The sequence below is a fragment of the Culex pipiens genome, chromosome 3, assembly GCF_016801865.2.
Source record: "Culex pipiens pallens isolate TS chromosome 3, TS_CPP_V2, whole genome shotgun sequence".
Lineage (NCBI taxonomy): Eukaryota > Metazoa > Arthropoda > Insecta > Diptera > Culicidae > Culex > Culex pipiens.
In genome coordinates, this window is record NC_068939.1 from 65,343,559 (window position 1) to 65,415,647 (window position 72,089).

At 34.2% G+C, this 72,089-nt stretch overlaps 4 protein-coding genes across 4 annotated transcripts; 3 read left to right on the forward strand and 1 right to left on the reverse strand.

Moving 5' to 3' along the window:
• Positions 1–1,142: 1,142 nt before the first annotated feature.
• LOC120421627 (cuticle protein 7-like) lies at positions 1,143–31,410 on the forward strand. The gene is made up of 4 exons (XM_039584855.2): positions 1,143–1,311; positions 6,911–7,007; positions 16,614–16,844; positions 30,526–31,410. Exons 1-4 carry the CDS (start codon positions 1,213–1,215, stop codon positions 30,630–30,632), a joined length of 534 nt encoding a protein of 177 aa, XP_039440789.1. The 5' UTR covers positions 1,143–1,212; the 3' UTR covers positions 30,633–31,410.
• A 25,135-nt stretch (positions 31,411–56,545) lies between these two features.
• Positions 56,546–57,356, reverse strand: LOC120421626 (uncharacterized). Its single transcript, XM_039584854.2, has one exon. It carries the CDS (start codon positions 57,330–57,332, stop codon positions 56,649–56,651), a length of 684 nt encoding a protein of 227 aa, XP_039440788.1. The 5' UTR covers positions 57,333–57,356; the 3' UTR covers positions 56,546–56,648.
• Positions 57,357–61,916: 4,560 nt separating this feature from the next.
• On the forward strand, positions 61,917–62,360 carry LOC120421668 (cuticle protein 19.8-like). The gene has a single exon (XM_039584900.1). The coding sequence runs from the start codon at positions 61,917–61,919 to the stop codon at positions 62,358–62,360; it is 444 nt and encodes a 147-aa protein (XP_039440834.1).
• Positions 62,361–66,410: 4,050 nt separating this feature from the next.
• On the forward strand, positions 66,411–67,057 carry LOC120421667 (uncharacterized). Its single transcript, XM_039584899.1, has 2 exons — positions 66,411–66,416; positions 66,476–67,057. The coding sequence occupies exons 1-2, from the start codon at positions 66,411–66,413 to the stop codon at positions 67,055–67,057; spliced, it is 588 nt and encodes a 195-aa protein (XP_039440833.1).
• The last annotated feature ends 5,032 nt before the right edge of the window (positions 67,058–72,089 follow it).

Below are 72,089 nucleotides of genomic sequence, written 5' to 3' on the forward strand. Positions count from 1 at the left end.
GAGTACTTTACTCATGGGTTCATCTTCAAAAAAAGTTCATCTATCAAAAAAAAAAGTTCCGGTACCAAGACTCGAACCCAAGACCTTCGGCATACTGAACCGTGCTTTTGCCGTATGGGCCACCATGGTTCGGTTACTAAGTGGCGATCATTTGTCCATATAAGTCACTCAATAAGATGAACTGTTCCAATGAACGAATGAACACGCGAGAGGACTATACTCTCGCAAAATAGCACTTTCCTCACGTTTCTTTTCGTGAGGACTATCACCTCGTTCTTTAACTTTGGGTGTGGGAATCGTATCTAGATAGCACAAAGAGCAGCATGACATCGAATTGTTATGATATTGAATACATTGACTAATTTGACCAAGGAAGAAAATTAAATACACTTCACTAAAAAAACAACCGGATAGGAATAACAAACTGTTTCCAAAATTTATTGACAATCTTTCTGAAGTGACGTTGATTTTATCTCTCAGAATTGTTTGATACTTCTACCCTAATGAACAGATCAAACAGTTGACATGCTAAAATCGTGCAAGAACAATTCCATTCCCATCGCGAACCGAGCCACTCCAGATCCGCTTCGAATTCCGTGTCCTGAACCACATTTCCACAACAGTCTAACAGAAGCTCGTGCCAAACAGAACAGAAGTTCCAAGCTAACCAACCGCTTTGAAATCTCGTGAGCACGTGCGACTTCTTCGTCATCAGCTCCTACCGCTGCTGCTGCATCGGTGGAAAATCTCTCGTTGTCCAGCCAAGAGCCGTGGGACCTTAAGTGGCTAGGCTGGTACTTGGTTTTGTCTATGTTATGCTCTCTTGACACAATTTCCAAATTTATTATGAATTTAAAAACAGACTTGGCAAAAAAGTAAATTTTAGGTTTTTGCATTTAAGTGTTAAGAGTCAACACAAAAAAACATATAGAATTACAAAATCTATTCTGAATTTATTAAGATAAGATAGGCATTGCGACAATTGAACACGACAGCACCCAACGAACCACGAGTGTGTTTCACGGAGAGTCCGACGCGCGAATCTCACGCGAGAAGACCCGAGACTTGCGGGGTCCGTGGGAGATCTCCAAAGCAATATAAAACCAAATTTGCCACCCGTCAACGGTACAGTTTCGATTTGAATAAGTGCTAGCGCGGTCGTCGTCAAGTCCCTCGTGTTGTTAAGAATTACTTCAAGAAATCCAGTCCAGAATGGTGTCCCGAAGCTGTATCGCTGCGAGCCTGCTGCTGACCGTGGCCATGTTTGGGGCCGGCGCCTTCGCCCGACCCGGATATGCCGTTGATTATTATGTGAGCGAAGGACTTTTTTTTTACTGTGATTGTGATTGTGGGAAATGTTCTAAATTGTGTTGGTGAAAATGGATATGGTGAAGTTTGTTATCAGAAATGGGTTGTAGTTGTGATTTGAAGTTGGTATTAAACACTGATTAGTGCTAAAAAGTTATTTTTTCTGTTTTACGAAGATAATAAAAAAACGTGAATTTACTTATTTGAATAAAAACAAAGTGCGGATTATAAAAAGCATGTGAATTGCTGGTGAATAAGTTGAAAAAAAAACTAAAACAAATCAGAACAATTTGAGGATAATTAAAAAAATATTTTAGCATATTTAAAATCTTAAAAGTTTTGCAAACTAATGTAATAAGGCAGTTCATCAAAAGAAATGAAAAAATTGAAGAAAACAAATTCCTAACCAGCTGAAGGAAACGTCCTATTCCATAATTTCATACAAATCGTCGCTTGTAACATGTCCTATATTTTTACAGCAGACGTGTCACACGATAGCACACAAGCGACGAAATTCAATCAGTTTATTGGAAACTTTTATTGTGAATTCTGTTTAAATTAAATGCTTTTTGGTGAACCATGTTTATGAATTATTTATCAACAGATTCATCTCAAATCAGTTAAGAAAAAAATATACTTTTAAGTTTATCAAAAAATAAAAGATAAATCAAATTTTCTACAACATTTATTCAGTTTATTTGGAAAAGTAATATGACCAAACAAAAGATAAAGAAAATTTTATGAAAATTGCACCTCAATCTACATTATGGCGCTTTAGACTGAGATTTCCACAAATTGAATTTTGAGATATTCTGGATTCAACTAGTTTAAAAAATTCAGTAATAAGACAATTTTTATTTAAACCAAGTGAAATCATGAAGAACTTGTTTAATTTTTTAACTAAATCCTTATAAATAAAAATTAATTATATAAAACTTTCAAAAAGTTGCATTTGTTTGAGGGTTGTTTGAAAAAATATATTTAAAAAAATGAACATGTCTATCTGCAATTTTTGGATTTTTTAAATAAAAGTTTTAACTGTAATGTATTGAAATGTTTTATTTTGTATTTCGGGTGGCTTTGATAGACATAGCTTTCTTGTGTTAAAAGTGCTTTTTATCATACGTTAAATGTACTATTAATAAGGTACCAGCTCCAGTATTTTTGAGAATAAAATCAATTCCATTATAGGGGAAATTCTCGTATGTTTGGCAGGTTAAGCACTCGCTCCTAACTCCATCCAATTTGCTGATTTTCACTATTTAAACAACTAATTTTGCAAAACTTTTGATAGAAACTTGCATGCTCACTTCTCATTCACTCGAGTTCAGTTGAAAACGCTTTTAATTAGCTTTAATTGAATGTCAAAGTTCTGACCTGCAAAATTAGAGGCACGCTGCAATTAGATACTGTTTCCCTACTTACTAACATTATACACATTTAATATTTTACATAAGAATTGTGTTAAAATATACAAAATACACTCAATTTCAATTGAAATTAATGAAAAATTTCAACTTTGCAAAAAAACTTTAAAAATAGATTCCTTGTCGTTTTTTTCCATATTTACTTTTCAATTTAAAGGACGATTACAAAAAATTAAATTTTTGATGAAATTTGTTGAAAAATTCGCAAATGTTTTTCAAATGATTGCTGAAAAAAAATCATCATCTAGGAGTGTAAAATTTACATAAAAATACGAAAATTCATTCTGCTTTCAAATTTGAACTAATTTTCATTTAAAAAAAATTATGAATATAAATATTAATCAGCACTATCGTAATTACAGAAAAGATCTTTTTAAACCGTTCGAAATTTGTTGAAAACTTCTACTTGAGGTACTATGAACACTTCTACCACGGCCAGCATGATTACTTTCCGTTTCGTAATTATTTAATGTGTAATTTTTATTTTGGCTTACGGTACCGTAAATTTATGCAAAAAAGCAAGAATCCTGATTTTCACCTTTTTCACGAAAAAAATTAAAAACCTCAACTTTCAAACAACGAAATCTCTGATGATATCTCTGAAACTAAATATCGTGGATAGTTGATCTACTATGTAGAATCGAATGACGCTGGCCGTGGTAGAGAATTAAACACAGTACCGTAAATTGGGGTGACTTTGATAGCCCGGGGTAACTTTGATAGCCCGGGATGACTTTGATAGGGTTTTAAAATGCTCATCAAATTAATATCTAAACATTTTTGAGAATTATGAGTATGCAAGCATTAAGGGACAGCTTATTAACGAGCATATTAAGCAAAAATGTGACTGTTATATTGGATGTATCAAAATTAGTGGTCAAATCAAATTTCTATCAATGTCACCCCGGGCTATCAAAGTCACCCCAGTTTACGGTACTTCAAAAAGAAGTTTTCAACAATTTTTGAATGGTTTAAAAAGATCTTTAATTGTAATTACGATATTGCTGTTGTTCATCACGAGTTTTTTAAATTGTTTTAAATGAAAATTAGTTCGAATTTGAAAGCAGAATGAATTTTCGTATTCTGTAGTAAATTTTACACTCAAAGATGATAACATTTTTTTGAGCAATAATTTAAAAAAACATTTCAAGTTTTTGCGAATTTTTCAACAAATTTTATCAAACATTTAATTTTTTGTAATCGTCCTTTAAAATTAAATATTGAAGAAAATGACAAGAAATACATTTTTTATGTTTTTTTTGCAAAGTTGATAATTTTTATTAATTTTAAATCAATTTAAGTGTATTTAAAAAACTAACTTAATCCACCTATGTGTTTGATGCCTTCCTCACTTTTTACCAAAAATGGCTATATGAGTGGTTTCATCATTTTTTTACATCCAGAAAAAAAGAACACAATGTATAGCTTATGTGGTCATAACTCGAGACAGGGTTGCCAGATCTTCAATGTTTTGGACTCTTTGGAAAGGCCTTTCAATTTCCTAACCAACGATGGGTTGGATGATGGATCCGGACATAGTTTACATACATTTAAGTGAGATCCGGCTTCAAAAAAGTACATAAATATCACTTAAGTGGTCATAATTCGAGACAGGGTTGCCAGATCTTCAATGTTTTGAACTCTTTGGAAAGGCCTTTCAATTACCTAACCAACGATGGGTCGGATGATGAATCCAGACATAGTTTACATACATTTAAGTGAGATCCGGCTTCAAAAAAGTACATAAATATCACTTAAGTGGTCATAACTCGAGACAGGGTTGCCAGATCTTTAATGTCTTGGACTCATTGGAAAGGCCTTTCAATTACCTAACCAACAATGGGTCGGATGATGGATCCGGACATAGTTTACATACATTTAAGTGAGATCCGGCTTCAAAAAAGTACATAAATATCACTTAAGTGGTCATAACTCGAGACAGGGTTGCCAGATCTTCAATGTTTTGAACTCATTGGAAAGGCCTTTTAATTACCTTACCAATGATGGGTTGGATGATGGATCCGGACATAGTTTACATACATTTAAGTGAGATCCGGCTTCAAAAAAGTACATAAATATCACTTAAGTGGTCATAACTCGAGACAGGGTTGCCAGATCTTTAATGTCTTGGACTCATTGGAAAGGCCTTTCAATTACCTAACCAACGATGGGTTGGATGATGGATCCGGACATCGTTTACATACATTTAAGTGAGATCCGGTTTCAAAAAAGTACATAAATATCACTTAAGTGGTCATAATTCGAGACAGGGTTGCCAGATCTTCAATATTTTGAATTCTTTGGAAAGGCCTTTCAATTACCTAACCAACGATGGGTCGGATGATGAATCCAGACATAGTTTACATACATTTAAGTGAGATCCGGCTTCAAAAAAGTACATAAATATCACTTAAGTGGTCATAACTCGAGACAGGGTTGCCAGATCTTCAATGTTTTGGACTCATTGGAAAGGCCTTTCAATTACCTAACCAACGATGGGTCGGATGATGGATCCGGACATAGTTTACGTACATTTAAGTGAGATCCGGCTTCAAAAAAGTACATAAATATCACTTAAGTGGTCATAACTCGAGACAGGGTTGCCAGATCTTTAATGTCTTGGACTCATTGGAAAGGCCTTTCAATTACCTAACCAACGATGGGTTGGATGATGGATCCGGACATCGTTTACATACATTTAAGTGAGATCCGGTTTCAAAAAAGTACATAAATATCACTTAAGTGGTCATAATTCGAGACAGGGTTGCCAGATCTTCAATGTTTTGAACTCTTTGGAAAGGCCTTTCAATTACCTAACCAACGATGGGTCGGATGATGAATCCAGACATAGTTTACATACATTTAAGTGAGATCCGGCTTCAAAAAAGTACATAAATATCACTTAAGTGGTCATAACTCGAGACAGGGTTGCCAGATCTTCAATGTTTTGAACTCATTGGAAAGGCCTTTTAATTACCTTACCAATGATGGGTTGGATGATGGATCCGGACATAGTTTACATACATTTAAGTGAGATCCGGCTTCAAAAAAGTACATAAGTATCACTTAAGTGGTCATAACTCGAGACAGGGTTGCCAGATCTTTAATGTCTTGGACTCATTGGAAAGGCCTTTCAATTACCTAACCAACGATGGGTTGGATGATGGATCCGGACATCGTTTACATACATTTAAGTGAGATCCGGTTTCAAAAAAGTACATAAATATCACTTAAGTGGTCATAATTCGAGACAGGGTTGCCAGATCTTCAATGTTTTGAACTCTTTGGAAAGGCCTTTCAATTACCTAACCAACGATGGGTCGGATGATGAATCCAGACATAGTTTACATACATTTAAGTGAGATCCGGCTTCAAAAAAGTACATAAATATCACTTAAGTGGTCATAACTCGAGACAGGGTTGCCAGATCTTCAATGTTTTGGACTCATTGGAAAGGCCTTTCAATTACCTAACCAACGATGGGTCGTATGATGGATCCGGACATAGTTTACATACATTTAAGTGAGATCCGGCTTCAAAAAAGTACATAAATATCACTTAAGTGGTCATAACTCGAGACAGGGTTGCCAGATCTTCAATGTTTTGAACTCATTGGAAAGGCTTTTTAATTACCTTACCAATGATGGGTTGGATGATGGATCCGGACAGGCAAAAATAAATGAATAAATAAAAGTGCACGTAATTCTAAGGACCCCATCATTCATGCAACTACTCGAGCTGATCCTGCACAGTCATTTTTGACACATGTTGGAGGTCAATGAGATAATTCAAAGTGATGAAACGCATAAATAATTTATAATAATCACGTAACTGGTTTCCATTTGAAATATAACACAAATTCAACCACGGTTGCAATCAGCTGTTTTTGCAAAACTAACCATAGCTAATATCGATCATTTTTCAAATCTTTTGTTAGTCTCTATCACCCCGAAAAATATCTTACACAACAACTCTATTGATAGCATGTATCGATCACCTTGCGTGAGAGATGCCCCCAAAACATGACACAGCCACTTCCACACCAATCGAACCCATGATTTCGTGCCATTTCCATTTTACAACCAAATCTACAGTTTATCACTACCCAAATGGGCTTTTATTGTGTAGAGCCAGCTTATAAAGTTCGCTTTTTTTCTTCTCCCAACCTCTTTCAGGATCACCCCAAATATGCCTTCAACTACGGCGTCGCAGATCACAGCACCGGTGACGTCAAGTCCCAGCACGAAACGCGTGACGGAGATGTTGTGAAAGGTAACGGCATAGAATCAGCCAGAGATTAGGTTTCATCTGTCGTGACAACCTTCGAAATTACGCAAATTAAACATCGTTTGTTGTATTTTTTGTTCCGATGTCTTGCGCGCCGACATGTGTTTGGACAAAACGACGTACAAAACTGTTCCAGTTCCATAATTCACACGTTTAGTGCAAAGTAGTGATTTCCCACGCCGCGGCTAATTCGTGGCAATTCATTTCCATACACAACGAGACGGCGATTTCCCGCCAAAAAACATTATTCACTCTTATGCTACCGAGCAGGAGGTGGGTCGTCACCTACCGCGTTGAAGTCTTTTGTACTTGCGAGCGGAGAAACAGCGCAAAGAAGCGTAAGCAAAAGGAGGAGGCCCTTGTTGGCACGTGGCGCGCGTAACTGCCTCAAGGTGCCGCGGCCGGTGGAAAAGAGTACGTGTATGCTAATGATTGTGGTGTACGAGTACACACACAAGTTAGATTGTGCTACAATGATGTGACCACAAGAGCACTAATTTGCATACTAAAGACCCGTGCAGGTTGACATTTTGAGCTGAGAATTTCAGTGTTAGTAAATACTTTGACTATTAATACACCTCTAAATTATTTAATGTCTTTCAAAAGTGAGCAATTCTTAAAAAAATTGGTCTTCATTTTTAAATTTAATTTTTGTATTTTTCATTCGGCTGCAACTTTTTTGGCTTCTTTGGTATGCCCAAAGAAGCGATTTTGCATCATTAGGTGAATTTTAATTGCAACTTGATTTGCAAAAAACATGATTTTATTTTTTTATATGTTTTAGGCACATCAAAATACAACTTTTCAGATATTTCCAGAATGTGCAAATTTTTTTTTGACGAAGTTATGATTTTTTTTTAATTGAAATATTGGTCGCAATAATTTTTTAGCCTCATTCTTTCATCAAATTTGCAATCAAAAAGTACTTAAGTGAAATTTTGACAAAATGCGCCGTTTTCAGTTTATAGCTTTTTTTAGGTAAGTTTTTTGAAAATAGTCGCAGTTATTCACTTTTTTAAATTAGTGCCCAATTTTCAAAAAAAATAATTATAAGCTGAGAAAATTCTCTTTGTTTTGCTTTTTGAACTTTGTTGAACAAACATTCAACATTACGCCCTTGTGAAATGTTGGTCTTGATTTAAAAAATAAATAAAAATATTGTTTTCGAAAATATTGGTAAATTTCACGAATGTTTCGTACTTTAACATTGAAAATCGGACCTTAGTTGCTGCGATATCGACATTAGAATATATTGGGTTGTTTGGGTGGAGTTAGAAAACATAAATTTTTCTGTTTAAAGATTAAATTGCATGGCAATATTTCAACAACTAAGAGTCGTATCAACAATGTTCATAAAAGCAAAATAAAGAGAATTTTCAGAGCTTAAAAAAAACTTTTTTTTCAAAAGTGGGCAAATATGAGCACTAATTTTAAAAACAAAATAACTGCAACTATTTAAAAAATAAGTAACCTAAAAATGACCTATTTCAATAAAGTACTTTGACCGCAAATTCGTTTTTTTTGTTCGATTTCGATTGTTTTTTTAGCGATACTCTATGATCAGCTGTATATATTTAATATGTTAGTACCGTAAAACGGGGTGACTTTGATAGCCGGGGTGACTTTGATAGGTTCGCAATTTTTCAGCAAAATGGCGAGTACAATTAAAATACTTACGGAAAGGTTTAGAATCATACTGACTATGGTAAGAAAGTATTCAAAGTACCTCAAGAAGAACTGTTCTAAAAATTTTGAAAAGTTTAAAAAGTTAGTTAACTATAGTTAGGAAAATATTGATGAAAGTCATCATTTTTAACTTCTCAAAGTGTCATGATTTTCTCAATTAACATGATTTTGAATCTGAAAACGGAATGCCTTTTCGGATTCCTTGGACAATTTTCCACTAGGAGAAGGTTAAGTAAGTTTGTAAATAATAAATAATATGTATTTTTGAAACACAATTTAAAAAAAATCTCCATATTTTTAAGCAATTTCAGTTGTACAAATTTCATGTAAAATATGAAAACTTGTGATTCTTGCTTCTAATTCAGTATAAATTGCAATATAAATCGATAATTTTATAAACAAAACTAGTTTTAATAATTATCAGGCAAAATTCCGACTTTTTAACAATTTTACCTGAAATTTATATGTATTTTGTTAAAAAGCTTATAAACTTAGTTAACTAAATATAAACATTGATTTTTTTTTCTGAAAAACTATATCAGCTACTTTAGTGATAGTACATTTAACGTACAAATAAAGTTTGAACATCTTAAATATGATTTCAACCAGAAAAACTATGACTATCAAAGTCACCCCGGAATTTAAACTAAGAATTTTTGACGTAACTATTTGTCTAAACACTATTGAAAAAACTTTTTTTCCAAAATAGTGCATGGACTTTGTGTGACCTACCCCAGTACATGTTTTAAAAATAAAAATCTTGAGACAAATCTTACCTGTTGGAAAATATTCCAAAAACAAATTGAAATCCTATCAAAGTCACCCCGGTTTACGGTAAATGTTTTTCGGCTCGAACTTTTTGGTGGCCTTCCCTGTAACCTAAAAAAAGAGATTTTGTGTCTTTGGTTCACCTTCTAAACAAAAATAGTACGTAAATATTTTTGAATCTGCATCTTTTCAAGATATTTTCTAATCGATTTGGTTGATTCAGCATAGTTGTAGGTTTTAAAAATAGTATCACGGTTTTTACCCCAATCTTTAATAAAGAAAAATCACGCAGCATTAATTCCCCAAATCCGTGATTTTCATTTTAAAATTTTTATTATGTTTTAAAAGACAAAAACCAATCAATTCATGTTTTTTTTTTTCAATAAATGGAAATCCCACGTAAAAAATAAAGCCCTTTTAATTAAATTTCAGTTTTTCGATTTTCAACAATAGTTTCCTAGAGTGCCTTTGTCCGAATTTTTTTTTCGAATAGATAGGACAGTTCCCTATGTCTAACAAACAATGAAGACCAAATTTTGTGTTGTATAAAATTTCTGTTTTTACTCTAAAACACATAAGAAACAATCATAACTTGGCGGCAACATTTTTGTCCGTATTTCTTTATGGCTCAAAAGCTGAGGATGTTTTTCCTGAAAACATATCAAAGAATTTCAATTTTTTTTTTGGGTGAAAAAATTAGCGAAAAATGTCCGGGTACCATTTTTTCAAAAAGGTCAAATCGATCAAATTCCTCCAAAACATACAGATTTTCGAATATTTGCGTAGCAATTGTTTAAAGCCTTGTATGGGCACAAAATGGCTTTACGAATTATCTCCACAAAGTTTGAGCCGAATAAAAAAAAAATCAAAATGAAAACCCTTTCCAGTAATCGGGGAGAATTGCATTTTTGAAACAATTAAATAATTTAATAATTTACCAACGTTTTGCGAAGTGAAAAATATCATAAAGTTTAAATAAAACAAATTTACCACATTTCGTGTGATGTCAAACTTCCAGTGGATTGAATTCCACGAAAATTAAAAAAAAAAATAAGTATTGGATTAATTTTGAAAACAATCTTCCTAGAATAAAATAAAATAATTCCATCCCAAATGAAAGCTTGAAAAAATGGGTCTTCCGTTCAAATAATTCTGCAACCAATTCTAGTTCTCAGGATCGCATAAGAAAAGTTATTAGTTGGGTTTTAAAAAGGTCGTTATTCATTTCTGTTTAAATCTTGCATACCTATGTTTGACAATTATTTCTTATAAGTTTTTTATGAAGCGCAAATATACAGACAGATAGATAGACTAGTTTTATTGATGGATCCTACAATAACCTTACATAATTCATTGATTTATATAAATTATCTAAGATAAACAGAGCAAACTCCGCGTGTCAAAATAATTGTTATTGGTTTGTATATTGGTTATATTTATTGATTCAAACAAATTTTACATCAATTTGATATCCTTATGCCTATGCAATAACTTACTTAACGTGCTGATTGTTATCCGAGCATTCGTTGGTGAAGGTTGTCTGAATCAACATGACTCGTCGCGTCCCGGCGCAAAACGCCGGCAATATTGCCCTACCTGCGGCTCAAGCAGGCAAAAAAGTGGGAATTTCCAAAAGGAAGGTTGAGGCCTCAACTGATGGCCAAAAACCGGGAATTTCCAAAAGGAAGGTGCTTTTGGAAGTGACATCGAACAGCAAAAAGACGAAAAAGAGCGACGGTACTGTACCGATGGATGAGGAGGAGGAGAACTCTTCATCGCACGAGGAGCAGCTTTTGAAGAACAACAAGTTTGCTGGACTGCCTGACGAGGACCAGGTAGCGGAAGCAAAGGAGAATGAAGTGAAACAGCGAAAGGAGAAACTGCCTCCTTTTTATGTGAGGCAATCAGCAGCAACGATCGACTTTCGTGCGGGGCTTGTTGAACTCATCAAGTCTGGGAAAGTCCAAGGCAACATTCGTCTGTGTCAGGACGGATTTAAGGTGCTGGTGCAATCCAGGCAGCACTATCAACTGGTCAAGGATTACTTGACCGAAAACGAGGCGGAGTACTTTACCCATGATGTCGTCATGGATAAGCCGTACAAAATCGTCGTCAGAGGTCTGTACGACATGCCAGTGGAGGAATTAGCTGCCGAGCTAAAAGTTTTGAAACTGGATGTGTTGGCCGTGCACAAAATGAGCCGACGCAACAAAGACATCAAGTACCGTGACCAGCTCTACCTGCTGCATTTGGCTAAGGGATCGACGACGCTTCCTGAGCTGAAGGCAATCCGAGCGGTTTTCAACATTATCGTGTCGTGGGAGCGATACCGACCAGTGCATCGTGACGTCACACAATGCTTCAACTGCCTGGGCTTCGGGCACGGAGGTAAGAACTGCCACCTGAAGCGTCGTTGCGCCAAATGTGGTACTGATGCGCACATCACGTCCCAGTGCATCCAAGATTCGCTGGTGAAGTGCCTCAACTGCAACGGTGAGCATTCGTCAACCGACCGAAAGTGCCCCAAGAGAGCTGAGTTCGTGAAAATTCGGCAGCAAGCATCGACGAAGAATCAGCCTCAGCGTCGTAGAACTCCTCCAGCCCTGGTGGAGCAAAATTTTCCACCTCTTCAACCGCGACGCCAGGTCCCGAACTTGGCACCGTTGCCGTTGGATCCCAGGAAGAGAGCTGAGATGAATCATCCACGGCCGGGTTCCAGCCAGGAGCCGAGACCGCCACCACCGGGCTTCAGCCAGGAGCCAAGACCAACCCAAGAACCAGCAGTTGAGGAAAATGGTAATGATCTTTACACCTCAACCGAACTCCTCAATATTTTCAAACAGATGTCCGCTGCACTGCGTGGATGCAAAACCAAGACCCAGCAGATTGAAGTGCTGACCTCGTTCGTCATCCAGTATGGATCGTAGGTCCCTCAAGCTGCTGAATTGGAACGCTTGCTCCATTAGGAGGAAGAACTTAGAGCTGGTGGATTTTCTTCGCGAGAAGGAGATCGACGTAGCTGCCATCACGGAAACTCATCTGAAGCCCGGTGAAAAAGTTTATCTGCAAAACTACAAGATTGCGACGCAGCTCGACAGGACCACGTCTGGAGGAGGAGGTGTGCTTGTCGCTGTTCATCGTGATCTCAAGCCACGCCGGCTGCCACACTTTAAGCTGGACATCATCGAGGCCGTTGGAGTGGAAATTCCCACTTCGGTTGGCCCAGTACTCTTCATTGCTGCATACTGCCCACGTCAGGTGAATGCCAGAGATGGTTCAGCAGCAAAACTGAAGGGCGATATCCAGAAGCTGACACGGCGGAGCGCAAAGTACATCATCGCTGGTGACCTCAACGCGAAGCATGAAGTTTGGGGCAACAGCAGGAGGAATCGGAACGGAGTGATTCTGCACAACGATCTGCAAAACGGATACTACAACGTTGTGAGTCCGGATCGTCCAACGAGGGTGGCTCGGTCTGGGAATCACTCAATCATCGATTTCTTCATTACCAATATGGCTGAGAACGTGGCTCATCCTGAGGTGTTTGAAGAGTTGAGTTCTGATCACTATCCGGTGGTTGTGGAGGTTGGAGCTTCCGTTACTCCGCAGCGGCAACCAACCCGGAAAGATTACCACAACGTTGACTGGCAGCAGTTTCAGCAAGTGGTAGACAGCAACATCGACTATGATCAACACCCGGAAACTTCTGCCGATATTGATCGTTCGCTGGAGGTGATCCAGCAGGCTATCAACCAAGCAGAGGCTGCCAACGTTCGGGAGGTTCCTGTTAATTTTAAGGTAACTGATATTGACGTAGATACTAAACACTTGATTAGACTTAGGAATGTTTATAGGAGACAATATCAACGGACTGGGGACTATGACAAAAAGATTTCAGTTAACAATTTGAACAAAATCATACAAGACCGACTTGACAATATTAGAAATCAAGAATTTTCAAAACATGTAAGCCAGCTTGGGAATTATTCAAAACCATTTTGGAAACTTTCAAAAGTTCTTAAAAACAAACCAAAGCCTATTCCTCCTCTTATTGTTGAGGATTCTCCTTTGATTACATCCGAGGAAAAGGCAAATGCACTTGGGCTTCATTTTGTTAGTTCACATAATCTTGGCGCTTCCATGACCAGCCGTAAAGAAACATCAGTTGCCAATAGTATTTCAACAATCAATGACTCTACCTTTGAATTTCCTGCAGATTCCCATGTTTCTGGTGAGGAAGTCAAAGTTGCAGTTAAACAAATGAAAAATATGAAAGCTCCTGGCTTTGATAACATTTTTAATCTAGTGTTGAAAAAACAGAGTGATCAGTTCTTTCAACATCTAGCCAATATTTTCAATAAATGTTTGCAACTTGCTTACTTCCCCACCAATTGGAAGCTGGGCAAAGTCATACCAATTTTGAAGCCTCAAAAAGATCCAACATCGCCAACAAGTTATCGTCCCATTAGTCTTTTGAGTAGTCTGTCCAAACTCTTTGAGAAGGTCATCTATTCAAGGCTTTTGGATTTTACCAACGATAATAATATAATTTTGAATGAGCAGTTTGGCTTCCGAAAGGGGCATAATACTGCTCATCAGCTTACGAGAGTAACTAAAATCATCAAGCAGAACAAGCTTGAGTCTAAATCAACTGCTATGGCTTTGTTGGATGTTGAGAAGGCTTTTGACAATGTTTGGCATGATGGTTTGATACATAAACTGTATTTATACGGTTTTCCAATGTATCTTATCAAAATTATCCAGCACTATCTTTCGGAGAGATCGTTCAGGGTTTTTCTGAATGGGATTGCTTCTGGATTATTCAACATTGATGCTGGGGTTCCCCAAGGAAGTATTCTTGGCCCACTTCTGTACAATATTTTTACATCTGATTTGCCTACTCTTCCTGGTAATGGTGTGTTGTCACTTTTTGCTGATGACACTGCCGTTATTTATAAGGGTAAAATAACCAGATATTTAGTCGGCCGTCTTCAGAAGGGTCTTGACGTTCTTTCCGAATACTTTGGCGACTGGAAAATTCGCATAAATGCAGCCAAAACTCAAACCATCATTTTTCCACTTTCCAAATCGGCCCGATTTGTCCCAAAGGATGATGTTTTGATTAAAATGAATGATGTTTCAATACCCTGGTCAAAGGAAGTTGTATATTTAGGTCTCATACTTGACTCGAAACTATTGTTTCGACAGCATGTAGATAAAATATTGAACAAGTGCAGCATTCTCATCAGGTGTTTGTATCCTTTAATTAACAGAAAATCAAAGTTATCTTTGAAAAATAAGCTAGCAGTTTACAAACAAATAATTTACCCCGTTATTGAGTATGCAGTACCTGTTTGGGAGTGTTGCGCTAGAACTCATAAATTGAAGCTCCAGCGTGTCCAAAACAAGGTACTCAAAATGGTTTTGAATGTTCCTGGCTGGACTAGATCAAGTGAGGTTCATGAATTAGCAGAAGTAAAAATGTTGGATCAGAAGATTCAAGAAAAATGTTTGAAATTCAGGGAAAAATGTGCTATATCTGAATACCCCTTGATTCAAGGATTGGTTTAGTTTATGGTAAGATTAAGTTAGTTTTAGGTTAGGTTATGTTTTCTTAATTTTTTTTTTCTCTTCATTGTACCTAGTGTTACAAAAATGATAAATCATATACTTTTAAAGTTATGAATATGAACAGTGTTTAAATCACGAAAAGCAAACTAAAGCTGAAGAGCCACAGCTGACCACTTATTATGTAAACCAAATGTAATTATTATAAGAAAGATTCAATAAAGTATATTTAATTCAAAAAAAAAAAAAATACTTAACGTGCTAGGATAGAATAAAAATCAGTGACTTGCACCGGTGAACGTACTGAGCAAATATTTCAAATATAAGATGATCGAACGTACCCTTAAATTTGAAATGGGATTAAACCTTCAAAAGGACCTTTGTCGAAAATGTCGATTTATGAGACATTTGACCACTAACACTATTATTTTGAACATCACTGGCGTGTTTAATCCTAATCCCTTAATATGAGCATGTTTGGCTGATACAGCGAACAGAAATAGTGGAATCTGACCTTATAAACTGTTATCTTCAAACTAACTGCCAGTTTAAGAGCGCAAAGTCGAGTAGTGTCCGTAAAATCCAAATTTAGCTTAATATCCAATTGTAAACTTGTTGCTTAAATGTTTCTCAACCAGTAATTAAGTAACATTACCCATCATACCTGACAGGTTCTGTCGAAGTCATCACATTGCTTAGACATTTGCAAGTAGCGACCTTAGTAATTACCTGTCGGAGGATTGACACACAACCACAATGTTTCAATAGCGCACATCAATGCTACTTGTGGCTGCTGCTGAGCCCATCTCACCACAACCCGAGAAGAGTATCGCTTTAACGATTGCGATCACGCATAAATATTGCAAACTACCTACTGGGTAGAATAACAACAAAAAACAACAACAACAACACCAAACAGCTCTCAATTACATAAACGTGCACTTGGCCTGAGCTCAGGCACTTTGGCTCAGAAGATGCTTAAAGTTTGCAGCAATGGTAGCCACCACCCACCTCAGCACCGGGTAATTAACCAGTCGACGGTTTTAATCTACCAACTAGGTCTTTTAGCGCAAAAAAAGCTAGAAATAATAAAAGCTTTGCGTAGTGCATCTTCGTCGTTGTCCAACAAATGAAGCTTGAGTTTGACCTGCGTTCTGTAGACACATTACTTTGGCTGCCATTGATTGAAGGCAATAAATCACTTAACTTGGGAGAAGTAATTGAACGCTGAGTTTAAGGCTCTTAATCAGCACTTATAGCATTTAAAAGTTTTATGTATAGAGCTAGTTTACTGTATATTTTTATAGTTTCTTAAAATAAAAAAAAATGTGAAAAAAAACTTCTCAATACAAATTTGTTAACACCTGTTTCTTCCAGCAAACGCCGTCAGTATTTCAATTGAAGCTCTTTTCCTTTTCTATCGCAACACTTCATTCAGCTCGATCTTCTCTGTTTTCGCGGTGGGGCACGAGCAACCTTAACCTAGGTTATGATTTTCCCTCGCGAAATCAACTACTCGCCTCATCATCTTGCTCACTTTTCGCTTCTCCCCCTCTCCTCCCACAACAGGCCAGTACTCGCTCGTCGAACCGGACGGTTCCGTGCGCACCGTCGACTACACGGCGGATCCGATCAACGGATTCAACGCCGTAGTGTCCAAGACGGCTCCCCTTGTCCACCATCCGGCGCCCGCCCCCATCGTGAAGCACTACGCCCCCGCTCCGATCGTGAAGCACGTCGCCCCAGCCGCGCCCATCCACTACCACCAGCCGAAGGTCGTGTACGCTCCGGAGCCCGTTGGTGAGTATAGATTTTTTGGAGGATGTTTGTTAAAAATATTTTAACCCGGGCATGGTCTTCGGGTCTATAGGACCCAGTAGCACTATAAAAGTGATTGTAACTTTTGACCAAAAACACCTAGAGATCTGAAATTTTGTGACTTTGTGTAACTTATTAAGACACACATTCTGGCCAAAAATGAACTTCCGGTGGCCACCGGAAGCGCCCGCAAAAAAAAAACTGACACCAATGGTATTCCGGGTCTATAGGACCCAGAAATGTTTTCGGCTGCCAAAATTCGAGATTGTAACCGATTTTGGATGTCTTGACCTCGAATGAAAGGCTAGGATGTCTACTTTCTGAATCTGACCGGCAGAACCGGTTTTGGACACCATGGCCACCGGGAACCTGCTATAACCGAAAAAAGTCCTTTTTGAGGCCCCTACTTTGAGGAACTGTATCTCCGAAACGATTGCACATAGCAGGTTGCTTCCGGTTGCATTCGACAGATAATAACCTGAATTTTAAACCCCAGAAAAAATAATTGGTCCATAGTGGCCACCGGTTCCGGTAACCCGGAACTTCCGGAAAACTTGATTTTTGCAGTTTTTGACATAAAACCGTCACACGGACCAGTCTTTTGAAACGGATTATTTTGCAAATCATTGCAGAAGGATACTACATACTACCCCTGACTGTTTGGTATCGGTTCTGGCCAACTGTGGCCAATCCGGAACCGGTTCCAGGGGTACCCTAAACGGTTCCAATAATTGTCACGCTAGAAATCCGTCATGTTGCATATCAAACTTCATGAAATTGAAAGTTATGACCATCTGAGGTCATGCGGATGTCCTCTGACCCAACCTGGTCACTCCGGTACCGGTTACCGGTGGCCACTGAGGGACACTATCGGAATATGCAATGAACCCTATCATCCGACGTATCAAACTTCATGAAATTGAAAGTTAGGACCATCTGAGGTCATGCCGATGTCCTCTGACCCAACCTGGTCACTCTGGAACCGGCTACCGGTGGCCACTGAGGGACACTATCGGAATATGCAATGAACTCTATCATCCAACGTATCAAACTTCATGAAATTGAAAGTTATGAACATCTGAGGTCATGCCGATGTCTCCTGACCCAACCTGGTCACTCCGGAACCGGCTACCGGTGGCCACTGAGGGACACTATCGGAATATGCAATGAACTTTAACATCCGACGTATCAAACTTCATGAAATTGAAAGTTATGACCATCTGAGGTCATGCCGATGTCTCCTGACCCAACCTGGTCACTCCGGAACCGGCTACCGGTGGCCACTGAGGAACACTATCGGAATATGCAATGAACCCTATCATCCGACGTATCAAACTTCATGAAATTGAAAGTTATGACCATCTGAGGTCATGCCGATGTCTCCTGACCCAACCTGGTCACTCCGGAACCGGCTACCGGTGGCCACTGAGGGACACTATCGGAATATGCAATGAACCCTATCATCCGACGTATCAAACTTCATGAAATTGCAAGTTATGACCATCTGAGATCATGCTGGAAGACAAGGATTATTTTGCAGACATGGTTTATCCATTTATCCGGCAGAGTAAATCTGCCAAGCTTTCTAGCTCAGTTAAACAAAAACGACAGTGGCCCCATGCCGATTTTGTGCAGGTGATATCTAGCAGGACAATGTCCTGTTAGAAGCCCTGCGAGTATTCGTAGTTCCCTATGGTTTAAGCCAAGAAGTTTCTTGATAATTGAAGGACTTAGAGTGATAAAAGTTTTCGCTTGTTCATTGCATATTCCGATAGTGTTCCTCAGTGGCCACCGGTAGCCGGTTCCAGAGTGACCAGGTTGGGTCAGAGGGACATCAGCATGACCTCAGATGGTCCTAACTTTCAATTTCATGAAGTTTGATACGTCGGATGATAGGGTTCATTGCATATTCCGATAGTGTTCCTCAGTGGCCACCGGTAGCCGGTTCCAGAGTGACCAGTTTGGGTCAGAGGGACATCAGCATGACCTCAGATGGTCCTAACTTTCAATTTCATGAAGTTTGATACATCGGATGATAGGGTTCATTGCATATTCCGATAGTGTTCCTCAGTGGCCACCGGTAGCCGGTTCCAGAGTGACCAGGTTGGGTCAGAGGGACATCAGCATGACCTCAGATGGTCCTAACTTTCAATTTCATGAAGTTTGATACGTCGGATGATAGGGTTCATTGCATATTCCGATAGTGTCCCTCAGTGGCTACCGGTAACTGGTTCCGGAGTGACCAGGTTGGGTCAGAGGACATCGGCATGACCTCAGATCGTCATAACTTTCAATTTCATGAAGTTTGATACGTCGGATGATAGGGTTCATTGCATATTCCGATAGTGTCCCTCAGTGGCCACCGGTAACCGGTTCCGGAGTGACCAGGTTGGGTCAGAGGACATCGGCATGACCTCAGATGGTCCTAACTTTCAATTTCATGAAGTTTGATACATCGGATGATAGGGTTCATTGCATATTCCGATAGTGTTCCTCAGTGGCCACCGGTAGCCGGTTCCAGAGTGACCAGGTTGGGTCAGAGGGACATCAGCATGACCTCAGATGGTCCTAACTTTCAATTTCATGAAGTTTGATACGTCGGATGATAGGGTTCATTGCATATTCCAATAGTGTCCCTCAGTGACTACCGGTAACTGGTTCCGGAGTGACCAGGTTGGGTCAGAGGACATCGGCATGACCTCAGATGGTCCTAACTTTCAATTTCATGAAGTTTGATACATCGGATGATAGGGTTCATTGCATATTCCGATAGTGTTCCTCAGTGGCCACCGGTAGCCGGTTCTGGAGTGACCAGGTTGGGTCAGAGGGACATCAGCATGACCTCAGATGGTCCTAACTTTCAATTTCATGAAGTTTGATACATCGGATGATAGGGTTCATTGCATATTCCGATAGTGTTCCTCAGTGGCCACCGGTAGCCGGTTCCAGAGTGACCAGGTTGGGTCAGAGGGACATCAGCATGACCTCAGATGGTCCTAACTTTCAATTTCATGAAGTTTGATACGTCGGATGATAGGGTTCATTGCATATTCCGATAGTGTTCCTCAGTGGCCACCGGTAGCCGGTTCCAGAGTGACCAGGTTGGGTCAGAGGGACATCAGCATGACCTCAGATGGTCCTAACTTTCAATTTCATGAAGTTTGATACATCGGATGATAGGGTTCATTGCATATTCCGATAGTGTCCCTCAGTGGTCACCAGTAACCGGTTCCGGATTGACCAGGTTGGGTCAGAGGACATCGGCATGACCTCAGATGGTCATAACTTTCAATTTCATGAAGTTTGATACGTCGGATGTTAAAGTTCATTGCATATTCCGATAGTGTCCCTCAGTGGTCACCAGTAACCGGTTCCGGATTGACCAGGTTGGGTCAGAGGACATCGGCATGACCTCAGATGGTCCTAACTTTCAATTTCATGAAGTTTGATACGTCGGATGATAGGGTTCATTGCATATTCCGATAGTGTCCCTCAGTGGCCACCGGTAGCCGGTTCCGGAGTGACCAGGTTGGGTCAGAGGACATCGGCATGACCTCAGATGGTCATAACTTTCAATTTAATGAAGTTTGATACGTCGGATGATAGGGTTCATTGCATATTCCGATAGTGTCCCTCAGTGGCCACCGGTAACCGGTTCCGGAGTGACCAGGTTGGGTCAGAGGACATCGGCATGACCTCAGATGGTCATAACTTTCAATTTCATGAAGTTTGATATGCAACATGACGGATTTCTAGCGTGACAATTATTGGAACCGTTTAGGGTACCCCTGGAACCGGTTCCGGATTGGCCACAGTTGGCCAGAACCGATACCAAACAGTCAGGGGTAGTATGTAGTATCCTTCTGCAATGATTTGCAAAATAATCCGTTTCAAAAGACTGGTCCGTGTGACGGTTTTATGTCAAAAACTGCAAAAATCAAGTTTTCCGGAAGTTCCGGGTTACCGGAACCGGTGGCCACTATGGACAGATTATTTTTTCTGGGGCTTAAAATTCAGGTTATTATCTGTCGAAAGCAACCGGAAGCAACCTGCTATGTGCAATCGTTTCGGAGATACAGTTCCTCAAAGTAGGGGCCTCAAAAAGGACTTTTTTCGGTTATAGCAGGTTCCCGGTGGCCACGGTGTCCAAAACCGGTTCTGCCGGTCAGATTCAAAAAGTAGACATCCTAGCCTTTCATTCGAGGTCAAGACATCCAAAATCGGTTACAATCTCGAATTTTGGCAGCCGAAAACATTTCTGGGTCCTATAGACCCGGAATACCATTCGTGTATGTAGAAAACGAAGACCATGGCCAGGTTAACTCTCTACTGCCCAATTTTTTTTTCGTATATTTTTATTTTTCTCGTGTTTTGGGCAACTTTCAGGAACAACTCCCGTAAATTCAGCTTTTAAACAAAAATGTTGTAACTGACCAAAATTTAATGATTCCAAAACATTGCAACATGTCTACCCTCTTATTCCCAATTATTTTTTTGAATAACTTTTGTTCTACGAAAAACTGTACTCTTCTTGCTTTAGTATTTTATTTTATTTTTATTGGCTTTTATCTTGTTTAGTGAATTTATGTTTTTTTTTCTGATATGGCAAAGTTTCATATTTTTACAGTCACTATTTCAATTACAAATAAACTAAATAATTTTTTTTGAGTTTTGAAAATGAGTTAAAATGTTTTATAGTTGTGTTTTCGTAAAAGTTCGAATGTCACTAAACTGACCCTATTTTTTTAAACACCATCATATTTTCAGGGTGGCCACTCAAGTAGGGAAATCGGGAAAGTTGGATAAAGTCAGGATTTGGCCAAATCAACGAAAAATCGGGAAAATATAAGGAATTTGTGATTTATCGTCAAAAAGTCGGAAAAAGTTGAGAATCCCAAGCATAGGACTTGTTTACAAATTATTCTGTAACTCTGACTGACTGACTGACTAAAACGATAAATTTAACTTAAGGCTGGTTTCTGTGACTGTAAAAATGCATTGATCAAGTCTTCTTAAATACAGTTTTTGAAACAACTGACTGTAAAATAGCAGGATGATTATTTCATTATTAAATAAGTTGCAATGCATATAGTAAATGATAAGTTTATCAATCAAAGCATGCATAAAAAATAACATTTTGAGTAACATTTAGGTAATTGTTTTCTATGCAAAGATAAATGATTCCTCAGAGATTTTTAGCAAGCACTTTTTTAGGAAAATATGTGTAACTCAATCCTGAAAAAAATGTTTGGATTTTACAGTGAGAGTGAGACAATTCCACAAAACTTTCTAAAACGTAAAATATTTTTGAATGCGCTGACAAGATACAGGCTAGGAATCAAGTACAATTCCATGAAACCAGCTGATTTTGAAGAAAAATTGTTATGCCAATTACAAAAAAAAAAACTAACTTAATCCACTTATGTGGTTGGAGCCTTCCTCACTTATTACCAACAATGACTGATATGATGGAATTGTACAAAAATTTCATCTATTTTTTTGATCCGGAATGAAAAAGTACATAAATATCACTTAAGTGGCCATACCTCGAGACAGGGTTGCCAGATCATCAATGTTTTGGACACGTTGGAAAGATCTTTTGATAACCTAACCAACGATGGGTTGGATGGTGGATCCGGACATAGTTTACATACATTTAAGTGAGATCCGGCTTCAAAAAAGTACATAAATGTCACATAAGTGGCCATATCTCGAGACAGGGTTGGCAGATCTTCAATGTTTTGAACTCGTTGGAAAGGTCTTTTAATAACCTAACCAACGATGGGTCGTATGATGGACCCGGACTTAGTTTAAAAACATTTAAGTGAGATCCGGCTTCCAAAAAGTACATCAATATCACTTAAGTGGCCATATCTCGAGACAGGGTTGCCAGATCGTCAATGTTTTGAACTCGTTGGAAAGGTCTTTTGATAACCTAACCAACGATGGGTCGGATGGTGGATCCGGACATAGTTTTAAATCATTTAAGTGAGATCCGGCTACAAAAAAGTACATCAATATCACTTAAGTGGCCATATCTCCAGACAGGGTTGCCAGATCGTCAATGTTTTAGACTCGTTGGAAAGATATTTTGATAACCTAACAAACAATGGGTCGGATGGTGGATCCGGACATAGTTTACATACATTTAAGTGAGATCCGGCTTCAAAAAAGTACATCAATATCACTTAAGTGGCCATATCTCGAGACAGGGTTGCCAGATCTTCAATGTTTTAGACTCGTTGGAAAGGTCTTTTGATAACCTAACCAACGATGGGTCGGATAATGGACCCGGACATAGTTTACATACATTTAAGTGAGATCCAAATATATGTGAAAACTCATTTTTATACATAACTTTTGAACTACTTATCGAAACTTCAATCTGTATAAAACTTGATCTATGGGACCCTCACTCAGACTTCCTCACTGAGGTAAGGCTATAATCCTGCTCTAAAAATGAACTTCGTATAAAAACGTCGTAGACCCACCTTCATGTATACATATCGACTCAGAATCGAAAACTGAACAAATGTCTGTGTGTATGTGTGTGTGTATGTATGTATGTGACCAACAAACTAGCTCATGTTTCTCGGCACTGGCTGAACCGATTTGACCCGAACTTGTTGCATTCGACTTGGTTTAGGGTCCCATAGATCAAGTTTTATACAGATTGAAGTTTCGATTAGTAGTTCAAAAGTTATGTATAAAAATGTGTTTTCACATATATTTGGATCTCACTTAAATGTATGTAAACTATGTCCGGGTCCATTATCCGACCCATCGTTGGTTAGGTTATCAAAAGACCTTTCCATCGAGTCCAAAACATTGAAGATCTGGCAACCCTGTCTCGAGATATGGCCACTTAAGTGATATTGATGTACTTTTTTGAAGCCGGATCTCACTTAAATGTATGAAAACTATGTCCGAATCCACCATCCGACCGATTTTTGGTTAGGTTATCAAAAGATCTTTCCAACGAGTCTAAAACATTGAAGATCTGGCAACCCTGTCTCGAGATATGGCCACTTAAGTGATATCGATGTACTTTTTGGAAGCCGGATCTCACTTAAATGTATGTAAACTATGTCCGGATCCACCATCCGACCGATTTTTGGTTAGGTTATCAAAAGACCTTTCCAACGAGTCTAAAACATTGAAGATCTGGCAACCCTGTCTCGAGATATGGCCACTTAAGTGATATCGATGTACTTTTTGGAAGCCGGATCTCACTTAAATGTATGTAAACTATGTCCGGATCCACCATCCGACCGATTTTTGGTTAGGTTATCAAAAGACCTTTCCAACGAGTCTAAAACATTGAAGATCTGGCAACCCTGTCTCGAGATATGGCCACTTAAGTGATATCGATGTACTTTTTGGAAGCCGGATCTCACTTAAATGTATGTAAACTATGTCCGAATCCACCATCCGACCGATTTTTGGTTAGGTTATCAAAAGACCTTTCCAACGAGTCTAAAACATTGAAGATCTGGCAACCCTGTCTCGAGATATGGCCACTTAAGTGATATCGATGTACTTTTTGGAAGCCGGATCTCACTTAAATGTATGTAAACTATGTCCGGATCCACCATCCGACCCATTGTTTGTTAGGTTATCAAAATACCTTTCCAACGAGTCTAAAACATTGACGATCTGGCAACCCTGTCTGGAGATATGGCCACTTAAGTGATATTGATGTACTTTTTTGTAGCCGGATCTCACTTAAATGTATGTAAACTATGTCCGGTTCCACTATCCGACCCGACGTTGGTTAGGTTATCAAAAGACCTTTCCAACGAGTCTAAAACATTGAAGATCTGGCAACCCTGTCTCGAGATATGGCCACTTAAGTGATATCGATGTACTTTTTGGAAGCCGGATCTCACTTAAATGTATGTAAACTATGTCCGGATCCACCATCCGACCGATTTTTGGTTAGGTTATCAAAAGAACTTTCTAACGAGTGCAAAACATCGAAGATCGGGCAACCCTGTCTCGAGATATGGCCACTTAAGTGATATTGATGTACTTTTTTGAAGCCGGATCTCACTTAAATGTATGTAAACTATGTCCGGATCCACCATCCGACCCATTGTTTGTTAGGTTATCAAAATACCTTTCCAACGAGTCTAAAACATTGACGATCTGGCAACCCTGTCTGGAGATATGGCCACTTAAGTGATATTGATGTACTTTTTTGTAGCCGGATCTCACTTAAATGTATGTAAACTATGTCCGGTTCCACTATCCGACCCGACGTTGGTTAGGTTATCAAAAGACCTTTCCAACGAGTCTAAAACATTGAAGATCTGGCAACCCTGTCTCGAGATATGGCCACTTAAGTGATATCGATGTACTTTTTGGAAGCCGGATCTCACTTAAATGTATGTAAACTATGTCCGGATCCACCATCCGACCGATTTTTGGTTAGGTTATCAAAAGACCTTTCCAACGAGTCTAAAACATTGAAGATCTGGCAACCCTGTCTCGAGATATGGCCACTTAAGTGATATCGATGTACTTTTTGGAAGCCGGATCTCACTTAAATGTATGTAAACTATGTCCGGATCCACCATCCGACCGATTTTTGGTTAGGTTATCAAAAGACCTTTCCAACGAGTCTAAAACATTGAAGATCTGGCAACCCTGTCTCGAGATATGGCCACTTAAGTGATATCGATGTACTTTTTGGAAGCCGGATCTCACTTAAATGTATGTAAACTATGTCCGGATCCACCATCCGACCGATTTTTGGTTAGGTTATCAAAAGACCTTTCCAACGAGTCTAAAACATTGAAGATCTGGCAACCCTGTCTCGAGATATTGCCACTTAAGTGATATCGATGTACTTTTTGGAAGCCGGATCTCACTTAAATGTATGTAAACTATGTCCGGATCCACCATCCGACCGATTTTTGGTTAGGTTATCAAAAGACCTTTCCAACGAGTCTAAAACATTGAAGATCTGGCAACCCTGTCTCGAGATATGGCCACTTAAGTGATATCGATGTACTTTTTGGAAGCCGGATCTCACTTAAATGTATGTAAACTATGTCCGGATCCACCATCCGACCGATTTTTGGTTAGGTTATCAAAAGACCTTTCCAACGAGTCTAAAACATTGAAGATCTGGCAACCCTGTCTCGAGATATGGCCACTTAAGTGATATCGATGTACTTTTTGGAAGCCGGATCTCACTTAAATGTATGTAAACTATGTCCGAATCCACCATCCGACCGATTTTTGGTTAGGTTATCAAAAGACCTTTCCAACGAGTCTAAAACATTGAAGATCTGGCAACCCTGTCTCGAGATATGGCCACTTAAGTGATATCGATGTACTTTTTGGAAGCCGGATCTCACTTAAATGTATGTAAACTATGTCCGGATCCACCATCCGACCGATTTTTGGTTAGGTTATCAAAAGACCTTTCCAACGAGTCTAAAACATTGAAGATCTGGCAACCCTGTCTCGAGATATGGCCACTTAAGTGATATCGATGTACTTTTTGGAAGCCGGATCTCACTTAAATGTATGTAAACTATGTCCGGATCCACCATCCGACCGATTTTTGGTTAGGTTATCAAAAGACCTTTCCAACGAGTCTAAAACATTGAAGATCTGGCAACCCTGTCTCGAGATATGGCCACTTAAGTGATATCGATGTACTTTTTGGAAGCCGGATCTCACTTAAATGTATGTAAACTATGTCCGGATCCACCATCCGACCGATTTTTGGTTAGGTTATCAAAAGAACTTTCTAACGAGTGCAAAACATCGAAGATCGGGCAACCCTGTCTCGAGATATGGCCACTTAAGTGATATTGATGTACTTTTTTGAAGCCGGATCTCACTTAAATGTATGTAAACTATGTCCGGATCCACCATCCGACCCATTGTTTGTTAGGTTATCAAAATACCTTTCCAACGAGTCTAAAACATTGACGATCTGGCAACCCTGTCTGGAGATATGGCCACTTAAGTGATATTGATGTACTTTTTTGTAGCCGGATCTCACTTAAATGTATGTAAACTATGTCCGGTTCCACTATCCGACCCGACGTTGGTTAGGTTATCAAAAGACCTTTCCAACGAGTCTAAAACATTGAAGATCTGGCAACCCTGTCTCGAGATATGGCCACTTAAGTGATATCGATGTACTTTTTGGAAGCCGGATCTCACTTAAATGTATGTAAACTATGTCCGGATCCACCATCCGACCGATTTTTGGTTAGGTTATCAAAAGAACTTTCTAACGAGTGCAAAACATCGAAGATCGGGCAACCCTGTCTCGAGATATGGCCACTTAAGTGATATTGATGTACTTTTTTGAAGCCGGATCTCACTTAAATGTATGTAAACTATGTCCGGGTCCATCATCCGACCCAACGTTGGTTAGGTTATCAAAAGACCTTTCCAACGAGTCCAAAACATTGAAGATCTGGCAACCCTGTCTCGAGATATGGCCACTTAAGTGATATCGATGTACTTTTTGGAAGCCGGATCTAAAAAATAGATGAAACTTGTGTACAGCCATTGTTGTGAGGAAGGCTCCAACCACATAGGTGGATTAAGTTAGTTTTTATACAAAGTTCATTTTTAGAGCAGGATTATAGCCTTACCTCAGTGAGGAAGGCAAAAATTACAAGGTAGTGACAAAAATGCATGAATTAAAATATTATACAGATCGGCACTTCAGATCAAGTCATAATCACTTCCATACAGCGAAAAGTCACCGAAGACAATTGAGTCATCAGAACATGCTTATGATTCTTCCAAGAATCGCCATTAGCAAACATGAAACTTGACTCCCACACACGACGCTGGCATTCACCATTCACAAAGACGGCCCGCTGCCTCCAAGGCCTCCAAGGTACCGATCAAAAGGTTAATTACACCCTTCGTAGCCGTTCTTTAGCTGCCACCCACCCACCTCGTTCAAACGGCTACCATAAGCATAATTACCACCCGCTCTACTCATAAAATTATGCTCCAAGCAAACAATCATCGTCAATCCCAACGAAAGGGAAAAGTTCCCACGGCTCTGTGGTGATTGTTTTTCATCGTGTACTTCTTCTGAGAAGGGGGGTTTCCACCCTTCGGGCGTGCAAACTATGATTGGTTTCGGCTCAGAAACACACATCGTCAAAACGAAACAAATATGAAACTCATTATCATATTTTTCCACCCTCAAATCTTCTGACTCAGTGGGTCAGTTTGTTCAACGAGGTGCGAAAAACATTCGACGATTTTTGTTGGAAGAAAGAAGCTGTGAAAAATGAGAGTGTTTGTCTGGTAGACGAACAAATTGATAATGGTGTGGCCACAATTGGTTGATTTCAACGGTTGTGTCAATGAATCACATGAAAAGAAATGTGAACGATTGAGTTTTGTGGCTGCAACTTGCAGTAAACGAGGTGAAATTGGATAAAGTTCGTGCAACAATGGCTTTACGTAGGAATTGGAAAATTGTTGTCATTATCAGAATATTTGAAGCAAATTTAACAAGCTAAACGTTATAACAATTGTTTCATTTGTTGCAATTGACAACGACGTAGAATTGTTTCACCAGACTTGAAAAAACATTACCGGGAGATATCTGGATTTAAAACACACTGGTGGTAGTTCAAAAAGCAATATTTTACCATTCTATTTTTAAATTTATCGTTTTGCCTTCCTCACTGAGGTAAGGCTATAATCCTGCTCTAAAAATGAACTTTGTATAAAAACGTCGTAGACCCACCTTCATGTATACATATCGACTCAGAATCGAAAACTGAACAAATGTCTGTGTGTATGTGTGTGTATGTGTGTGTGTATGTATGTATGTGACCAACAAACTAGCTCATGTTTCTCGGCACTGGCTGAACCGATTTGACCCGAACCTGTTGCATTCGACTTGGTTTAGGGTCCCATAGATCGAGTTTTATACAGATTGAAGTTTCGATAAGTAGTTCAAAAGTTATGTATAAAAATGTGTTTTCACATATATCCGGATCTCACTTAAATGTATGTAAACTATGTCCGGGTCCATCATCCGACCCATCGTTGGTTAGATTATCAAAAGATCTTTTCAACGAGCCTAAAACATTGAAGATCTGGCAACCCTGTCTCGAGTTATGACCACTTAAGTGATATTTATGTACTTTTTGAAGCCGGATCTCACTTAAATGTAAGTAAACTATGTCCGGATCAACCATCCGACCCATCGTTGGTTAGACAACTGGAAGGCCTTTTAAAAGAGTCCAAAACATTGAAGATTCGGCAACCCTGTCTCGATTTATGGCCACTTATGTGATTTTGATGTACTTTTTGGAAGCCGGATCTCACTTAAATGTATGTAGATTATGTCCGGATCCACCATCCGACCCATCGTTGTTTAGGTTATTAAAAGACCTTTCCAACGAGTCCAAAACATTGATGATCTGGCAACCCTTTCTCGAGGTATGGCCACTTAAGTGATATTTAAGTACTTTTTATTCCGGATCTAAAAAATAGATTAAATTTTTGTACAATTATATCATATCAGCCATTGTTGGCAATAAGTGAGGAAGGCTCCAACCACATAGGTGGATTAAGTTAGTTTTTATTCATTCAGTCTCGTTATTTCCCAAAGATTTGTAGCAATCACCTTTCAATTACCTCACCGGCACACAGTGCCATTTCCCACAGCTTCTTCTCATCACTTACTGGGTAGACCCTGAACAATCGGCCCATGCTCCATCGACATCTTCATAACTCTCGTCCGTTTCAACTCGGCTTCCTCGTAATTGTTTCATCGAGTTGAAAATTATTGAACGATTGCGGTGATGTTCGTCACACTCTCTCATCAACTCTTGAGTTTTGCTCTGTTTTTTTTGCACAACTCTTGTTCAAAGCCACAAATATTTGCGCGGCACTTCGATTGATGGTTGTTTGGCATCTGCAGTAACAACATCAGCAACGACGACATTCAAATACGTTCAAATATGGAGTTTAGACACTTGGGAGACCTGCTCTGGTGGCCATTCTCTGACTGCCAGGTGCCAGGTCTCCATCGGATGCCGGATCACGAAAAGGACATTCGTGTGTCTAAATTGGACGATGCGCCACAGGCCTTACAGAATTGGAGCAGCAGCTGAGCGAGGAGACGACTGCTCTTCTTCGCGTTGTTCGTTTGATCAATCAGCCGCGATGGATCCTTTCATTTGGCTGCGGGCAACTCGTGATGCGGGTTGAGTTACGGTAGAACATGGTTGAACATTGTCCTTGAATCAGCGCGGCGATCGCCGCCATTGATTTGAGTGTGTGAACTTTAATTATCGGTCTAATTTGGGACAATTAAAGCGGTACCGAAGTGAGTGCCGTTTTTTCAAGTGCTGTTCTTTGTCGGAAATAGTGCAAATGTAAGCTGACCATGGGTAGCAAAATAGAAGGCTTATTGCATTGAGTGTAGTACTCCCACAGTAAACATCTGTAAAGAAAAAGATCATGAGCCGAGACTTATAAGACACATCAATGGACTAAGAGAGTATGAGCAACTTTGTCAGATAAAAACAAAAAACAAATTGGGATTCATCCTCAAAATTAAAATATAATGTAAAAAATAATGTAAAATGTTCAATAATTCAAGTCTCATAAATAAATTAATATTCTACCTTTTCATCATTTCTCCTTACAGTGCACGTGTCCAAGACTGCCCACTACGCCGAGCACGAGCCCTCGTACGGACACTACCACGATTATGATGGCTACTACGGACACTATGACGATAGCCACTACTACTAAACAAAAACAACCCATTTGTCATCCCAAAATGAAAGAGGCCATCGTCGTCGTCGTTGTCCCACCTTCCAAATGAACAAAAGAAAAGCAAGAAGCATAATCATCTGACAGGTGAACAATAAGATCGTCATCTGTCAGAACCGTGTCGCTTTAGTTTTAAGAACCAACAACAACATCAAAACAACAAAACGCACTCTCCCGCGCAATCAAGTTCAAGGTCGTCGCTGAACCTTGCTCCGCTAATTTGAGCCACTAAGTGCAACTTAGTATTCGTAAGCAGTTTTTATGTATTAATCTTACGCGTAGATTAAGCTGTTTACTCTCTCCGTCTCTTTCTACCCTTTTATTTATCTGTTCTTCTTCCATCGTATGTAAATAAGTGTTTGTTTTCGAGCTCTCAACATGCCAGTCGTTGTTTAGTTATTATCTCAACCGGAGAATATTTAAAACCCCTCAATTTAACCATTATCTTGATCGCTCCCAAATACCCAATATCTGCTATCTTAAGTGCCTTAAATAACTATTGGCACGCTCTCTCCTCAATCTGTTCAACCTGAACGTGCTGTACCATTGGAAGGCATATAATTGTGATATTTGATATTGTTGCAAAAAAAAAAGATGCTCGAAAATGTGCTGTCGTTTTGCTAAGTTATACTATCGCTAACCTGTTTGACATACAAAACTGTTGAAGCCGTGAAAAAATCGTCGTTTATTATTCAAAGAATTGTTGAAAATAAAATGAAATCGGTCGAGATGTTTTATAAAAGAAGAAAACCCTGTAATAAAAATCGAAATAAATGTTTAAATAAACAGATAAGTCACTACCATAATTATAAATATCACAGAAACCTCAATCAATATTAAAACTCAACTTCATGTTCCTTTAGTAACCCCCTTATAGTAGACAATTTCAACAAAATATCTCAAGATTGGATGGACAAAACTTGTTAAAATTTGAGGTGAAGTCTCTCAAGACATATGTGAGAATGAATTTGTTTTTAAATTAATTATTAATGTAGAGCTGCTTATAAACAAATAATGTTATTTTTATAGCTATAAAATAATTTGAAAGGTCAAGGAAACGAAGTCAATTTAATGAAATTTAAAATTGGAATTAAGTCAAAAATTGATCATTTTTGATCAAACGTGTACAATGAATGTCACATTAGTTTTTCTTGACAATGTATCTTTCTTAATGTTTTATTGTTGAAAAGTACGGCCGTTGCGAATATTTTTCACTGTTTATATCGCTCCCTCTTTCAATATTGACTCAAAAATTAGAGGGATTTTTTTTAAAGCTTCAAATTTTTAATGAGAGCAGAGGAGATCGCAAAAATATATTTTTTTTTGTAAAATTTCAATGCACAGTATAAGAAAAAGTTAAATAAAAAGTTCTTTTCGCAAAAATGCCAATACTTTGTTATTTAAATGGATGAATTCCAACTGGTACTTTTGTTTTTGTCTGGATATGACTTTCTCAGTCGGATAAAAGAATCAAATTTTCGGTTCTCAGCGAAGCTACACCAAATCGACGCTGTCGTGCTATCTTGTCGCACCCGCCATTCCGACGTTCCAAGAAAAACGTGTTTTAATGTTTGACCTTGAGTAAACAAAAACAAGGACACGTAATGTAAACAATTTGTTTGGCTGACCGTTCTATGCATTGTTAAGACGTTTGGTGGAATTTTGTTGCCGAGTTCCGAGTTACATTGAGCAATTCCAGCTCAAATCATGATTTTTTCTGGTACTTTTGTACCCGACCCTCTCCGATTTCAATGAAACTTTCTAGACATGTTAACCTAGGTCTATTTAAGCCATTTTTGTGTATATGGAGGCAGTTGCACTCGAAAATGACATTTGAGAAGGGCGTAAGGGTTTTAAATATTTTTGTATTTTGTAATTTAAAAATTTACTGTATCTCGAAGCCGTTGCATCGTATCATAAAGTGGTCAAAGACACACTTGTAGGAAATTGGACGGGCTTTCTGAAAAAATTACACTGAAACAAAAATAAACGCCACTTCTATGAGATTTTTTGATTTTTAATATTAAAAGTTAAATTTTATGGCGATGTCACGATTTTTTTTCGTTCAAAATGTTTGTGATAATAGCCTAAACTGTGACAAAAAGACTCACGAAAAATGCAGGATGGTATGTCTCTCCTAAAAAAATACAAAAATCATTTACTAAAACTGTTTTTTTGAAAAGTGGTCTAAACGTCAAAATTTTCAAAAACCGATAGTGGGAATCGATTCCCCAGACAATTTTACATAAAAGTTTCCATATTGACCAATCCTTGTGAAGATAAAGCGGTTTTAAAAATAAAAATGTTGAAAAAATAGGTTTTTTAGTGGTTTTTGGCAATTTTTATATGACAGACTTGATTTTTCAGTCTCGTGAATATTTTTATCGGAAAGCTCGTTTAATTTCCCATAAGTTTGTCTTTGATAGCTTTTTAATTTGACTCGTTTAAATATTTACGTAAACTTATTTACTATCCAATATAAATATTCTATTTTCAGTTATGAGCAATGTACTTATGCTTATATTTGTAAGCCCATACATTCAATTGAAATGCTGTCAAAGACAAACTTATGGGAAATTGGACGAGCTTTCCGATAAAAATATTCACGAAACTGAAAAATCAAGTCTGTCATATAGCAATTGCCAAAAACCACTAAAAACCCTATTTTTTCGACATTTTTATTTTTAAAACCGCTTTATCTTCACAAGGATTGGTCAATATGGAAACTTTTATGTAAAATTGTCTGGGGAATCGATTCCCACTATCGGTTTTTGAAAATTTTGACGTTTAGACTACTTTTCAAAAAAACAGTTTTAGTAAATGATTTTTGTATTTTTTTAGGAGAGACATACCATCCTGCATTTTTCGTGAGTCTTTTTGTCACATTTTAGGCCATTATCACAAACATTTTGAACGAAAAAAAATCGTGACATCACCATAAAATTAAATTTTTAATATTAAAAATTGAAAAATCTCATAGAATTGGCGTGTACTTTTCTTTCAGTGTATTTTTTTCAAAAAGTCCGTCTAATTTCCTACAAGTTTGTCTTTGACCACTTTTTGATACGATGCAACGGCTTCGAGATACAGTAAATTTTTAAATTAGAAAATACAAAAATATTTAAAACCCTTACGCCCTTCTCAAGTGTCATTTTCGAGTGCAACTGGCTCCATATGCACAAAAAAATGGCTTATATAGACCTAGGATAACATGTCTAAAAAGTTTCATTGAGATCAGAGAGGGTCGAGTGCAAAAGTACCAGGAAAATTCCTGATTTGAGCTGGTATTGCTCTATTTACAAATGTTTACGGTAGTCGGGCATGTACGTGTGTAAATCAAGTTCTGACCTGAAATCCCTTTGACCAGTTGTCGCACTTACATCAATTTTCAGGTTGTTTCAAGAAAGCATGACAAGATTGATACTTCTTTCATATGAAATGTGACAAAAATGCACGGAGTTTTTTTTTAGTTTTTTTTTCAATATATCAGGATTGAAATCGAATTTTGGGGATCTCTGAAGGTAAAAAGATGAGGCATTGTGAGCTGCACAAAATTACGTTCTTAACTCAATTTGGCCAAAAATGCAGCACGACAGCGACGAAATGTCACTTCTTTTCAATTGTCATTGTGATTGTTTAAGGGCTCACATCAGCCAGGGAAGTTGTTCTCTTATTCTTCAAAAAATGTTGCATGCGACATTACGAAGAAATGTCGTGCAACGTGTTGAGGTGGTTGGATTGTTCTGTAGAGTGATTTGAAGATGGTTTGATGGGTTTAATTTGTATTATGATTTAATTATTGCAACGTGCCTTAAATACGCATTCTTACCTCAGACGCCAAAAATATTGACCAAATAAAATCTGCAAGCCATTGAATGGGAGAGTTGTTGTTTCATAAATATGCTCCTTTCGTTGTACCGTCAAGCTGGTAAAAACAAAAATGTTAGTCAATTTGTTCTATTTAAGGAGCAATAGATTCATTTTTCAATTTGAGATAATGTATAGAAGAGCAAAAAATTTAAGAAATCAAACTGTAAAAAGAAAAAAAATATGAAAACTAAATTCAATGTGATCAAAATTTACAACAAAGCTATTGTAAAAAATGCTGTTTTTGCTACTTTATGCCCATTTTAACCCAATTCACCTTATTAAAGTTTCGAGCAATGACGAAAACGTGTTTTCTTTATGCTTTTTGGTCTACATTCAGGCGTATAGTTAATCATTGCTGAATATTTCTTTCGGACAGCTAAACTGGGTGGAAGCTTTTCGTGCACGTTTCATAAAACTAGCTTTTCAGCTGTTTCTGGTTGGGTTGTTTTGTAGGTTTGTAATGTTGAGAAATGGATAGTTTTTTGCATGTTTCATAACTCAATTTCTTAAATATAAAAATTGAAATGTTTGAATTTCAATTTTTTGCTTCGCTACATTAAATTTTGAAATGCTAAATAAAAAAATAGTGTTAAATATTATTTCTAAGAATTCTATACTTTACAATATTGATAAGTTATATTTCAGATATAGACTTGTTAGGATACATAAGATCTTCAAAGTAAAATGTTTTCTCAATTAAATTTGAAGCAGAAAAACATCATTCCAAAATGTCACAATAAGTCACTACTCTTCAGCATTCAACACGCGAATTAAGATTCAGCCCAACAGCCCTTAAAAAGGCGAGACCTAATTTGTCCCAACATTAACCAAACACGCTGCAACACGACCTGACGCGACACGACGACGGTGCGACGGTTGGTATTTCCAGCGAGCTTTTACAGATCTTTTCGCACCAGCCAATTCAAGCCAAGCTGAAGCGTGTTTATGGGCCCCATGGGAAGCTCATGAGAGCCTTTTTCGTAAGGTAGAGTTGTTTTTTGAATATTTGTAAATTTAAAATGAAACGATTCTTCAAATTTGACCAACATAATGTTACATTTTCAATCTTATCCAAATAAATTAACATAATAAACGCTTTTTTCATATCAACCAGCTTCGGAGCACTGGGCGGCAAAGTAAAAAAGCGGTCAGTCAATAAAATCAGCCCAAGTGTCACATGTATCATTTCGGACGTGCAGAACTGGCCCGCGGACAGAGTTGGACACCGATCCGGGCGTGGGACGTTGTCGGTTGACGTTTGGCAAGAAGCTCATTTTGGAGCCACGTTTGAAGCACAGATTTGCCATCGAAAGGCAATTTTTCACATCAAGTACCGTTGACAGGTGTGGTTTTGCTTAGATGACAAATAACAAATAACAAATAACAAATAACAAATAACAAATAACAAATAACAAATAACAAATAACAAATAACAAATAACAAATAACAAATAACAAATAACAAATAACAAATAACAAATAACAAATAACAAATAAAAAATAACAAATAACAAATAACAAATAACAAATAACAAATAACAAATAACAAATAACAAATAACAAATAACAAATAACAAATAACAAATAACAAATAACAAATAACAAATAACAAATAACAAATAACAAATAACAAATAACAAATAACAAATAACAAATAACAAATAACAAATAACAAATAACAAATAACAAATAACAAATAACAAATAACAAATAACAAATAACAAATAACAAATAACAAATAACAAATAACAAATAACAAATAACAAATAACAAATAACAAATAACAAATAACAAATAACAAATAACAAATAACAAATAACAAATAACAAATAACAAATAACAAATAACAAATAACAAATAACAAATAACAAATAACAAATAACAAATAACAAATAACAAATAACAAATAACAAATAACAAATAACAAATAACAAATAACAAATAACAAATAACAAATAACAAATAACAAATAACAAATAACAAATAACAAATAACAAATAACAAATAACAAATAACAAATAACAAATAACAAATAACAAATAACAAATAACAAATAACAAATAACAAATAACAAATAACAAATAACAAATAACAAATAACAAATAACAAATAACAAATAACAAATAACAAATAACAAATAACAAATAACAAATAACAAATAACAAATAACAAATAACAAATAACAAATAACAAATAACAAATAACAAATAACAAATAACAAATAACAAATAACAAATAACAAATAACAAATAACAAATAACAAATAACAAATAACAAATAAAAAATAACAAAAAACAAATAACAAATAACAAATAACAAATAACAAATAACAAATAACAAATAACAAATAACAAATAACAAATAACAAATAACAAATAAAAAATAACAAAAAACAAATAACAAATAACAAATAACAAATAACAAATAACAAATAACAAATAACAAATAACAAATAACAAATAACAAATAACAAATAACAAATAACAAATAACAAATAACAAATAACAAATAACAAATAACAAATAACAAATAACAAATAACAAATAACAAATAACAAATAACAAATAACAAATAACAAATAACAAATAACAAATAACAAATAACAAATAACAAATAACAAATAACAAATAACAAATAACAAATAACAAATAACAAATAACAAATAACAAATAACAAATAACAAATAACAAATAACAAATAACAAATAACAAATAACAAATAACAAATAACAAATAACAAATAACAAATAACAAATAACAAATAACAAATAACAAATAACAAATAACAAATAACAAATAACAAATAACAAAATAACAAATAACAAATAACAAATAACAAATAACAAATAACAAATAACAAATAACAAATAACAAATAACAAATAACAAATAACAAATAACAAATAACAAATAACAAATAACAAATAACAAATAACAAATAACAAATAACAAATAACAAATAACAAATAACAAATAACAAATAACAAATAACAAATAACAAATAACAAATAACAAATAACAAATAACAAATAACAAATAACAAATAACAAATAACAAATAACAAATAACAAATAACAAATAACAAATAACAAATAACAAATAACAAATAACAAATAACAAATAACAAATAACAAATAACAAATAACAAATAACAAATAACAAATAACAAATAACAAATAACAAATAACAAATAACAAATAACAAATAACAAATAACAAATAACAAATAACAAATAACAAATAACAAATAACAAATAACAAATAACAAATAACAAATAACAAATAACAAATAACAAATAACAAATAACAAATAACAAATAACAAATAACAAATAACAAATAACAAATAACAAATAACAAATAACAAATAACAAATAACAAATAACAAATAACAAATAACAAATAACAAATAACAAATAACAAATAACAAATAACAAATAACAAATAACAAATAACAAATAACAAATAACAAATAACAAATAACAAATAACAAATAACAAATAACAAATAACAAATAACAAATAACAAATAACAAATAACAAATAACAAATAACAAATAACAAATAACAAATAACAAATAACAAATAACAAATAACAAATAACAAATAACAAATAACAAATAACAAATAACAAATAACAAATAACAAATAACAAATAACAAATAACAAATAACAAATAACAAATAACAAATAACAAATAACAAATAACAAATAACAAATAACAAATAACAAATAACAAATAACAAATAACAAATAACAAATAACAAATAACAAATAACAAATAACAAATAACAAATAACAAATAACAAATAACAAATAACAAATAACAAATAACAAATAACAAATAACAAATAACAAATAACAAATAACAAATAACAAATAACAAATAACAAATAACAAATAACAAATAACAAATAACAAATAACAAATAACAAATAACAAATAACAAATAACAAATAACAAATAACAAATAACAAATAACAAATAACAAATAACAAATAACAAATAACAAATAACAAATAACAAATAACAAATAACAAATAACAAATAACAAATAACAAATAACAAATAACAAATAACAAATAACAAATAACAAATAACAAATAACAAATAACAAATAACAAATAACAAATAACAAATAACAAATAACAAATAACAAATAACAAATAACAAATAACAAATAACAAATAACAAATAACAAATAACAAATAACAAATAACAAATAACAAATAACAAATAACAAATAACAAATAACAAATAACAAATAACAAATAACAAATAACAAATAACAAATAACAAATAACAAATAACAAATAACAAATAACAAATAACAAATAACAAATAACAAATAACAAATAACAAATAACAAATAACAAATAACAAATAACAAATAACAAATAACAAATAACAAATAACAAATAACAAATAACAAATAACAAATAACAAATAACAAATAACAAATAACAAATAACAAATAACAAATAACAAATAACAAATAACAAATAACAAATAACAAATAACAAATAACAAATAACAAATAACAAATGAGAAATAAGAAATAACAAATGAGAAATAAGAAATAACAAATAACAAATAACAAATAACAAATGAGAAATAAGAAATAACAAATAACAAATAACAAATAACAAATAACAAATAACAAATCTAGATTAAATTTTCAAAAGGTCCTATCTGCATAGGAAACCCATGAGGGATAGGTTGTTTTGAAAATTTAATCTAGAAATAACAAATAACAAATAACAAATAACAAATAACAAATAACAAATAACAAATAACAAATAACAAATAACAAATAACAAATAACAAATAACAAATAACAAATAACAAATAACAAATAACAAATAACAAATAACAAATAACAAATAACAAATAACAAATAACAAATAACAAATAACAAATAACAAATAACAAATAACAAATAACAAATAACAAATAACAAATAACAAATAACAAATAACAAATAACAAATAACAAATACAGTCGACACTCTGGCTGTCGATCTTCTCGATATCAATATTGCTCCTGCTGTCAATAAAATTTTCAGCCCCTTCAAGAAGCTTGCTTGGATTTTTCGTTCTATAATTTGATAACTCCCGTTCTCGACGGTCCCTTCAATATCGACAACGAGAGAGTCCACTGTAACAAATAACAAATAACAAATAACAAATAACAAATAACAAATAACAAATAACAAATAACAAATAACAAATAACAAATAACAAATAACAAATAACAAATAACAAATAACAAATAACAAATAACAAATAACAAATAACAAATAACAAATAACAAATAACAAATAACAAATAACAAATAACAAATAACAAATAACAAATAACAAATAACAAATAACAAATAACAAATAACAAATAACAAATAACAAATAACAAATAACAAATAACAAATAACAAATAACAAATAACAAATAACAAATAACAAATAACAAATAACAAATAACAAATAACAAATAACAAATAACAAATAACAAATAACAAATAACAAATAACAAATAACAAATAACAAATAACAAATAACAAATAACAAATAACAAATAACAAATAACAAATAACAAATAACAAATAACAAATAACAAATAACAAATAACAAATAACAAATAACAAATAACAAATAACAAATAACAAATAACAAATAACAAATAACAAATAACAAATAACAAATAACAAATAACAAATAACAAATAACAAATAACAAATAACAAATAACAAATAACAAATAACAAATAACAAATAACAAATAACAAATAACAAATAACAAATAACAAATAACAAATAACAAATAACAAATAACAAATAACAAATAACAAATAACAAATAACAAATAACAAATAACAAATAACAAATAACAAATAACAAATAACAAATAACAAATAACAAATAACAAATAACAAATAACAAATAACAAATAACAAATAACAAATAACAAATAACAAATAACAAATAACAAATAACAAATAACAAATAACAAATAACAAATAACAAATAACAAATAACAAATAACAAATAACAAATAACAAATAACAAATAACAAATAACAAATAACAAATAACAAATAACAAATAACAAATAACAAATAACAAATAACAAATAACAAATAACAAATAACAAATAACAAATAACAAATAACAAATAACAAATAACAAATAACAAATAACAAATAACAAATAACAAATACAGTCGACACTCTGGCTGTCGATCTTCTCGATATCAATATTGCTCCTGCTGTCAATAAAATTTTCAGTCCCTTCAAGAAGCTTGCTTGGATTTTTCGTTCTATAATTTGATAACTCCCGTTCTCGACGGTCCCTTCAATATCGACAACGAGAGAGTCCACTGTAACAAATAACAAATAACAAATAACAAATAACAAATAACAAATAACAAATAACAAATAACAAATAACAAATAACAAATAACAAATAACAAATAACAAATAACAAATAACAAATAACAAATAACAAATAACAAATAACAAATAACAAATAACAAATAACAAATAACAAATAACAAATAACAAATAACAAATAACAAATAACAAATAACAAATAACAAATAACAAATAACAAATAACAAATAACAAATAACAAATAACAAATAACAAATAACAAATAACAAATAACAAATAACAAATAACAAATAACAAATAACAAATAACAAATAACAAATAACAAATAACAAATAACAAATAACAAATAACAAATAACAAATAACAAATAACAAATAACAAATAACAAATAACAAATAACAAATAACAAATAACAAATAACAAATAACAAATAACAAATAACAAATAACAAATAACAAATAACAAATAACAAATAACAAATAACAAATAACAAATAACAAATAACAAATAACAAATAACAAATAACAAATAACAAATAACAAATAACAAATAACAAATAACAAATAACAAATAACAAATAACAAATAACAAATAACAAATAACAAATAACAAATAACAAATAACAAATAACAAATAACAAATAACAAATAACAAATAACAAATAACAAATAACAAATAACAAATAACAAATAACAAATAACAAATAACAAATAACAAATAACAAATAACAAATAACAAATAACAAATAACAAATAACAAATAACAAATAACAAATAACAAATAACAAATAACAAATAACAAATAACAAATAACAAATAACAAATAACAAATAACAAATAACAAATAACAAATAACAAATAACAAATAACAAATAACAAATAACAAATAACAAATAACAAATAACAAATAACAAATAACAAATAACAAATAACAAATAACAAATAACAAATAACAAATAACAAATAACAAATAACAAATAACAAATAACAAATAACAAATAACAAATAACAAATAACAAATAACAAATAACAAATAACAAATAACAAATAACAAATAACAAATAACAAATAACAAATAACAAATAACAAATAACAAATAACAAATAACAAATAACAAATAACAAATAACAAATAACAAATAACAAATAACAAATAACAAATAACAAATAACAAATAACAAATAACAAATAACAAATAACAAATAACAAATAACAAATAACAAATAACAAATAACAAATAACAAATAACAAATAACAAATAACAAATAACAAATAACAAATAACAAATAACAAATAACAAATAACAAATAACAAATAACAAATAACAAATAACAAATAACAAATAACAAATAACAAATAACAAATAACAAATAACAAATAACAAATAACAAATAACAAATAACAAATAACAAATAACAAATAACAAATAACAAATAACAAATAACAAATAACAAATAACAAATAACAAATAACAAATAACAAATAACAAATAACAAATAACAAATAACAAATAACAAATAACAAATAACAAATAACAAATAACAAATAACAATAACAAATAACAAATAACAAATAACAAATAACAAATAACAAATAACAAATAACAAATAACAAATAACAAATAACAAATAACAAATAACAAATAACAAATAACAAATAACAAATAACAAATAACAAATAACAAATAACAAATAACAAATAACAAATAACAAATAACAAATAACAAATAACAAATAACAAATAACAAATAACAAATAACAAATAACAAATAACAAATAACAAATAACAAATAACAAATAACAAATAACAAATAACAAATAACAAATAACAAATAACAAATAACAAATAACAAATAACAAATAACAAATAACAAATAACAAATAACAAATAACAAATAACAAATAACAAATAACAAATAACAAATAACAAATAACAAATAACAAATAACAAATAACAAATAACAAATAACAAATAACAAATAACAAATAACAAATAACAAATAACAAATAACAAATAACAAATAACAAATAACAAATAACAAATAACAAATAACAAATAACAAATAACAAATAACAAATAACAAATAACAAATAACAAATAACAAATAACAAATAACAAATAACAAATAACAAATAACAAATAACAAATAACAAATAACAAATAACAAATAACAAATAACAAATAACAAATAACAAATAACAAATAACAAATAACAAATAACAAATAACAAATAACAAATAACAAATAACAAATAACAAATAACAAATAACAAATAACAAATAACAAATAACAAATAACAAATAACAAATAACAAATAACAAATAACAAATAACAAATAACAAATAACAAATAACAAATAACAAATAACAAATAACAAATAACAAATAACAAATAACAAATAACAAATAACAAATAACAAATAACAAATAACAAATAACAAATAACAAATAACAAATAACAAATAACAAATAACAAATAACAAATAACAAATAACAAATAACAAATAACAAATAACAAATAACAAATAACAAATAACAAATAACAAATAACAAATAACAAATAACAAATAACAAATAACAAATAACAAATAACAAATAACAAATAACAAATAACAAATAACAAATAACAAATAACAAATAACAAATAACAAATAACAAATAACAAATAACAAATAACAAATAACAAATAACAAATAACAAATAACAAATAACAATATAATTCCACATCAGTTTAAATTCAAACAAAATTGATAAAGTTACATCACTTTGCAGTAACTGTAAGATATTTTGTATGAACTACACCTTCAACAGCCCAGACAAACTCGGACACAGGTAGCCGGTAGGTGGCAGCCCCAAGTGTGTGTGAGCGGTTAATCGTGTCGCGTTGGGCACCGCGAAATAAATTTCAATCAGCTGACTGCAGTTTGGTTTTACAGCCGCGAGTACATTATTATCAAGAATAACCGATTGATTGATTGATTGGCCGGCGGCACGGCGGTACGCATTCACAAGTGAGGTATTGCTCTCTTTTTTTGGACTTTTGATGTATGATAGAAGGGTTTATGTTTGGAGTAGGTACATGTTGCATGTCAGAATTCTGAGCTACCGCAAAACAGCGACCACCATTTGTCAAATGCCTTGGGGTGTTCCTTTTCGGAAATTGAGGTGAACGTATATTTGTAATTGAGATGGTTGAGCACTGAAGGGAATGATAAAATGATAAAATGATAAAATGATAAAATGATAAAATGATAAAATGATAAAATGATAAAATGATAAAATGATAAAATGATAAAATGATAAAATGATAAAATGATAAAATGATAAAATGATAAAATGATAAAATGATAAAATGATAAAATGATAAAATGATAAAATGATAAAATGATAAAATGATAAAATGATAAAATGATAAAATGATAAAATGATAAAATGATAAAATGATAAAATGATAAAATGATAAAATGATAAAATGATAAAATGATAAAATGATAAAATGATAAAATGATAAAATGATAAAATGATAAAATGATAAAATGATAAAATGATAAAATGATAAAATGATAAAATGATAAAATGATAAAATGATAAAATGATAAAATGATAAAATGATAAAATGATAAATGATAAAATGATAAAATGATAAAATGATAAAATGATAAATTGATAAAATGATAAAATGATAAAATGATAAAATGATAAAATGATAAAATGATAAAATGATAAAATGATAAAATGATAAAATGATAAAATGATAAAATGATAAAATGATAAAATGATAAAATGATAAAATGATAAAATGATAAAATGATAAAATGATAAAATGATAAAATGATAAAATGATAAAATGATAAAATGATAAAATGATAAAATGATAAAATGATAAAATGATAAAATGATAAAATGATAAAATGATAAAATGATAAAATGATAAAATGATAAAATGATAAAATGATAAAATGATAAAATGATAAAATGATAAAATGATAAAATGATAAAATGATAAAATGATAAAATGATAAAATGATAAAATGATAAAATGATAAAATGATAAAATGATAAAATGATAAAATGATAAAATGATAAAATGATAAAATGATAAAATCATTTCTCTCCGTTCACAAAACGTCAATTTCCGAAGAATGTCGATCAATTTTCCCCCCATTTGCCAGAAACGCCACTTCATTTTTCAGGCCCAGGAAAATTCTCACACGCACCTCGGTCAGTCTCTGCAAAAATGTATTTCAAACCCTTCAATAAAGCCAAAATAGCTAAGTCGTTTGGCAACCTGTGCCCATACCTGACGACGTTACCGGCCACCAAGAAGGAAGGTCAGTTGAAGAGGGTTGGAAATCGCATTTGCGGACCTTTAAAGAATCATTTATTTTTTTGCAAAAGTGTGCGAAAATTTGATTGCGCACCCTCCTGGGGAGGTCTCGCCACCGTTGGACACTTGTACTTCATTTTTAATTCATAAATTCTGCGGGTTATTTTTTTCTATCTCAAACCGTGTACACTCGCTGAACAAGTTGTCGCTGGATCTGTCGAAAACGCAAACGGTTTGTGTCGGCGGCAACACCAAAAACAGCCCCGTTGTGAATGCCATGAACGCTAAATAATTGACTTTTTTTAGTCGCCGAATCATTAGACTTGCAATGAGGCTTCAACGGGCCCATCTCTGGGGGTTGATCGGCAGTGAAGTTTCAAATGACGCCAAACGGGCGAAAGTCTCGGTCTTTGAGAGTAATTTGGCGGAAAATATGAGAAATGGTGAGATAGTTTGGGGGTTTTGTGCAAAATAATTAATAACCCTGGAAGTACTTGCGGAAACTTTGGGAAGGAAAGTTTAACGATCTGAAGTGAAATTGATTGTGATGAGCGAAGATGGTGTTGCATCATTTTATGTGACATTAAAGTATACCTAAGTCACCTGTTTGAAAAAAAACGCCTAAAATTTCTTTTGAATTACACTAGCTTTTTTGCAAAGCAACTGCACATGCTCAATTTGAGAAGAAGCATTAAATTTGGGGTCCTCAAAATCACGGGCAGCTTGAATTTTTTCTAAAGTATTTAGACAGGACTGAATGGTTTTTCTTTAAAAACAAGCGCTCAAGTTTCTTTGATATTTTATTGCAAAACTATTTAAGCAGTACTTGATTTATTTTTGCAATGTTTAGACAAACAATCGATTCACCATGCACGCTCAACACAAAATGATCCATGAAAACATGTTCAATCTATTCAATACCTTCATTGATCCAAGCCACTCCCAGCCAGCAGGTCATTGAAACCATCTGAAAAGATTTGAATCTATTCATCAAACCGATCAACAAAAGAGAACCTGTCGTATAAGTTTTTCAAAGACCTTCTCTTGTATGTGCGTGTTTGGACCACCACAGCCCAAAGGTCATCGCTTTTTTATTCGTTTGAAAGATGATGCGCCCGATAGAGTCGCATTAAGCGGCAAATCTCCTAAGGTAGTAAAAGAGTTTGGTAATCTTCGCAAACAAATCGATCTGGTTTTGAACAACAAGACGCCGCCGCCGCTGACAATGACCCAGTAAGAGGGAAGCCATCAGCCGGAGTACGACGTCGTGGAGCACGTGCTGCTGGTTACTGGGCCAACCTGGTAGCGGTTGATGAGTTACTAAATCGAGTAGCAGGGCAAACATGTGCAATTTGGATCTTATAAAAAATCTCAACTCTGAGTTTTACAGAAAAGTGAATAAACCAAAATTACAACCTCACCCCATGCGTTTTCATCGTAAACCCTTATGCACTTCACTTGCCTTTTATTATTCATGTGAGCGATGGATCATTGCCCAGTACCTGCGTGGCTTTCCGATTGGATTAAGTGGATCACGATTTGGATTGTTTGTTTGGACAGTGATTCACCTTAAATTAGGGGGGGTACCATGGCGCTACCGGTGGTGGTGGCGTTAAAGCTCATTGTAGTACCGAAAAAATTGACCCTCGACATTGTGGTGAAGTAGTTGGGGCTTATTGTGCGTTTGAATGCACCTCATGAAAGGTGCTGTCACGATTTCCCTTCTTTGGTATTGAGACGTTGGTTTTAGAAAAAGCTCAATTTCAGCGGTTTTTGTTGAATTGAAATTCAAACAATGAGTAGGATTTAATGCAAGGCGATGTTGGAAAAAAAATGTGAGTTTTGTTGTAGGTTTTTGAATTTAAGAATAAACTATCTTACTTTGTTAATATTCAAGGGGGTAAGTCATAAGAAACTTTGCACTAAAATCTGCCAATATTTCTTCCCCTTCCCCCGCGAGCTTTTTTTTGACCATTTGGTCTCATTCGATCCTTTTGGGGTCCTTCCTAATTTAAGGCTCTGAAAGGCATCATTCCTGATCGGCCATTTGGCAGCCATGTTTGTTTAGAAAAACAATTCAAATCTTGATTCAGAATGTTTTCGTTGTGTTGTTTTTCTTTGTTTTGTTTTGTAGAAGCATTTTACGGGTCATTCCATCTGAAGCGGAACAGCATTTGAAAATTACCATCTCCGATCCTGCTCAAATGTGGCAGGGCTGTTGATACTATCAAAACATGCAAGAATCCCGAATTTCGTCCAAATCGGACCACCCCCTCCATTTTGGTACCTCCCCAAAAAGTCGACTTTTTGGCGATTTTTGAGCGAAACCCCTATTTTCAAAAGGCGTTAGCTCAGGAACCACAACTCATAGAAGGTCGGTCTTAGACTCAATTTTGAAGGAAATTGGACGTAGAATCCATTTCCGTGATCAACATTTTGATTAATTTATTTTTTCTACCTGTATTGCGCAATTGAAAACTTTAAACGGCCGTATCTCAAAACACCCCAACTTATTTTTTTGATTTGACCACACCATCGTATTCCCCGGCCGATTTTACATAAGAATCACTTATCGACAGAAATGAATATGTTTCGTTCCAGAGATATCGAATTTTAAAGTTTTGAGTTTTTGAGATTACCTAAATCAGCTTCATTCGCCGCATCTGCTCAAAGCTCACAGGCGGGCTGATCAATAATTGCTACCTGGTGGTATGGGAGATGATTAATTTAATTTTTATTTTTATAATTTTACGCAAATATTTATTCAAATAGCTAATACCTTGATTAATCTATTTTTGTGAAAGGAATATTTAATAGGTTATTTTGAATGCACCGTTTTTTACGTGGAGTACCCCGAGGCCATGACTAGGGCCTTTGTCATGGGCGGTAGCAAAATAGTGCTATTTAGCAAAACCTGATTTATGGTTTAAAAGTTTGATCATATTAAATCGATTTTTATATTGTGAGCCAGCTCCATTTGATTGAAAGATGGTTTTGGTCAAGGTACATATGATTAAAAATCCTTATACGTGTGGACAGCAGCCGTATTCTGTTCCAAGAATCCAAGAATGATAGAAGAGAATAAACATTGTTGTTCGGACGGTGTCGAAATCATCGCAACTAAATTTGGGGAATTAGCCACTTCTGGAGCAACATTTGAAAGGGGCGGTACGACATTGCTCTTACGGCATTTCATTACACGCGTTTAAATGGGACGAAAGGCCGTAAGAGCAATGTCGTACCGCCCCTTTCAAATGTTGCTCTGGACTTCGCAGCAGATCAAACTTTGTAATTTTCTAACATTTTTCAGTTTTATACTTTCCAGAAATCCTTTTCCTACTCCTTGTGATCGTCCTTCACTAGAATACAACGTATCACCAATTTTATTCATTTTAACGGTGCACATAAATCAGAGCTTTTGCACCCAGATTTTGGTTACACACATTTTGGTATTTTCAAATCTACGGGAACTATCGATATAATTTTTGAATCATCCCCTAAATTACTGTCTATAAAATAATTTACAACAAAGTTTGACTATTTTAACAATCAGATTTTTGCAGGATTGGGTCCGTAAGTTGCTGTCCTCCCTTAATTCATATTTTTTACTCAATAATGTATCGTGCACTTATCGTTCAGTGTTACTTACAACATCAATTGCATTTTCCTGCTCGCTCCGTCGTAATCCAATTCTGCTCTTTACCGTGTGTCATTATTGTTCTGTCCTGTGGGTTAGCACAGAAATTCACTTATTTTTTTTTTTGAGCAGATAAACATTCGCGATTAAACTCAAGTTTCCTACAGTGTTATACAATTAATTTTTGCTCAATTTGATAAAGATTATTTATGATGAATTATTATTTCAATAAATGACCAGGTAGCAGTTATTGATCAGCCCGCCTGTGAGCTTCCAGCAGATGCGGCGAATGAAGCTAATGTAGGTAATCTCAAAAACTCAAAACTTTAAAATTCGATGTCTCTGGAACGAAACATATTCATTTCTGTCGATAAGTGATTCTTATGTAAAATCGGCCGGGGAATACGATGGTGTGGTCAAATCAAAAAAATAAGTTGGGGTGTTTTGAGATACGGCCGTTTAAAGTTTTCAATTGCGCAATACAGGTAGAAAAAATAAATTAATCGAAATTTTGATCACGGAAATGGGTTCTACGTCCAATTTCCTTCAAAATTGAGTATAAGACCGACCTTCTATGAGTTGTGGTTCCTGAGCTAACGCCTTTTGAAAATAGGGGCTTCGCTCAAAAATCGCAAAAAAGTCGACTTTTTGGGGAGGTACCAAAATGGAGGGGGTGGTCCGATTTGGACGAAATTCGGGATTCTTGCATGTTTTGATAGTATCAACAACCCTGCCAAATTTGAGCAAGATCGGAGAGGGTAATTTTCAAATTTGCACTTTTTCGTGCACAGTTGAGATGGAATGACCCATATAGTGATTATTTTTTCATTTCAATTTACTATTTCTGGACCCTGAATTCAGAACCATCATTGACAGTCATTACCCCAAATGTGGAAGATACCTTCTACGACCTTAATACTGTGCAAAGTTTAATTTCTCCGGCGTCAATTAGTCAGTCATGTATTTTTTAAGAAAAAAAAAACACACACACACAGAAATCGTGATTCAGAATGAATCAACCAAGAAATGGTTTTGAACAAAATGTTTGTAAAAGCGTTTTTCATATCGTGGTACATATTCACTTCAATTTACTATTTCTTGTCCTTGTTTCAGAACCATCATTGCTTTAAGCTCAAATGACTGCATTTACGACCTTAAAAATATTTATTTAAGTAACTTCAAAATTTAAGCTAAAGTCTGGAAGATTTTTAATGTGGTGGCTCAAAAGATAAAAAACGTGACATTTCTATCCCTTTTAAAACGTAAATCATGATTTTTTTTCAAAAGTTTTCACTCTTGTTACACTTTTTAACATTACAAATTGAACTTATTATTCCCAAGATATCAAAGATTGAATTGAAGCCGAATGAAAATTTTAATTCCCTGCAATGTCCTATAAATTTTGTAGAGAATTTTCTCAGAACTTGAAATATTTTTTTTAGGTGGACGAGGATGGACACTAATTAAAAAAAAAAAATAGACCATTTTTCAGAAAAATTTATCCTTAAAATGGCTTTAACTCTAAATAGGTGCATTTGATTCTTTAAAAAATCACAAAAGTACACTTAAAAAAAATCTAGGTTTTTAAAAGTTTTTGTGGAGAGTGGAAGTATCGAAACTTTCCAAAAATCAATATTTCAAATAAGTCTATAATAAGCAATGGCTCAAAAATTAGCACTTTATGTCCACAAAAAAATATTAAAAAAGGGATATTCGTAGGAAGTAATGTCTGCAAAATCGAGTTTTGCTGCTCAAAAATCCAATATAAAATGGCAATTTTTTGTCGTGTTCATCTTTTTACAATTAGTCCTAATAAACATTCAACATTGCCGAAGAAACCAAATCTATCAGAAAATCTGTTCTCTAGGCACAGATTTTGGAAAATTTGCATAGCACTTTTCTAAAGACAGCCCTCGAATTTGTTAAATTGGCTTTAACTCTGGAATGTTATTGCAGATTGCAGCGATTTTTAGACAATCGTGCAAGTTGAGGAAAGCTCTATACAAAAGTGCACACCTCAAACTACTGCAGAAAAAAAACTATCTAAGACACACACCCTAGTTTGAAACTGTTTTAAAGTGGTCGAAAGCATCAAAGCTCAGTCGAGACACGCACCACTATAGGCGAGCGGGGAGGAGAAGGGGTAGGATTTCAAGTGTGCAAATATTTGGTGTGTAGATATTATTTGCAAGGGTGGAGAATTTGGTGCAAAGTGTGCAATGAATTCAATTTAAAAAATATAAAGTAAATACTCTTTATTTGATTTTTTCTAAATTTTTGAGAGCTTTTGTGGGGAAATTTCCGAAACTTTCCAAATTTCACCTTAGGCTTCATCCATAAAGTACGTCACGCTAAAATCGGCAAAAATTTACCCCCCCTCACTCCCTTTGTCACGCTTTTCTTATACTCATAACATGCAATGTCCCACTTGCTCAGAACAACCCCCCACCCTCCCCCCCTAGAGCGTGACATACTTTATGGATGACGCCTTATTCTTATAAGCTCACAATTAGCAATTACTTAAAAAATTGTACTTTTTGTCCACAAAAACATTTTTTTTTAATTGTAAAGGGTAAGCTTCCCCATGTCCACAAAAATGTCCCGTATGCGTTTAAATCCTCTTTCAGAAAAAAAACAAAAAGTATTCAGAACTTTGTTTTAGAAATCTGGAGGAAATCCAGTTTTTTTTTCTTCCAGAAAGCCTTTTGTTTTTTTCAGCTTGCCGTTTTTGCATAAGGGACATTTATGCGATCATGGGAGTAAATGTTGTCAAAATCGATTTTTGGTTGTACAAAATTGATTAAGTTAGTGGCAATTCATACAATTTTTCCGAAGATAAAATATCGAAAAAAAACCTTTTCTAGATATAGATTTTTGGATTTTTTTTCACACCGTCTTTTCAGACTGAATTTACTAACTAAACGGGACAAACACAGAACACCCAGAGGAGATGGGCGGGAATCGAACCCGGGCCCCTTAGCACACATGAAGGATCGGCAGCCGAAGCCGCTAACCACCGCGCCACGGGGTGATCTATCTAGATACAGATTTTTGGAAATTTGCATTGCACTTTTCTATGGACAGCCCCCAAATTGGTATCAATCAAATTATTCGCTCTAGAGCAATTCCAGCCCAAAACAGGAATTTTTCAGGTACTTTTTTCTCGACCCTCTCCGATTTCAATGAAACTTTGTAGACATGTTATTCTACGCTTATATAAGCCATTTTTGTGTATATGGAGCCAGTTCCACTCGATAATGACATTTGAGAAGGGCGTAAGTATTTTAAATATTTTTGTAATTCGGAATTTAAAAATTTCTGTATCTCGAAGCCGTTGCATCGTATCAAAAAGTGGTCAATGACAAACTTGTAGGAAATTTGACGGGCTTTCCGAAAAAATACACTGAAAGAAAAAAACACTCTACTTTTATGAGATTTTTCGATTTTTAAGTTTAAAAGTCAAATTTGAGGTGGAGCCCACGATTTTTTTTCGTTCAAAGTTTTTGTGAAGATAGCCTAAAATGTTACAATAAGACTCAAGAAAAATTTAGGATGGAGCAACTCACCTAAAAAAAATACAAAAATCATTTACTTAAAACTGTTTTTTTGAAAAGTGCTCTAAACGTAAAAATTTTCACAAACCGATAGCGGAAATCGATTCTCCAGACAATTTTACATAAAAGTCTCCATATTGACTACTGTCTTAAGTCCAATCCTTGTAAAGTTACAGTGGTTTTAAAAATTAAAATGTTGAAAAAATAGATTTTTTGATGGTTTTTTGCAATTTCTATGTGACAGACTTTATTTTTCAGTCTCGTAAATATTTTTACCGAAAAGCTCGTCCAATTTCCCATAAGATTGTCTTTGACCCCATTGTGCTGAACGATCCCCCGATGTGGTCGACTCGCTCCATTACCATCAACAACATTAAACGGCTCCTTGGGTGAGGGACTTAAACCTTCTCTCTTTTCTTCCAGTCAGGCAGTCCCCATCTACCGCAGCCAGCCAGCTGATATTGGGTGCAGCACGTGAGCAGCAGATCGAAGGAAAGCATTTTTACCACCCACCAACCCACTTCTTACTCAAACTCTGCATGGGTTTGGAAGATGCACTGTGGTTCTGTGATAACTTAGTTTTAGCTAAAACTCGAATATTATTTATATTTTCTTCGATTTTAGAGTAGTTCATATCAACTATTTAATTCAAACACAGTAAAAACAAACACGATAATATTACATCTGGGACGGAGTACATCTTTTATACCAGGAAAAATGTGTAATTTTACATGTTAAAACGTGTAATTTTACCATTTTTCAGGATTAATGTCTCTTTTTCAGTCTCAATTGATTTAAAACTATATCATAAAAGGGGTAATATTGAACCTTCCAAAATTTCATCTTTCTAATTTGCACATTTTTTTACTGTGTGTCTTAACAAAAAGTAACGACTCTTATTTTTATAAAAATCATATAAGATCTGATTTAAGTTTTATAAAAATATTTATGACTTAATAAAACCTAGCTTTAAATTAGAATAACTTGAGATGTTACTACATTTAAGCAATGCACACACAGTAAAAAAAAATATCAAAAGGCTGAAACTCAAAAGGCAGAATCTCGGAAGGCCGAAATTCAAAAGGCCGAATTTTGTCTTTTGCCCAGAAGGCAGAACGTCTCAAAAGGCCGAATGTCTCGAAAGGCAGAATGATTATGGCATTCAGGATTTTGTTCATATTTTCACGATTTTTATTGATTATGATATTCATAGATACAGTAAACTTATGAACTGTGTTCTTTTTTATAATTTTAAGCGAAATTAGTACATAATGAGTACATTCTTTTTATCTTTACCGATCATATTGTTACCATACATAACAGTGAGTAGAGTAAAATGAATTAAAGCATTTCAAAAGTGTTTCAATCTTGTTGTTTATTGAATCATGGTGACGATAACCGAAATTTGATCATTCGTCACCAAGTACTTAAATGAATTCAAATAATTACAATTAATTTTTTGCGGCAAATAAATTGAAACTTTTAAAATTTAGTTAGCAGCAATGCTAGAAAGTTATGCCTTCTTTATTTCGAAACCAATGTTTATTACATAACTATGGTTTATAAAAATAATAACAGCAAACCGCGCCCAAAAAGGGTTTGTAATGCGTTTCCGCCTTTTTGGGCGCGGTTTGCCTTATGAGATTCGGCCTTTTGGGATTCGGCCTTATGAGAATTCTGCCTTTCGAGTAATTCGGCCTTTTGAATTTCGGCCTTTCGGGATTCGGCCTTTCGTAGGAGACCCGTTTTCACATTGTTTGCGTAAAATTACTCAAAAAGAGGTAATTTTTAACAAACCAAATTTCATCATTTCAAAATTCAACTTTTTTTTCTGTTATGTTTGATGCAAATTCGGGAAGTGCCCATTTTTACAGTTCACAATTTAAAAAAAAGTTCAGTTTAGGAAGGTTTAAAATAAGTTTACAGAAAATTGCCTCGTTTCTATGAAATTTTATTTAAGTTAAGGTGGAATAAACGAAATTGCTCAAAAAAGATATCGAAAATATCATGGTAATATTTATAAAACATCTGGGAATGGATACATCTTTTATATCAGAAAAAATGTGTAAATTTACCTGTAAAAATGTGTAAATTTATCAGTATTTCAGTGTTCTGCAACTTTTACAAACGAATTAAGGTATCACATCATATAAGAGGTAATGTAACATTTTCAATCTTTACGCTGTTTTTTTTCATGTGTACCGTATTTTTTTTTTTTTCAATGTGTTTAATTATAGGAAATGGCTGCGTTTTCCAAATATTTTTTGATGAAAAATTCGTTTTTCCGGGATTTACAACATTGTAACCGTTGGTTACAATTCTTGAACGAACCTTCACTTTTTAATTTAATTTCCCAACATATAACATCACACCTTACAAAGCAGCGAAAGGGATTTTCGTACCGCTGCGAACAAGACCGTTCTTGACGGCGTCGCGTCGAGACGGCAAACAATGGGTGGGATGGAAAATGGTGGTTTTTCCCTCCAGGGAAAATAGGAGGGAGAAGTCTACCTGGCTCGCCGATCCGAAGGATCGAGCTCTTTTGCTTGACAGGCGTCCGTGTAGTCGGTTGAGTGTCCGCTAGTGCCAGTACCGCCAATTTGTACTGGACACGTCCTGCATTCCGGAAGTGGAAGTGCCTCGGCGGAAGTCAACGGTCCGCTGGACCTCAACGGCGCACGGATATCGGTCGGTCCAGGCCTATAAGTGCGGAGGAGCCTTTGCCTGCATCTCAACGTCAAAGACCAACGACCTCTGGCGCGGAACGCGCCATTATCGTCAAGGAGGTTCCCCTCTCGGCGAGCCCAAATCGGTGGACTCCGGGGCTTGCCGATTCGTCAACGAGGGAAGACGCCTGCCCGCGCGGAAGTCCAGCAACGCTCGCTCGACATCCGACCGCGGTTCCCAGCCCAGCAGCTCAAGCGTTCCGGCAACAACAACAGCCTACAACCGTTACGTGGCTGCAACGACCTCCCCCAAAATATTGAAGTTCCAGCTGAATAAAAAAAAATGACTATATCATAATTTATAATGTGATGCTTCTAAATAATTTAATTTAATTGTGTACATTTCCTCCCTCCTCCTCCCCTAAGAGCGTACGTACTTTATGGATGACGCCCCAGGGAGACGACTCCTACACCTGGACTGAGCTAACGACCTAACTTTTTTTTAGGGTAGTCCGGGGCAAACATTTACTTCCCGTCCGACGGAAGGCGTGATCAAACAAATCTCGTCTCAAAAAATGCCACCGGGACCTTCTGGGATCGAACCCAGGCCGACTGTGTGAGAGGCAACACGCTTACCCCAACATCACGGGTTCCGGTATGAAGAAACCAATAATGCAAAATGGATTATTTATACGTAAAGAAACGATGAACAAAGATTCATCCAAATAAAAAATACAATGAAGAGTTGATTTGTGAAAATTTAGCGAATCGCGATTTTGTCATTTATGGCTGTTTTCGGTTATACTGGTATCATTACTCATTTCCAAGCCAATTTTGAAATAATTATTTTATAATAAAATGGATACATCACAAGAAAATTTGATAAATAGCTTAATATCATAAACGATGTATGACATGAAATTAATTTTCAAAAACAGAAAAGAAATGAAAATTTTAAGGAAAGCAACTATCTGGGACTTCAAACAACGATATTTTTAGCATTTTTTATTTGTAAGTATTTTTTCATTTACCAAAGAAAAAAAATGTAAATTGTTCATAATTATTTTGTCCGTATTGCAAATTGCTGAAGTGAATGCTACAGATTTTTTTCTAAAGTGCAAAGTGCCATTAGTTTTCCATGAAACGTTACTCTAGAATTGATCGCTATTTATTGTAATTATTTGAACAGTTGATTGGTACAACTTATAAAGCAAATGAACAAGCAAAATAAAATCAAACAAACAGTATGTCAGTTCATGAACTCATAACATCGTTTACTGCTGGCTCACGACTCAGTGTTTAATTAGCTTTAAATAGCTCAAAGAGTCATCTTCGGCGCCCAATTCCGCCTCGAAATCGTGTCAGCAAATTTGCATAACAACGTGCCAAGGTCATCGCGACCACCTTTTTTTATGGAGATGAATTAGTGGTGTCATCCGGTGCCAACCTCCGAAAACTCTGTGCTAATTTAAATAATTTATTCGTATATGTACAACCTTTCCTAAGTTCAGCTCAATAAATTACTACTAGATAATTGCTCTACAAAACTCTTTTACGCACTAATGTTTACAACTGTCCCAGCTTCAGCTTGAGCTTGTTCGCTGCTTCCTGCTGGTCATCTGCCGGCTTCAACTCTTCAGCCCCGCTACTCTCTTCGGCTGCCATCACCCGCGACAGCAGCTTGCGACCTTCGTCGGAGTCAAGATCAACGAGCCGCACGTTACCGTTGGCTTCCTCAATCAGCACGATGCGTCGAACGACATCGCCGGACTTGATGCTTCCGTCCACTTCGTTCTCGTCCGGACTGACTTCGTTGGTGACGGCCTCCGCTAGGAGTCTCAACTGACGCAGCCGGTTGACGCGGTCCAGCTCCCGGGAGGGCAGTCGACCGGCTCGGCGGGCGTCCATTTCACGGCGGCGTGCCACGCGCTCTTCTTCGAGGGTTTGTTTACGTTCCGCACGTTGCAGTTCGTACTCCCGCTGACGATCGCTGAGGTTGCCGAGGTCCTTCAGGGCGTTGGCGCGACGTTCCTCGATGCGCTGTTGACGTTCGGAACGTCTGCGTTCGAGGGCTTGACGCAGGGCGTCCACGAACTTCAGAATGGTAGAGGGTGCTGTTGAGGCCTCCGGGGCGGGTTTGGTGACATCGGCGATCGTTGTCAGCTCGGAGGTCGTTGTAGTTGATGGTAACGTGGTGTTCCTCCTACGCTGAGCCTCCACCGAACTCAACAGCACTAAAACTGCTACCATCAATGTAAGCTGGAAAGAAATTCACAATGAGTAATCAAATTTCCCCCAAAACAAGATCGCGCTAATACCTTAAACATGTCGATCTTTTTCGGGGTTTCCCTTTCACCAACCGTTTCAATGACGCACCCTCCCAAACTCGCTCAAATCAATTCCGGAAAGCAACGAAACAGACAACACAGCAAACCAATCGATACTGATACCCTTCCAACGGTTGCGCAAACTTTTTATAGCCATCATTATTACACGATTGATCCGCGCGTGCGCCGGCTTCCTTGTTCAGTTGGACTGAGCCAATCAACTGAAGAAGCGACTCCAACGACTGAAGAATGAGAGCAGCCGCGGTGGGCACCTGTTGTTGGCCTAGATCTGAAAGGACTTGCACGGACCGAGTAGGCAAATTAAGTGGGACTTGTTCTGAACAGCGTAGAACGGGGGCGCAAAGTCGGTGTGCTAGTCATGGTTGATTAGCTGGTTTGAGTGGAGGAGAAATTAGGCTTGGTGAACTTGATGTTCGACATGTGTTTTGCTGGTAGAACCACTTTTTCTTGAAGGCATCAAGTTCAAACATAAGACAAAAAAATAATGATATGTAAGAAACTAAAATTAAACATGAGATCTGAAATCATTTACAATAAAAAAATCTAAAAACACAGAAACTAAAGAATCAGAAGACACAAAACCATAAATAAACAGAAATAAATAAAAACAGAAAAGCAGAAAAATAACAAAAAATTAACAAAAACACATAAAAAACTAAATACAAAATAAAAAATAATAAAGAAACCAGAAAACAGGAAAAACATACAATACAAAAACATTTATAAAAAACTCAAAAACAGAAAAACAAAATTTAAGAAAAATGAGAAACCAAGGGTTTCCAGGAAAGCCTCAGACTGGCAAGTAATTAATAATTACTTTGATTTTTAGCTGGTAATTAGGTAGTTCTTTAATTACTTAGTAATTCATGGTAATCAGAGTTATTTTAAGTAATTAATTGGTAATTAAAGTAATTTTTGAGTAATTAAAGTAATTGCTTTTTTTAAATTGTACTTCTTCAACGAAACTTTTCACTTTTTATATATAATCTATTATAACAGTATTTTATTTATTTAAAATAAGAATGATACACAAAGATTAAAAAAAGACTGGTTCTGTATGTCGAAGGCCTTATTCACCATAGTTCTCTCCTAAAACTCTCCTAAAATGTATTTTTATCATGTTGTTTATCGAAGATGACTAACAACAAAAGGCAACGCCATGACATATTACCCAGCGAAAAATGTTTTGTGAACCCAAAATCTATTCATTTTTATTAAGTAATTATAAAAATATGTTTTTTTTTGCAGGAGCTACATTAGAATTGATTAATTTTTTATGCTTTTCCTTCTGATAGGCAGTCAAAATTATTTGAAGTTTATGTGGATCAAATATTTAAAACCAAAATGTACCTAATTATCATTGATAAAAACAAAGATTTCAAGTGATAGCCATTTAAAAATCATAAAAATAAAATATGTATTTTATATTTTTTCATAATCTGCAGAAATTGACAGTCCTGTAATATCTCTCTATTAAGAGCTATGTCATTTTCCCGAAAAAAATCCAAATATTTCTGAGACAAATGTTTCAATGTTAAAAATCAAACTCAGCGAAATCAAAATCGACTAATATTCAGATGCAGAAATTAAATCCAATGTAAATGTCACATTTCACATTATTCGTATTTTCAGTAACGGATTTTTTTTAATTTGCTTGAGAAAAAAACATGTGAAGTAATGTCAAACCAATGTTTGAAAAACATTTTAAAACTCAATGTTATTTTGATGACACACATCACACACACAATTTTCATGAAGAGCCGCTGCAAATATTTGCAAAGCTTTTTTTTTTGGCTCGAAAAATCAGGGGGCCTTTTTTCAAACAACTTCTATATTTTAATGGCATTCGGCTTGCAATAAACTGAAAACAATTTTAAATTATTAATTAATTATATTAAAATTCATATATTGAAGTAAAGCAGTACAGTATTTTTTCATCTTTTGCAATTGATTGATAAGGGTACGGTTGATTGAAACGTGAAACATAATGGAATTTCGAATCAGATTATGACCAGGTTAAATTGGCCATAAAGCAAATATTATTGTTCATATCAATTGAGCAACTTATTTTTTACCTGAAAATGGTATAATTAAATACTAATGTCAATTTTATAATAAAATAAAACAATTCCAAATTTCAAACCAATTAACTCGCTGTAGGATATTATGTAAACATCACCCAAAGTTTCAGCGCCCTCTAGTGCGGGGCATTTTTGACGTTTGATCGCCTATAGCTATTTTCAATAAAAATTATACGCGAAATTCACAATATCCAGATTGGTACAAAAAAACAAACAGCATAATTTTTGAAAGAGCTATCGAATGAGCTATTTATAAATAATTTAGTTTAGAACCGTAGAAATGAATACTTAAATTTAAATTAAATGTTTTTATTGTAGTGAAAAATAATTAAGTAATTTATGTAATTAATCATTTTGGACCAGTAATTTGAGTAATTAATTGGCAGACTGGCAAGTAATAAACGCTTCTGGAAACCCTTGTGAGAAACCAGAAAAACAGACAACAAAAAACCCACTGACAAATATTTAAGCAGAAAACTAAGTACACATATAAAAACAGAATATTAGAGAAAACAGACAAAGAGAAAAAAGTAAGTAAATAATAACGCATTAACAGAATAATTGAAAGAAAAAAGAAGCTAGAAAAAACAGACAAAAAGAAAAAAAAACAGAAAAACAGAAAAACAGAAAGACAGAAAAACAGAAAAACAGAAAAACAGAAAAACAGAAAAACAGAAAAACAGAAAAACAGAAAAACAGAAAAACAGAAAAACAGAAAAACAGAAAAACAGAAAAACAGAAAAACAGAAAAACAGAAAAACAGAAAAACAGAAAAACAGAAAAACAGAAAAACAGAAAAACAAAAAAACAGAAAAAAAACAAGAAAAAACAGAAAAACTGAAAAACAATAAAAAACAATAAAAAAAAAAACATAAAAAAAACAGACAAAGGCTTACAGAAAAAATACACGGAAAGAAAAAAACGTCCCTTTTATGAAACAGAAAAACAGAAAAACAGAAAAACAGAAAAACAGAAAAACAGAAAAACAGAAAAACAGAAAAACAGAAAAACAGAAAAACAGAAAAACAGAAAAACAGAAAAACAGAAAAACAGAAAAACAGAAAAACAGAAAAACAGAAAAACAGAAAAACAGAAAAACAGAAAAACAGAAAAACAGAAAAACAGAAAAACAGAAAAACAGAAAAACAGAAAAATAGAAAAACAAAAAAAAAACAGAAAAATAGAAAAACAGAAAAACAGAAAAACAGAAAAACAGAAAAACAGAAAAACAGAAAAACAGAAAAACAGAAAAACAGAAAAACAGAAAAACAGAAAAACAGAAAAACAGAAAAATAGAAAAACAGAAAAACAGAAAAACAGAAAAAACAGAAAAACAGAAAAACAGAAAAACAGAAAAACAGAAAAACAAAAAAACAGAAAAAAAACAAGAAAAACAATAAAAAACAATAAAAAAAAACATAAAAAAAAACAGACAAAGGCTTACAGAAAAAATACACGGAAAGAAAAAAACGTCCCTTTTATGAGATTTTTGGTTTTCAGATTTAAACGTCAATTTTTTAGGTGATGTCACGAATTTTTTCTTCAAAAATGTTTGAGAAAATAGCCTTAAAAACTCAAAAATTAAAAAATTAAAAAAACTTAAAAACTTAAAAACTTAAAAACTTAAAACCTTAAAAACTTAAAACCTTAAAAACTTAAAAACTTAAAAACTTAAAAACTTAAAAACTTAAAAACTTAAAAATTTAAAAACTTAAAAACTTTAAAACTTTAAAACTTAAAAACTTTAAAACCGTCTGGGATTGAACCCAGGCCTTACTGGGATGAGAGGCCACCACGCTAACCACTACACCACCGAACCCAGTTTTATGGCTGTAATTTGTGAAGTTGGATAAACATGACATAAAGAACCACGGAAATCTGGAAATCCTGCTTTGAGATTCTGTCTTTTCAGTGGTTTATAGATTTTTTTCAAAAATAAAATTGCATTTAACATCTTGTTTGAAAGATTTTCTGGTATTCAGGGAACTAAAGCTCAAATCAATTCACATTTCAATGTGAGTAAGTGGCTTCAGCAAGTCTTTTTTTTTTCTATATTATCTATGTTAGAATGCAATTGGAAGCCATTCCACCAAGAACATTCGCCGAATGCACTCGTTAACGCTCCATTCTAGTTCACCATTTCCGACAATTTCCCATCGTTCTAATGGACACTAAAGTTCCTCGCGGCTGGCGGGGTTTCGCTCTCATTCATTCCGAGTTCAAACTTGGTCTTCGGCATTAATTGATTGGTAGCCGTTCGGCCAAGAATGGTCAGAACCAATTGGTTGTATAAATGCACTTGCCTAAGGGTGAAGAATTATTATCAGTTTGCTAGCGCTCGAAGGGATCGCACAACTTGTTCAAGAATGTTGAAACTTGCGTTGATTTTGGCGTTGGCACTGGCAATGGTACAGAGTTCCCCAATAAGTGGCGAGAAACAAATTTTACGCTATGAAAATACTATTCTTCATAAAGATTCTAGCGCAAAGTTGGTACAACAAGTTGATCGCTCTGTTGGCGTCGAGAAGAAGAAGAAGCTGACCGAGTTGTTGGACGAGATCAACTCCTACCCGGAGTACGAGTTTGCGTACGGCGTGCGCGATCCCAAGACCGGTGATCACAAGGATCAGTGGGAGAAACGGGTTGGAGATCACGTGCAGGGAGTGTACATGTTTGAAGAGTCGGACGGAACCCAGCGGATCGTGGAGTACGAAGCGGATGACAAGCAGGGATTCCACGCCAAGGTGACCAACGTGGGCCACAAACATGCGGATTTGGAGGGCGTGGTGAAGTCGAAGGCCGGTGGAGTTGCAACCAGCTACAACATGGTGAACAAGAAGCTAAACTGATCTGAAATAAAATCGTTGAAAAACGGCTTCCATGCAGAGAGTTCAATTAACTTGAAAGTCCTAGCTCCTAGAGTTGGCAAGTTGTCCCCGCCGGGAGTCGTTGCATGCATGGTCCTCTGCCTTAGAAGTCAAGTCTAATTACCATGGGTCTAGAAGGGGCCCAAAATCAGGTTGATTGGAGCATGTAATGACCCGGACTGGGCCGTTGCGTGCTAGCACTGAACCGAGCTTGAGATATATCGAGCGACGATGGCACGTGGTGATAAGTGAAAGGAATACCGCCAGCATTGATTGGTCGTACGTAGCTTATGGCGATACAAGTTGAGTTTGTTTTTGCCTGAAATTGGGCCTAATTATGCTAATGATTGAATGTGATTGTGTGTGTCTGGAAAGAACGAATCGTGGGTTCGATAAATATGTGAAGTTTCATTGCTCGTTCTTTATATTTTTTGTCTTTTTACTTAATGTGTTTCATCAGTACTTCAAACTTTAAATTTCTCTCTCTTACAACAAACATTCCACAACTGCCTTTTAACTGAATCTAACCAACCCTTCAAAGTCTGATTTAAGAGTGGCAATTCCCATCGTGTTAACCGTCATCACCACCCATTTTCGACAGATCGTCGCACCATAAATCATGAACCCACCTCGGCAAAGATTCGTCTTGCCTCCTCAGCGGTGGCACTGCAGCAATGCTCGACTGAACCAAATTTAAAGCAGCTCGGAATGTAGTTGGTACTGCAATCGACACCGACTTGGAGTCTAAACTTTGTATTCACTAGAAACTTCACTGGGTTTGACTTTAATTATCACAACCAGCATACCTGCCATCAGTAACAACCCGGCAGGGGGTTTTACAAGTTCGACTCATTAGAAAATCTGCAACGTCGCTCCCGCTGAGCTGGTAGGCGTATTTGTTCAGCGTGTTATCGGCACGTCGTCAGTTGGGCATAAACTTCAATTAACGCTAGATTAAAACATTCATCACTTTGGCGCGGCCGCATTTGCATGGTGGAATGAGTTTCTGATCGGCGGTTAATTGAGTAATATGGCGTACATGAATGAAAAAAAAATGAACCAACCTCTTATTCCATGTTATGTCAAGAAAAAATCATTTTTGGACTCAGAATTGATGTTAGAGTTGACAGTTCTTAAAACGACATACATACGTCTAGATAGCATGATCCCGTAGAATTTATGAAAAGCGGAAGACATGTTTAAATTCTAGGTTCATTTAATCTGACTTAGAATGACAGTTGTTACTGCACTGTCTTTCGAAAAGTTTTAGTCGTCGTTTGAATGGAATATTGAGTAATATGTCCATGAGTTGAGTCAATTCAGCGTTTAAATCAAAGCAACTTTGAGAAATTGAACTTTTCGATACATGTGCTAAAAATATTACAATTCGATTCTGTTATTTTTGGTACAAAAACAGGCCCCTCATCGATTTTTTTTTGGATAAGATGAAATGAGGGTTAATACAAATGTTATACATTTTTGATTTCTGTTCAACAAGTTTTTTTTCGAGTATAAATGCCCGTCTTTACCAAAGTTTGTACAAAAATCAGATCTAAAACAAAAACAAAAACAAAAACAAAAACAAAAACAAAAACAAAAACAAAAACAAAAACAAAAACAAAAACAAAAACAAAAACAAAAACAAAAACAAAAACAAAAACAAAAACAAAAACAAAAACAAAAACAAAAACAAAAACAAAAACAAAAACAAAAACAAAAACAAAAACAAAAACAAAAACAAAAACAAAAACAAAAACAAAAACAAAAACAAAAACAAAAACAAAAACAAAAACAAAAACAAAAACAAAAACAAAAACAAAAACAAAAACAAAAACAAAAACAAAAACAAAAACAAAAACAAAAACAAAAACAAAAACAAAAACAAAAACAAAAACAAAAACAAAAACAAAAACAAAAACAAAAACAAAAACAAAAACAAAAACAAAAACAAAAACAAAAACAAAAACAAAAACAAAAACAAAAACAAAAACAAAAACAAAAACAAAAACAAAAACAAAAACAAAAACAAAAACAAAAACAAAAACAAAAACAAAAACAAAAACAAAAACAAAAACAAAAACAAAAACAAAAACAAAAACAAAAACAAAAACAAAAACAAAAACAAAAACAAAAACAAAAACAAAAACAAAAACAAAAACAAAAACAAAAACAAAAACAAAAACAAAAACAAAAACAAAAACAAAAACAAAAACAAAAACAAAAACAAAAACAAAAACAAAAACAAAAACAAAAACAAAAACAAAAACAAAAACAAAAACAAAAACAAAAACAAAAACAAAAACAAAAACAAAAACAAAAACAAAAACAAAAACAAAAACAAAAACAAAAACAAAAACAAAAACAAAAACAAAAACAAAAACAAAAACAAAAACAAAAACAAAAACAAAAACAAAAACAAAAACAAAAACAAAAACAAAAACAAAAACAAAAACAAAAACAAAAACAAAAACAAAAACAAAAACAAAAACAAAAACAAAAACAAAAACAAAAACAAAAACAAAAACAAAAACAAAAACAAAAACAAAAACAAAAACAAAAACAAAAACAAAAACAAAAACAAAAACAAAAACAAAAACAAAAACAAAAACAAAAACAAAAACAAAAACAAAAACAAAAACAAAAACAAAAACAAAAACAAAAACAAAAACAAAAACAAAAACAAAAACAAAAACAAAAACAAAAACAAAAACAAAAACAAAAACAAAAACAAAAACAAAAACAAAAACAAAAACAAAAACAAAAACAAAAACAAAAACAAAAACAAAAACAAAAACAAAAACAAAAACAAAAACAAAAACAAAAACAAAAACAAAAACAAAAACAAAAACAAAAACAAAAACAAAAACAAAAACAAAAACAAAAACAAAAACAAAAACAAAAACAAAAACAAAAACAAAAACAAAAACAAAAACAAAAACAAAAACAAAAACAAAAACAAAAACAAAAACAAAAACAAAAACAAAAACAAAAACAAAAACAAAAACAAAAACAAAAACAAAAACAAAAACAAAAACAAAAACAAAAACAAAAACAAAAACAAAAACAAAAACAAAAACAAAAACAAAAACAAAAACAAAAACAAAAACAAAAACAAAAACAAAAACAAAAACAAAAACAAAAACAAAAACAAAAACAAAAACAAAAACAAAAACAAAAACAAAAACAAAAACAAAAACAAAAACAAAAACAAAAACAAAAACAAAAACAAAAACAAAAACAAAAACAAAAACAAAAACAAAAACAAAAACAAAAACAAAAACAAAAACAAAAACAAAAACAAAAACAAAAACAAAAACAAAAACAAAAACAAAAACAAAAACAAAAACAAAAACAAAAACAAAAACAAAAACAAAAACAAAAACAAAAACAAAAACAAAAACAAAAACAAAAACAAAAACAAAAACAAAAACAAAAACAAAAACAAAAACAAAAACAAAAACAAAAACAAAAACAAAAACAAAAACAAAAACAAAAACAAAAACAAAAACAAAAACAAAAACAAAAACAAAAACAAAAACAAAAACAAAAACAAAAACAAAAACAAAAACAAAAACAAAAACAAAAACAAAAACAAAAACAAAAACAAAAATTACCTTAGAAACATAAAAAAAAAAATCCAAATTACATTAAATTAGAAAGATGAATGTAAAATTCTTCATTCAAACAGATAACCTTTTCAAGTCTGTCTGATAAAATATGGGTCAAACTCGCATGCTGCTTCTTTGAACAACAAACAGCTTTTACGTGGAAACAGAGAGAGATGAACTGAACTTGGCATTGCATTAACCCAAACGCATAGGTTAAATGAGCTTTATTGAATGAGCGTTACACGCACCGCAAAATTTCACACGTTCTATAGGTGCGGTAGAAGTTCTTGGTCGAAACAAACAAAAGTGTTCTCAAATGAACATTGCAAGTATAAAAGTTTGTAGAAATTTGCCCAGCATCATCAGACATCAGCCATCACTCTTCCGAGCATCAACAGCAGATTTAGCAGTTCTAGTCAGAAAGATGAAGGTATTCAATTTAAAGAGAGGTGAATGTAATTTTCTAAGATTCTTTTTTGTTGTTTGCAGTACCTTCTAGCAGTGGTGATCCTCATCACCGTCAACTGTGTTGTCTCGTTTCGCCGGTCGGACTCCCAGGTCAGCGAATATCGGTACAAAACTGTGCACATCCTGCCCGAAAAGAAGCTGGTTGATGAGAACTTCGAGGACAAACTGGAAGTTTTAAGCAAAATACTTAAGAAGCAGCAGCAAAGCCGAAAAACTGACGTTTCGGTCAAGGCTGAGGTTCCGCCCAAGTCGGAGGAGAAGCTCAAGGTAGATTCGTACGAGGAACCCAAGAAGGATGAAAAGGTCGCCATTCCACGGTATGAGTTTAGCTATGGAGTTAAGGATCCCCAGACCGGGGATCGGAAGGAGCAGTGGGAAAAGCGAGTTGGGGGTCAAGTGAAGGGCCAGTACAAGTTTGCGGAATCGGACGGTACGCAGCGAGTGGTGGAGTACGAGGCCGATGATGATAAGGGTTTTGAGGCGAAGGTGAAGAATGTGGAGCAGGGCAAGTTCAGCGAAGAGGAAGAGGAAAAGGTGGCTACGAAGTTTGACGGTGGGGAAAAAGTGGCTGAGAGTTATAGCTATTTGAAAAAGTATTACTAGTGGGTTGAGTGTGGCAGGTCATGAATTCCCTCAAATAATTAAACGCTATTAAACGCTATAATTCTTTCAATTTATGAAGTTAAGTTTTGTTCTAATATCGTTGCCAACATTTTCAATATCGATCTATCTCTCGAAATGTCAATGTACATTAGGGTGCCCAGAATATGCGACTTTTTTTCAAAATCTCGCTCCACAAGCTGATTATTGTTCCTTGAGCTATGTTAGGACTCTGGGCCAAATATGACCAAATCGGTCAATATTTACCCATTGGTACTCGGAGAATAAATTTGTATGGGAAAAATCGAAAAAAAATTATGAAAAATCCTATACTAATTATGCTGCCAAGTCATGATTTTTTGAAAAAATAGTGATTTTTGGAAAAAATCTAAATTTCATGCATATATTTTTTTGACCTAATTTTTTAATGTAAAATTGAATTTTCAATCGAAAAGTACTTCACAGATTTTTGACATAGGGCCCCTTTTTCATGGTATAGCCATAGAAAGTTTGGTTTCAGCGAAATATTTGCAATTTTTCTATCTAGTATAGCATAGCATTGGTGTCTACCCGTAGATGCTACTTCGTTTTTGACCAGGACCCCCAAAAATTGTTCCGTGGACTACAGAGAATATGTGCAATTTTTCGATCTTTAAAAATAGTGAAAATTAGTGACCATTTCTGAAAATATTTTTTTCTGAAGGTTAAGAAATTATTTTATAAAACTGTATAAGAGACATTAAAAATTGGACCTATGGTTGCTGAAATCCAGCCAGCGGCTTGAAGAAAAAGAAACAGGAAAATTGATGTTTTCTAAATCTCATCCAAACAACCCTCCATTTTCTAATGTCAATATCTCAGTGACTTATGGTCCGATTTACAATATTAAAGTATGAAATATTCGTGAATTTTTTCGATCTCTTTGAAAACAATATTTTAAATTTATTGAATCAAGACTAACATTTCAAAAGGGCCAATCATTCAATATTATCTGTGATCCACGGAACAATTTTTGGGGGTAGCATCTACGGGTAGACACCAATGCTATGCTATGCTTTGCTAAATCGAAAAATTGCTAATATTATGTTGAAACCAAACTTTCTGTGGCTATATCTTGAAAACGGGACCCTATATCAAAAATCTGTAAAGAACATTTCGATTGCTAATTTAATTTTACATTAAAACATTAGGTCGTAAAAAATTAAAAAAATATGCATGAAATTTATTTATTTTTTTCAAAAAATCATAACTCGGCGGCAGACTGTTTGACAATACTGCTCTATAGCTCAAAAGTTGCGGGTTTTGGTCCCCTATAACATATATAAATTCTCAAAAATAAAAAAAAACGTATTTTGGGAAATTGATTTGTTGTGAAAAAAAAGTAAACTGAAAATCGGATTTTTTTTCATTGTGGCTATTTGTAAGAACTTGTATAATCTGCCAAATTGTATGGAGACTTGTATGCGTGAACCAATGACACAAAATAGCTTCTTTGGTCACAGGGAAGGCCCTCACAAAGGTTGAGCCAAATAAAAAAATACAACAAAATAAAAATGGTCGAAACCGGCTGATTTCGTAGAGAATTTCTTTTCATTTCATTTCATTTATTTCGTTGTTTAAGAGCGAGTCCACGAACAGGGCATACCCCTTTGTATGGGACGTCGTTTGGACCTCACCAATCTGCCTGAAATTTTCAGGGGTTGTTTATACATATAAAACTAGCATCTGGCCAAAATATGAGCACTCTAGGTCAACGGGAAGTGGGGCATATCGGGACACAAAGTTTGAAGGTTCAAAAACGTCAAAAATCTTAAAAAGGCTATAACTTAAACAAAATTCAATTTATTTTCAAAATTCAAAATGCATCTGAAAGGGCTTAAAAAATGCAACAAAATGCAGGATAGAGCATCCCAATTGGTTAAATCTAAAGGGAGTTATTGGCATTTTAGTGAAAAAATAGCATAATTTTCAAACTCAAATAAAAAAGTGTTCCATCCAGATATCAACTCGGTTCGACCTGCAGCTTGTAGGGGACATCTGGGACTACCATCTGAGCTTGAGAGCTTGAGAACGCTTTGGGTAAGGCAGTTTAACATATTAAATAGACACTTTTACTTTTAGTGAATTTTTTGGTCGTAAATTTTTGCTCGGGGGACCCCTTAGATCCCATTTTCTGGTGATATTTTTATCATATTCGTGTTCCTGAGACAATTTCACAATAGAAACATGCGTAAAAATGTTTATTTTGATCCATTTTAACCCTTTAAAAAATAAAAGTAAAAAAAATTTAAAAAGCTTCTTTTTTCTGGTGTCATCTAGTATCCTTGGAAACGAACTTGATTTTCAATAAATGTGAATCGAAGATTTTTTTTTAACTTTTATTTTTTAAAGGGTTAAAATGGATCAAAATAAACATTTTTACGCATGTTTCTATTGTGAAATTGACTCAGGAACACGAATATGATAAAATTATCACCAGAAAATGGGATCTAAGGGGTCCCCCGAGCAAAAATTTACGACCAAAAAATTCACTAAAAGTAAAAGTGTCTATTGAATATGTTAATCTGCCTTACCCAAAGCGTTCTCAAGCTCTCAAGCTCAGATGGTAGTCCCAGATGTCCCCTACAAGCTGCAGGTCGAACCGAGTTGATATCTGGATGGAACACTTTTTTATTTGAGTTTGAAAATTATGCTATTTTTTCACTAAAATGCCAATAACTCCCTTTAGATTTAACCAATTGGGATGTTTCTCCCTGCATTTTGTTGCATTTTTTAAGCCCTTTCAGATGCATTTTGAATTTTGAAAATAAATTGAATTTTGCCTAAGTTATAGCCTTTTTAAGATTTTTGACGTTTTTGAACCTTCAAACTTTGTGTCCCGATATGCCCCACTTCCCGTTGACCTAGAGTGCTCATATTTTGGCCAGATGCTAGTTTTATATGTATGTACAAACAACCCCTGAAAATTTCAGGCAGATTGGTGAGGTCGATGCGAGATGGGTATGCTTTGCTCGTGGACTCGCTCTTAAGCATTACTTGTGTGAAGTTACTATCCCAAGCTGAAATGTGGACTACCTTTCAACAGCTGATTAATTCAAAGTTGGGAACAGAGTTTGTGGGTGCTTAATGAATCGAATAAATCTACTGAAGGAAAAAAGTTACACCTTCGAAAGTTTTGTAGAGGATTGCTAAGATGGAATATTAAATTTATTTTCAATTAGAACATATTTTTATATAGACTTTAAACAACTTATTCATTCTTGGAAGAGTTTCTTCTTTGATTCTGACAAAACGCTATTTCTGCTAAAACGCTCAACCAAACCACAAGTTTCTATTTTTATCTTTAATAATGATAATGTTGACAATAAAAATTTGAGAAATACAGAATGATGACCTCAAAAGGTATAAAAAAAACAAAGCTGTCTTTATTTTAAAATATTCAGAACGCAAAGTGTTTGTTATGTCGTTAATTAATCAGTATTCTATAGCTTTTTGTCGTTTGGTGCTGACAACAAAAAATAAAGACAATTTGAAAGCCTTAGCAAAGTTTAGAACTATCGATCGAAGAATTGTCTCGGTTCATAACTTTGTTTTTAGAAATTTATATGGTTCATGTTATACTTAATTGAATTTGAATATATTTCATCTAGATTTTGTAACGGGACCACCCATAAACCACGAGGACACCTTAGGGGGGGGGGGGGGGGATTTGGCGATTGTCCACGCTCCATACAAAAAAGGTTTTATTTGTATGGAAATTGTTCACGATGTGGGGGGGGAGGGGGTTCGAGAGTTTCAAAAAAGTGTTCACACTGAAATAAAAAAAAGTACCAAATTCCTAAATTCTAGGAATTTTGGCTCGTTTCCTTATTTAGTAATTGGGTTTTTCGGATTACTTAATAAGAAAAGGAGGCAAAATTCCTAGAATTTAGGAATTTAGCATTTTTATTGTTTCAGTGCACGTGGTTTGTGGATGGTCCCAACGGATCTGAATGGAATGGAATGTAAATAGAAAATTTAAAAATAAACCATCAAGGTTTTAATATAAATGGTCTATGTTTAGCAAATTATTAAGTTATAATTTAACTGAAATAATACAGTCATCCCAGATATTCGGAACACCCACAATATTGGAACACTTTTGTGATAATTTGTCAAAAGCATGCCAAATGCATTTTTTCTGTCGACCCTGCTATTTTTAGGACCTTTATTAGGCCATTCTCTTGTTATTTATTTAATAAACGTAGTACTTTTAAATCAAACTACTGCATCTCAAGACTATTTCATTCAGAGCAGCAAAACACTGCCTCCAAATTGCCTGTTCCATAATTGTGGGATGTTATTGTGCCTCCCACAATTGTGGAACACCTGAATTTAATTGATATTTTCACAAAAAAAGTTATCAGACCATTCATAAACATAACTAAGTTTGTGTTTCATTGGTTTCAGTGTGTGAAGTCATTATTTTGTAAAAAATATGTACTCCTGGAGAGAACCAAAGTTTGTTTACATCCGTAAGAAAAAAGTGTTCCGAATTTGTGGATTTCAAGGGTCAAAGTGTTTCTCAAAAACTTGATATAAAAGTTAAAATTTGAAGTTGTTTGATACAGCATTCGAAAGATCGCAAGAAAAGCTTTCAAATAAAGGTAAAAGCAAGTCATTAAGTTCAATTAACGATTTTCTATGATTTTTTGAACATTGGCCGATCTGTAAACTGTTCCGAATATGAGGGATGACTGTACTTTCCTTTAGGCGCTGCGCTGTTCACAGCCGTGTTTCCTTCCAACCATTGGTTGTTGTTTTCAATCGAAGTTGTTAACAGTGATACACCATTTAAGTCTGATTTGATAATATTACCTTAGATAGGATAATGTGACCAAAACTTGCCTTAAACTGCTTGTACGAGCAATTTTAAAAATCTTACCAAGTTCTGGGCACTCCACCCTGGTAAATTTCATCAACCGATGTGTAGCTGCCAAAGAACAACCCTGTACCAAAGCTTAGTAGAACAAACAGCAGACGGTACGAATTCCGG

Bases quoted from the DNA above. Each gene is read 5' to 3' on its own strand.
- LOC120421668 (XM_039584900.1), top strand. From the start codon at position 61,917: ATGGTACAGAGTTCCCCAATAAGTGGCGAGAAACAAATTTTACGCTAT.
- LOC120421626 (XM_039584854.2), bottom strand. From the start codon at position 57,332: ATGGTAGCAGTTTTAGTGCTGTTGAGTTCGGTGGAGGCTCAGCGTAGG.
- LOC120421627 (XM_039584855.2), top strand. From the start codon at position 1,213: ATGGTGTCCCGAAGCTGTATCGCTGCGAGCCTGCTGCTGACCGTGGCC. The intron at 7,008-16,613 runs GTAACGGCATAG...CTCCCACAACAG, and splicing joins TGACGGAGATGTTGTGAAAG to GCCAGTACTCGCTCGTCGAA. The intron at 16,845-30,525 runs GTGAGTATAGAT...TTCTCCTTACAG, and splicing joins GTACGCTCCGGAGCCCGTTG to TGCACGTGTCCAAGACTGCC.